Genomic DNA, 54,245 nt, shown 5'->3' on the forward strand with positions numbered 1-54,245 from the left:
TTCCTTGCATCCCCCAGTAGTATGTTCCTGCATAAACCTTTTCCATTTTATTATGGGACACTTCTGGGCCCTGCCCTCCCCCATTAAAGTGTTTCTCTAACATCACCCAAGACATTTATGGGTATTGCAAGTTTTGATTATTTTGTGTCCTTCGTAAGTTTCATTTAAGCAAGCAATTGGCTCTCAAATAGCATACATTGTACCACAGTGTCTGGAAATTTTCTGGTTCAAAATCTCAGTAGCTGCTACTGGGTGGTTCTCATGGGCTTTTTGCCAGCAGCTCAGCCTGTGGTCCATACAAGTCTACTATATGGAAAACTTTTGGTACCAGCACTCCATTCTCTAACATGTCAGTATCAAGTAAACTCTTTTTGTCCACCAGGTATCCTTTATTGTTCCAAAGTAACGACCTGTATCATACTTGGGTAATCTCATAGGTTCCCATTTAGCATGCTTAATCAGCATTGGCTGAAGGACAAATTTGCATGCCTTCTGGTTTATAATACTGATTGCTTCCCCAATCAGACGTAATATTCATTCTCATCATATACTTAGGTAAAGGAGACACAATCACTTCCTATAAAAGTCTCTGTTTAAACATTCCAGTTCTCTTTCTTCCAGGTTATGTCAATGAAGAAGCTTTATGCTTAATACAAGATTTTATGGGCAACATTCCATCAAATATTCAACATACCACACTGATACAAAGATGAGATTCAAAGTATTTTTAAGCGGTTTACATTTAATTTTTTTAAATTAAAATGTAATGCATTATTGGTTTCCTACATACAGGTCGGTGATCATCAGTCTTATATAATACCCAGTGCTCATTCCATCCCACACCCTCCTTAATGTCCATCACCCACCTCTCCTCCAGCAACCCTCAGTTTGTTTCCTATGATTAAGAGTCTCTTACAGTTTTTCTCCCTCTCTGGTTTCACCTTATTTCATTTTTTTCCTCTCTTTCCCTATGATCCTCTTCTGTTTCTTAAATTCCATGTATCAGTGAAATCATATGATAATTATCTTTCTGTGATTGATTTATTTTGCTTAAAATACCCTCTAGTTCTTTTTTAAAAGATTTTATTTATTTGACAGACAGAGAGATCACAAGTAGGCACAGAGGCAGGCAGAGAGAGAGAGGGAAGCAGGCTCCCCCCTGAGCAGAGAGCCCGAAGCAGGGCTCGATCCCAGGACCCTGAGATCATGACCTGAGCCGAAGGCAGAGGCTTAACCCACTGAGCCACCCAGGTGCCCAATACCCCCTAGTTCTATCTAAATTGTAGCAAATGGCAAGATTTCATTTGATGGCTGAGTATAATAGGTATGTATTACATACATATATGTATATAATCTATCGATCTGTCTATCTACCTATAACATCTTCTTTATCCAGTCATCTATCGATGGAAATCTGAGCTCTTTCCATAGTTTGGCTATTGTGGACATTGCTATTGTAAACATTTGGGTGTGGGTACCCCTTCAGATCACTACATTTCTATCTTTGGGGTAAATACCCAGTAGTGCGATTGCTGGGTCGTAGGGTAGCTCTATTTTCAACTTTCTGAGGAACCTCCATATTGTTTTCCAGAGTGGCTGCCCCAGCTTGCATTTCCACCAACAGTGTAGGAGGGTTCCCCTTTCTCCGCATCCTTGCCAACATCTGTTGCTTCCTGACTTACTAATTTTAGCCATTCTGACTGTTGTGACATAGTATCTCATTGTAGTTTTGATTTGTAATTTCCCTGATGCCGAGTGATGCTGAGCATTTTTTCATGTGTCTGTTGGCCATTTGGATTCCTTCTTTAGAGAAATGTCTGTTTCTTTAGTGAAATATCTTCTGCCCATTTCTTGATTGGATTATTTTTTCTTTGGGCGTTGAGTTTGATAAGCTCTTTATAGATTTTGAATACTAGCCCTTTATCTGATATGTCATTTGCAAATATCTTCTCCCATTCTGTCAGTTGTCTTTTGGTTTTGTTGACTGTTTCCTTTGCCATGCAACAGCTTTTTATCTTGATGAAGCCCCAATAGTTCATTTTTGCCTGTTTCCCTTGCCTTTGGAGACACATCTCGCCAGAAGTTGCTGCTTCTGAAGTCACAGAGGTTGCTACCTGTGTTCTCCTCGGATTTTGGTGGATTCCTGTCTCACTTTTAGGTCTTTCATCCATTATGAGTCTATTTTTGTGTGTGGTATAAGGGAATGGTCCAGTTTCATTCTTCTGCGTGGCTGTCCAATTTTCCCAACACCAGAGATTCAAAATTTATAACTTTCCCTATAGAATACATGCGTTTTCCTAAACACATATAGTAAAACCCATAGCATATTAATACATTAATTGAAAATACATTAACGCAATATGTGATATACATATATTGATTTTTCTCCACTTTATGTAGAAAACCCAAGCTCCGTTTTTAAAAAATTCCATTTTCACCTAAACTTGCACCTTAATCCCATCAGCCATTGCATCCCCATATGTTCCCAATCTAACCTAAACTCACTGCTAGGAATTCACTAACAGATTTGGAATCATACTGCATTGAACTCCTATGTCAAGAAGTCCCAGGAAAGTTTCTTCTCCACCTCTTGGCCATTTTACATCCACATGTGTATATGGCTTTGGATCTCAAGTCAGAAATTGGGCCAAGGGACCTTGCTTCTTTGTCTGTCCTTATCTTAATTAGTTTGTGGGACCATTGCCGCAGGCTATTTGAGATGGGGCATCTCATTATCGTCTTTGCCTTCTGGCTTTTAAAATTCTTCCAAATTAGGGAGAATAAAGCATATTTCTTTAAGGCCCTTTAATGTTGGGGAACATTATGTAAGGGTTGCCACTGGTCCATTCAACCTTTCAATATGCCGCATTAAGACTTTTGTTTCGACCCCATTAAAGACCCTGTTATTCATCCCAGTAAAAAATCTTATTATTGAGGTTGAAATTCACACAGCATTCAATTAAAATGTACAATTCAGTGGTATTTTGTTTATTCACAATATTGTGAAACTACCAGATCTAATTTTGAAATCTCGTCACCCCATAAAAACACCAGGTGCCCATTAGGTAATCAGTCTTCATCCTTCTATTCCCCCATCCCCTAGTAAACTCTAAGCTACTTTCTACCTCTGAGGGTTTACTGATTCTGAATACATCCTATAAAAGGAATAATACATGAACTTTTGTAGTATGTTTTTGAGATTCATTGAAGTTGTAGCATGTATCAGTACTTCATTTCTTTATGGCTGAATAATATCCTGCTCCAAGTATATAACCATAATTTATCTGTTCATCCATAAATGGAAAAGATGGTTTCCACCTTTGGGCTATTATGAGTAATGCTGCCATGAACTCATATATACAAGTTTCTGTATGGATATGTGTTCTCTTTTCTTTTTGGTATATATGTAGGAATGGATGATATGGTAATTCTACAGTTAAATTTTATTTTATTTATTTATTTGACAGACAGAGATCACAAGTAGGCAGAGAGGCAGACAGAGAGAGAAGAGGAAGCAGGCTCCCTGAGCAGAGAGCTCGACGTGGGGCCCGATCCCAGGACCCTGAGACCATGAACCGAGCCGAAGTCAGAGGCCATAAACCACTGAGCCACCCAGGCGCCCCACTACAGTTAAAATTTTGAGGAAACAGTCAAACTGTTTCCACAGTGGTTGCGCCATTTTATATGCCCACCAGAAATGTTCTCCATTTCTTTCTCTAGATTTTACTCATTTGTCAGAGAGAGAGCACAAGCAGGGGGAGTGGCTGGCAGAGAGAGAAACAGGCAGAGGGAGAAGCAGGCTCCTCACTGAGCAAGGAGCCTGATGCGGGAACTTGATTCCAGGGACTTGATCCCCAGGACCCTGGGATCATGACCTGAGCAGAAAGGCAGACGCTTAACTGACTGAGCCATCAAGGCATTCCCAATATTAACCATTTCTTAAGGACTCTTCAAAGATTTCCATCCTGCTGGGATGATTCCCCTAGCTCTCTCTTTTGTCTTCCCCATTTTCTTCTCAATCACTCTAATTTCCTTAGCCTACTGTCATTTCAACATAACTTTTCCCTTTGGTTGCAGCCCTGATGCTCGTAGTTTTAGCTTGAATCAGTCGAAGTGCATTGGAGTTGGATCTGTAGTTTCTAAATTACCCTGCTAATTTTTATCTCCAGTAACTGAGAGCAGTATGCTGTAATTCCATACCATAGGCGACCCACTGCCCATTCAGAAAGCAAAGGTTCATCAAATCCTGCCCCCTCCTCCTTCCTTTACCCAAAGCAACCTTTTGCCATGTGCCACTGAGCCAGCCAGGGTTGTTGTAGTGAATCCCACTCCACATACCTCCTAAATTTGGGGGTCCCCAAGACCACTTTCATGTTTCCTAATTAGGACACACAGAACTCAGAAAAGGTGCTAGGCTCACAGGTCTGGTTTATTTCAGTGAAAGGATACACATTAAAATTAGCAAAGAGAAGAGGTGTATAGGGCATGGTCCAGGGGAGTTCCAGATACGAGGGTCTAGTTTGGGATTGTGTGAATGGTGTATCCTTCTCCCAGCAACAACAAGATGGCAATATGCATGGAGTATTGCCAACTAGGGAAGCTCACGCAGCCTTGGTGTCCAGGATTTTATGGTAATCAGTTATATAAACATGGCTGATCACCAGGAAGGCTGACTTCTGTCTCCACCTCCTCCAAGAGTCAAGCTGATACCACACAGCCCAAGGCCCCCAACATAAACCACATTATTAGTCTAGACTATTTGGCATGGCCCAAGGCCCCAGGTAAACCTATCAAGCAGGACATTCCAAGGGCTTAGAGGTTATATATTAGGAATTAGAGGCACCAACCAAACCTTCCTTTGGACAAGGTTCATTCTTTACTGTACACAGTGCAGTCATACCTCACCACCAATTCTCTCTACACCACTATCTCCAGTCAATTCCAATTCAACTGAACACTATCCCATGGAGGTCAACTCTGGACAGCCCCTCTTGGCTTGCCTCTTCTCTCCCAAACATGTCAAGCATTGAATGCTGCAGTCTGTCAATGTCAGCCTCACCACAGAAATAAAGCATCTCTTCTAAGCTCAGTTTTCACATCAAGAAGAAGTTGGTGGAGATGGATTTATGATATTTCCATGGTCATATGTTCTGGGAAAAAAATAGAGGTAAAAGACACAAGTGCTCCTCAACCACAATCAAGATGTGGAGGCTGAGAAAAATTAAGGCCATCCCACCTCAGATTTAGCCTTAGCATAAGTACAGCCATCTTAGCTCCAGCAGCCATCTCAGACCCCTGTGCCCAAGGGCTGAACTTTCCCCTACTTTACTTTAGTTCTAAGGACCCCCACCCTGCTTTAGTAACAGGAACCCATAAATACCCCTGCCTTAACTAAGCTCAGGGTCCAAGTCCCTACTCTGCTGTGTCAGGTATACTTGGGCCCAAGCTTAAGCTTGTCAAATAAACCTCGTGTGATTGCATTTGTGTTGGCTCCTTGGTGGTCTCTTGGATGCAAAAACTCAGGTACAACAAAGAGGCATTTCAAGTGTCAGTAATCATGGAAGGTAAAGAAAAAAAAAGACATTCTGAGTAAATGTTAGCAAGGAATTTAGGACTTTTCAGGGGCCAAGAAGATCAAGAAATAGTCAAGTTCAAAGAGCATCACGCTCCTCAAGAATGATCGGGAGACTTTGGGAGACTGTGCCCGGGAAATTGCCATAAGGTAGATGACATCTGAGTGACTATGACTAGGGCCTTCAGCAAGCAAGTGATGCCCCACACCAGTAAGGATGCAGCTTGCTCAGGCTAGGAAAACCAAGCTTTTAAAGAGTAGCCACTTGATTACATTAACCTCCCATTGGTACAGAGTGCCAGCTCTGGCCCTGGGGCTCAGATGGCCCGGCTCTTGGTATCTCTGAGTCTTATCCCCAGAGCAAGGCCCATCGGGACCTGCAGTCTTCTGGAGGTTGGGGGCCAAGTGGGGAGCTGGAGAAAGCGGCCAGCATCAGTGGGAGCACGCCAAGCTTCAGGCTGCAAGAAGGAGCCAGAAAAAGAACGTAGTCCCAAGAGCTGAGGGAGAGGAAGCTACGTGGTCTCAGTGATGGAGAGCATGTCGGAAGGCAGAAAGGACTGTGGGACACCTGGATCAGAAGAAAGAGCCACCCTGCCCAGGCCACTGAGGTCGTTGGGAGTGAGATACTCCCAGTCCTGCCATAGAGCACACAGGTTCCTTCCAAATGAACATGAGTAAAAAGAGAACGAGCTGTTATGCGTGGCTTTAATCCCAGTAAAAAAAAAAAAAAAAGCAAGGGACAAGAAGGCTTACAGCAAAAACCCACAGCAGTCCCAGCTCCTGCGCAAAGTACAGGCCCAGACACAGGTGAAGCGGACTCTGGGGACCGCTGGGGCCTCCTCGGTGGTGTTGGCCTGGGGAATGACCCTGGGGAAGAAAGCTGAATTTCCAATGTGCAAGGAAAAAGGCAGAACAAGGAGGAATTCTGGGTTCAGGAAGAGCTTTTAGCCTGGAACCTCTGTTCTCTGCTAGGCTCTCTCCTACCCAGACCAGAAGAGAGAGAGACAAGTGCCCCACCATGAAGCCATCAAGCAGCCTCTGAGAGCCAGGGCGTCCTCATCGAGCAGAGAAAATGAGAGAGGTCACCCCAAAACTCAGATTCAAAGCTCAATCTGTCGCATCTAGTCTATTCCACAACCCTCGGGGGCTTCTGCCCTGAGCCACGGTGCTCAAGTCTGGACCAAGGAAATCAGGTTCCTCAGGCCCCTTTCCCAGGGGAGCCAGGCTTGGCTCTGGGTGATGGTTTTTTCCATCAAGTTAGGCGGAAATTCATCCTCGGTTTCCCATGCATAGGGAAATCTGCAGAAGCAGAGTTTGCATGCACACTGTCAAAATCTAACAGCCCCAACACCGGCATCCTTCAAAGAGGACGGTCTCTTTCCCATGAGCAAAAGGTTCTTAATGTATATATTTCTTCTCTAACAGCCGGGTGCGGTCTTCTGTCTGTGCTCGCTCTGTTCGGGACGTAGTTTAGGGTAACCCAGACTGTGGGCTCAGAGCACAAAAGACGGGAACTTTGGCTCTTCCTGACGGACTGCTTTGGCTTCCCAAAGGTGACAGGGGTGCAGGGAGAAAGGAACAGTGGGGGTGCACATCTGTGCACGTGTAGGGTGCACTGCACCTGCTCTGAGGCACTGTTAGTTTAAAATTTCATTTTTTTCCCCTAACAACAAATGCAAATACTGTATAGCCTTCAGAAACTTCTCTCTGTGAGGCCTTAAAACTCCATCCAAAGACAAAGATAAACCAGACTTTGCCCTGCTCCCACACCTCCCATCATTTGGTACAGCTGGGAAGGGGTGTGCGTAGCCAGATTACCAAGGGCAGACACAACCCGACATCCGCTTTCAGCTTTCAGGAGGGGTAAGGAGCAAGTATGTCTCCATTTCACACCATCTGGGGAGTTGGGGGTGACTGGGCCTGCTTTCTTCGTGGTAGGAGACAACAGAATCCCCGGATGGGGAGCAGCAGGCAGCTGCCCCCGCCAGCCCTGGCCATCCTGCTGGAGGCTTGCCACCTGCAGTCGGGACATAAGGGACCAGAAACCCCAGCTCTGTGGTATGAGGTGGGGAGCAGACAGGGAGGTGGCTGTGGGAGCTCCTCCCCACCTGGCCAACGGCCAGGCATCTCTTACTCAGTGGCCCCTTTAAGGTTTCCGAATGCTCTGATGCCCTGTCCTCTCCCAGCCCTAGAGAGGGCTTTGATACCCAGTGTGAGGGCTTCGGGGTGTGACTCTGTGGGGAGTGACCTGGGCCAGCTGGCATGAACTCCCCAGGCCTGGGGTGGGGTTGGGACAATAAGGCAAGACCATTTACTCCTCTTCCTCTCCCTGACAAGAGGGAAAGCCTGGGGAGAGCAGGAAAGGGTCTTCTTAGCAAAACTGAGAGTGAGGAGCGTGTGACATTCACGGCTTTACAAGGAATTTCAGCACACCCACAAGGAGTGCAGGTTACTTCCCAGCACTGCAGTGGGGACTTACTCCATAGCTGGGAACGCAGGCTAAGCTTCCTCTCTTTCTGGTTCTGCGAGCTCCCCCTTCTGACCCCGCAGAAGGAACAATGTCACTGCCACAGGGAGGAGGTGCTGCATGCAAACTGAGTGGGGTGGGTGTGGGGAGGGAGGCCTGGTGGATTCCAGGCTGACCCACTCAGGTCCTAGAATCAAGCTGTGTAGGTATCTGCCGGATCTGTGGTTTCACTCTGACCTTGACAATGAGCAATGAGGTCTCCTGCTGAGTGCATACCCTGAGGAAAGGGGGCCATGGCCTAAGCAGACTCTTCACCTTGGCTGGCCTGAGGGCATGACGGCTGGTCAGAAGCACCAGTCAGGGCTCACCCCTGGGCATGTTCCCTTTGCAGCCACACAGAGTGCCTTGGGGAAGGGAGTCAAAGTGAGGAAACGCTCTGGGGTGGCAAAGTCACCTGCTGGTGAATGACAAGGATGTTTCTGCGTACAGGGCTCCATCTCGCAACGTGTACGTGGTCCTCTGTTTGAGCATGAAGACCACACCCATGGGGGTGTTTTGGGCTGGGCTAGCCCTCTCCAGTGAGTGTCCTTGTCTTCCTTACATGGTCTCGATGACATCGTGCAGAATCCTGTCCCTGGTGCAAACGGATGTCCTCCAGGGTGGGAGAGTCCTCCGTGATCCTCCTGTGCCCATCTGTGTGGGGTTCACAAAGAGGTTATGGGTATTAGTTATGCCTTTGGTTTAACTTTGAACTTGACAATGGGGACTCCCCACTGAGCTCAACACCTTGAGGAAGGGAAGCATCTTTCCACGGACGCTCTCCAGATGGGCTAGCTTGATGGCATTATCACAGGTCAGAAGGATCTGCCAGCCATCCATGGGGAAAATGTCCCACTTACAGCCTCACAGAGCACCTTGGGAAAAATGAGGACGGTGAGGAAAAATTTGGGGTAGCATGAGTGGTAAGAGAGGAAGGAGGAGGGGGATAGAATGATCAGTCCCTCGAGAGGATGGGCATGCCCAAGAATCGCCATCCCGCACATACACGCACACGAGCACATACTCCTCCATGGTCTATCTCCTGGAGAAGGACGCTGTGATGCCATCTCTGAAGGGTTTGCATGTGGGATTTGTCTTTAAGCCCAAGAAAAACCTGTGCCTATGTGTCCAGTTTGGGCATTGCCTTCTCTGGGGAAGGGGCATTCGGTGTCTGCCCGCCTTCTAACCCCACTTGGTGACAACGGGCAGGAGGTCATCGGTGTGCAGAGGTGCTCTCGGTGGGGCTGAGCGGCCCCACTGTGATGTTTGTACGTTCCCTCGGACTCAGACTCGGGTGCATTAGCCATAGCTGTGTCCTGCTTCTTGCCTAACAAGGAGAGGGGCTCCGGGGGCTCGTAGTGGATCCCTACTCAGCCTCATGATGCGTAAATGCTTTTCAGCCTTCCTCCTATGGACACCTCATTCCTTAGATTTTCCTTCTACAATTTTGGTTAGCTTCTCGTTCCTCCCTGAGGACAGGAGGGTGAAGCTCTGAGTTAGGTGAATAAAGACAGAGGGGAACAAGAGGTCAAATAGTGACGATCCTCCGGAGACGGGCCTTTGGGCGGGGTGTGGGGGGAGGGTAAAAGCATTTGTCCTCTCCTGCGGCTGTTACCGCTGGCTTCTGCAGAGACTTTGGTTGTGAGCCCCCTGACTTACATGCCACTGTGGAACCAGGGGGAGGATCAAATAGGACAAATTCAAATGCCACCGGGCTCACTGTTCAGACTGACATTCAGGCTTTTTTCTTTGGCATGTCTGATCATTTTTAGTTGAAAGCCAGGCATGCTGAATTGGGTGAATGTGAACTGCTGAATGTGAACTGAGGTTAAGTAGGCCTTCTCTGAGGGCTTAACATTAATTTGTCTAGGAATTGAGCTGTTTTTAATGTTTGCATCCCTCTAGCTTCCAGAAACTTCCAGTGCCTCCAGTGTCCTTGTTGTGGCCCTCTGCTTAGGACTTTGGGCCTCCATAGATACTCCTCCTCCCTTTGTGTCCTGTGGCTCTTTCAGTTGTTCCCTCCTACACAGGCTGACTCGGGCCATGGTGTCACCTTGTGGGGAGGGGAGCATTCTGTAATTTTCTGATGACATCTCAAGTCTGGGCCTGTTTCTAGAGGCAGGGACCGTCCCATGTTTTTGTCCAGTGCTGTAGCTTTCTGCCCCCACCTCATTTGTGTAATAACATTTAACATAAATGTAGAACGCTTCTAAGAAATCACGTTCCATCTGAAATAGAGAAAATAGAAGCAAAATACGTTCCTTATTTTTAATCGCACAACAAACGTCCTCGTTGAAGATGTGGGTGAGATGGTAGGGTATGTTCACACTACGGATACTTTCACAGCAATAGAAGAAAGGCTTACCGACTTTCTTGAAATGAAAGAGAAACTTGGATATGGTCCAACTAGTAACCAGCTATGTGATAAGAGACAAGGATGGCAGGTGGACACAAGGCTCGTAAAATCCATATTGACCCCTTCCCAAAAGTGATTACACCGCATGGCTTTTCCTGGCACTGGAGGTGTCCTCAACTCTTTCAAATGAAAGGTCCCAATATTTTTATATTATACCTGGATCGGAGATAAGCTTCCCTTTCTCTGAATCTGGGTCGGGATCTCTCCCCAGAAATAATCCGGAATAGGAGCATTAAAACACCAGGTGATTCTTTCGAGCCCCCAAACACCTCTCAGTAAATGGGTACATGTGTGAAATAAGTAAAATGTCTCGCTAAAGCGTTACCTGAGCAACTCAGGAATACAACGACGGGGGAAGTCCACGAAACTTACGGCCTTGGGCTCAGCATTTCAGAGAAGAGTCTGGGGAGACGTCAGTCCAACGGGGCTCCCCCATGGCAGAAAGGGGAACCAGGAAAAGACAGCTCTTAACTCATTGTTTGCTCAGCCCCGGCGGGTCTCGCAACCTGAGCGGCGGCCCCACGCGCAACGGGACCTGCGGCAAACCAAGCCTGGCTTCCCGCCGGGAAGGTGTCGGGAAAGTGTCGCCGCATCGCCCGGACCCAGGACACCCACGGAGGTGCCGGTTGGTCCTGGCGCGAGTCGGACGCCCTCTGCTGGCCGTTGGTGAGCAGCGAAAGACGCTCTGCGCTCGCGGCTGAGCGGTGGCCGCGCGCCCCCTCGCGGCCGTCTCGCCGAATCCCGGAAACTCTCGAGCTCTGGGTCTCTGCCGATGGCCCATGGGGTGCTCTGCTCCAGATTTGCTGTTCTCCTTCCTGGGACATGCCTTGGAGCCATGGCTTGGAAAGCAAGAAAACCTTCATGCCTTTGAGATATCTGGAAAGGATCTCTTCTAAGCCATGCCGCAATGTCAGGACCGACTTCAAGTTTCATGAGAAAGAGAGGATCCCAAAGTCCGGAGACAGAGGCACCTGTTTCTGTCATTGGAACGATTTTCAACCTGCTGGACAAACTACAGTGCTACTTGCATAAAACCCTTCTGGAGAGTTTTCCCTCCAGTTTTGGTCCCCATCAGGAACAACGGGAGCAGAAGGTGAAAGTAGGGGTGCCTGGGTGGCTCAGTCTGCTTTCAGCTCAGGTCCTGATCTCAGGGTCCTGGGATGGAGCCCTGCATTCAGCTCCCTGGTTAGTGGGGTGTCTGCTTCTCCTCTCCCTCTGCACCATCCCCACTCCCCGCTCCTCCTCTCTATCCCTCAAATAAATAAAATCTAAAAAAGAGGAAGACGAAGGAGGTAGAAATTCTTCAGGTTTGTACCTTTTTGGAATAGCCCACAGGAACTTCCAAGAACTCAGTAGCTAACTGAAGCCGAAGTAGTACAGACGGTGTGTTTTTGGAGCTTGTCAGAGGGGAAAGTGAAGTGTGCGTTCCTCTCCTTTAACAAATCCAGAAGAAAAATTAGGAATTAAAGAGGAAAGTAGAACTTGGAACACTCTTTATTATTATTTGCTGAGCACGAGAAGTCCATCTGCTCTTGTATTTCTGCATCAGCTCTAAAATACCAGAAGCCCAAATCCTGCTTGTACACCTTCAGTTTCCACAAGAAAGTTTGGAGAGAAAAACATGTTTTCTATGTCTTAAACAACTTGATGATTTTTGCATTTACCATTTGCTTTTGCAAATTTTCAGGGGGTATCTGCTGTTTCCACTATTTGAAATCGCTTTTTTGTGGAGAACTTTCCTCCGGTGTGCTCTTTTGTTATAGGCTTCTGTTAGTTAAAGTGAAGTTAGCTGCTGTAACAGACAAACACAAAATTATTTGTTTGAACATCATACAATCTTCCCTTTTCTTCCTTCAACACTTAAGTAATGGGCTTGATTATGTTTACTTTCTATTCCTGTGACTTACTCATTCCGGAACTGACCTGACTTTCCCACTCCCCTGCATCCATTTTGCCCATCAGCCCCTCTGAAAACCATCAGTTTGTTCCCTGTATTTATAGGTCTGAGTCTGCTTTTTGTTTGTTTGCTTATTCATTTGTTTTTGTTTTTTAAAAATATATTCCAGGGCACCTGGATGGCTCAGTTGGTTAAGCAACTGCCTTCAGCTCAGGTCATGATCCTGGAGTCCTGAGATCGAGTCCCGCATCCGGCTTCCAGCTCCATGGGGAGTCTGCTTCCCCCTCTGACCTTCTCCCCTCTCATGCTATCTCTCTCTCTCTCTCTCTCTCTCTCTCTCACACACACACACAAATAAATAAATAAATAAATAAAATCTTTTAAAAAATATTCCACATATGAGTGAAATCATGTGGCATTTGTCAAAATAAAAACAAGACAGGTGTTTCTTTCAGCTTCTTTCTCCAAAAAGGGCAAAGGACAAAAAGGACCTAATCAAACCAAGACGTAACAGGCTGGGTGCAGAGCCCCAGAGCACCAGCCATCACAGCTGTCCCTGGGGACAATGGGTCAAGGACGTCAGGGCCTAGGCCACCCTCACTTTGCCTGCTGGGTTTGGGAATGTTTTCATCACCAGCCCGAAACCATTCCCCCACCCTCATCCACCCAGAGGTGGAACCTCTAGAAACAATGTTTGCATACATGTAACAAACCCTGTTTCCCTCATGTTGGCAGTCCTCTGAAGAAGCATCCCTGTTTATCACTAGCGAGGATTTCTAGCAATATTTCTTTCCTCTAATAGTCGAGTACTGTGTATTGTCTGTGCTGGTTTGGGAGTGTTCAGGGTGTCCCAGGACTGGAGGCTCAGGGCAGGGAAATGTCCCTTCCAGCTCTTCCTGAGGGCTCATGTCGGCTGCTCACGTGAACGGGGTTGAGTGGCCCATAGGAGCCTTCCACCCCCCCCCCCCCAATTCTGAGGCTTCTCATTGCTCCTGCTTAGAGGTGTCAGGACTTAAATTTTTCATTTTGCTCTGAATACATTTCTATAGGAACAAAGGAAAATACTACCTAATTTTCAGAAACCTTTCTTTGTGGGAGTAGAAAACTCCACCCAAAGCCATAGGTAAACCAGACTTTGTGCTATTCCCCTGCCATCTTTGCTTTCATAGAGCGGTGAAGGGGTGCGTGTGCCCAGATTGCAGAGCGCAGACACGACCAGACATCTGCCTTCAGCTGTCAAGTTGAGTAAGAGAAAATCCTACACTGGAATCAGTTTTGTAAAAACTGTAAGGATCAATGTGTGGCTTGCATATTGTGACAGTTTATACATACTAAGACATTGTCTCAGTGAATAAAAAACTTGTAATATCAAAGAAGTCCCTGGAAGTTGTCTCCACCTTTGATACATTCTATTATTTCCTTTGCTATCAGCTCAACTTACCGAATATACAGTTTTAGGTACCCCAGTTTCTAACTCTGTCTCTTCTAGTAGACTGTGTTTTGAATCCGGACTATGAGGAATTTCTTAGTATAGTCTCCAAGAAATGTTCTACAAGCTGATCTTGTGTATAGTTGTACCAAGAAAGGAAAGAAAACTGTGTGATCCTATGTATCAATGCTTTCTCATTCATTCACTGCTTCAAAACTCCCTAAGTACTTCTTGCACATCTGCTGTATCCCGGGAACTATGGCAGGCATAGTAGATGCAGTAACGAGAAAACGTGACACACACCCCCTACCTTCAGGCACCTGTGGATCCAGGGGAGGACACCACTATTCTTCAAATAAGCACACACGGGAAATGGACAATTATAATGGTGCAAAGTGCTTCTAGGAAATACGCAGAGTGCCAGGAGAGATCGTGATCTACTCTGAGCAATCTGAAACTTTCCCCAATAGCAGAAAGATGAACAAGGGTGGACTTAGCATTTCAGGTCCAAGGAATTGCATGAGCCAAGGCCAGAGCACCTCCCAGCCCTCACCCTCACCCTCAGCCAGAAGAACATGGAAGCTCCCTGATCTCCATGGAGAGACCCCTGGGACTTCACAGGCCTCTGCTCCTCCATCCTTTCTAGGGTCCTCACCCTTCTCCTTCCTCTCCACGAGACAGGTTTCCCTTGCAGGCAATGCCTCCGCATTTTCTGTGGCAAGGACCTCGACTCTCAAAGTTCTCATCGCAGGGCTCTTGCCGTGTGCCCATCCCACATCACCCAGGTACATCCCTCTCTTTAACTCTGAGTGAGAGATGGGGGAAGAGCCAGGGAGTGGTGTGCCACGCAGGTAAGAAACCTTATGACTACCCAGGTAAGTGGAGCATGGGGCCTGTAAAGCTCCTACCTCCGAAGGAATTCCTTCAAAGAAGAGCTGACCTTGGGTGGTGTAAGGATTGCAAAGTGGCGAGCTAGAAGTACCCTATGTCTCCAGTGGAGCGCTGGTTATACGGGTGTGTGATCCATCTGTGGACGGTTTTGTGATGTGTGCGCTGACACCACTGGGTGCTCTAGGATTGCCGATAAAATCTCCTTAATGTTCCTACAGTGCAGCCCCGAATTAGGAGAACCAAAGATGAACGAACGATTCAAGAGACCATCAGAATACACAGTCGCAGCAGCCAAGGTTTGAGGTAGGAATACATTTATTGGAACCCGTGTAAAGGAGGCTTTCCGCAAGGAAGGAAACACGTGGTTTCACTTGGGCCTCAGACACCCTGCGGAGCCCCTCACACATCCCGTGGCTCGTGGCTCCCCTGTCACAGTAGAAGCCTTGTTAGAGGTTTAAGCTTCTCAAGCTTCGTCCTCAAGAAACCCGGTCTCCAGCAGCTCCCCTCCCCCCAAAAAGGACACGTGTGTTTTATTTTTCGGCTAAAACAGGGATACGCCGAGGGACCAGAAAGCACCAATCCCGTCCCTCCAGCGATCGGAGGCCACCAGAGGCACAGAAGGGTTTCACTCTGACGGCTCACCCTCGCAGGGTGTCTTCGGGACACCTGGCCGGTGTCCTGAGCTGGGGCCGGTGGCCGCGGAGCTGCTGTCCGACAGAAACCCGTTCCGCGCACCCGCGGGTCTGGGCCAGGCTGGTGGCGAGCTGGGGGTGCCGGTGCGCACCGGGCGGCCAGGGACGTCTGTCCCGGCGAGGGGCGCCCCCATCCGACCGGCTCGCGGCAGGGACGGCCGGCGGGGAGGCGAGCGCGCGGTGCGCCCCTAAGGCTCGGGCTGCGCGGCCAGCAGGGCGTAGAGCCGGGCGACCGCCCAGTGCAGGGTCGCACCCGCGTGCGCCAGCTGCCAGGCGAGCCAGGCGCGCTGCGAGGCCGAGGGTGGCGTGCGGCGGGAGGGCCCAGGCAGGAAGGCTCCCCCCGGAGCCCGCAGCTCGTCCAGCGCCACCTCCAGCGCGCCCACCCGGCGCCAGAGTCTGCTGGTCACCGCCGCCAGGGGATCGCGCGCCTCCGGCTCCAGGTGGCGGCGGCGGCGCTTCGGGGAGGCGGGACGGGCCTCGCGGCTGTCCAGGCGCCGTCTGCGGCGGGGGGTCCTCACTGGCGATCTGGGCCGGGTCCTCCTGCCCTTGAGGCGCCACAGAGAGTGGGCAGCAGCACCTGCGCGGGAGAGAGAGGGAAACGGCTTTTGGTGAGTGCCCAAGGACCGGGGTGGGGGTGTGGCGGGGAATCGCTTACCCTTCCGGGGCTGGACTGCCCCACTCCCGTGACCGCCCCACCCCCATGACTACCCCATCCACTACGACCCAGCACGCCCCACTCTGGTGGCCCCTTCCAGGATCAGAGGGGAGCCGGCGCCCAGTCTTGCAAGCCTTCTCTCAGCCCCATAGTGTTCTGGGAGCATCTCGCCAGTGGTGGCAGTGTCTGTCTCCCCCCCCACCCCACCCAGTGCCTGGATTGGCATGTTCCTCCATCCAACACACACACACACACACCCCACTAGCTCCATCTCCACCCCTGCAGAGGCCCAGCCCAGACACCTACCTGTTCTGCCAGGACGTCCTTCTCCAGCACAGTCAGCCTGCTGCTCCTCTCTCCTCCTTTGGGCTGGCCATGGTCCTCCCCTGCCCTGCTCCTCCCACTGTCCATTTTCTCTGTGGGGCTTGTCAAGGGAGCCATCCGGGCTTCTCCATCGCTTGTGCCTGGAGCCCTGGGCCACCTGGCTCTGCCTGGTGATGGCTGTGGGTGGAGAGAGAGGAGAGGAGTGAGTGGTCTGGATTCTAGGCTCCAGGAGACTAGAGGAGGCTCCAAGTCTGACCCTGGTCCCTAGTGGCTCCACCCCAAGGCAGGATTCCTTCAGTTCTCCAGGGCCCAGCCTTTTCCACCACTGTGTGTGTGTGTGTGTGTGTGTGTGTGTGTGTGTGTGTGCCTGAGCTGCCCAGCACGCATGCTCCAGCAGCCCTACCCTCCAGGCCAGACCCCAAGGACGGCTCAGCTGGCAGAGCCCATGACCACAAGCAATCTGACCTTCGCCTTTGGTTTCCCTTACCACTTTCAGCAGTGGAAGGGTTAAATCTTCCCAGGTGCGAAAATCAGTAAAGGGAAAACTCATTTAAACTGGGGTCAGGAAGGGCTCCTTGCTGAGTGTGGAGCCTGCTTAAGATTCTCTCTCCCGGGGCACCTGGGTGCCTCAGTGGGTTAAGCCTTTGCCTTTGGCTCGGGTCATGATCCCAGGGTCCTGGGATCAAGCCCCACCCCACATCCGGCTCTCCGCTCAGAGCGGGGAGCCTGCTTCCCCCTCTCTCTCTGCCTGCCTCTCTGCCTACTTGTGATCTCTGTCTGTCAAATAAAAAATAAAAAATCTTTAAAAAAAAAAGGGGGGATTCTCTCCCCCCCTCGCCGCTCCCCACCCCCATGCACCTGTGCATGGCCTCTCTCTCAAAATAAAATAAAATAAAATAAAATAAAAGTAAACATTTTAAAAAGTCATACTAAAATAAAATAAAATGGGGTCTGGAGGCCAGAAGGGGTTGTTCTCACCCCATAGAACTGGAGCTCGATCAGTTGGATCATCAAATAAAAACCCCAGAAGGAAATGATGTACATGGCCTCTCCTACCAGAAACGGATTAGGCCAGCAACTGAGCCCACGAGAAACACTCATCAGCCCTACCCTCCAGGCTTGAACCCGACTTTTCTCCCCTGAACTTTCCTTCTAAACAGGCCCACCCAACTTCCTCCTCCTTCTCCATCAAGTAACATTCCTCGGCTCCGTTTGTTGGACTGGCCTGTGGGTTTGCCAGAGCTAACCGGTCCCGAATTACAACGCCCAGCTAGTCCCTCCAAGAAACCCATTTTTCCTGGTAAAATGACTGACTTTTATTGTTAAGGTTAACGGGGGGCCTGCGGCTCTGCCCACCCCAGCCCAGTCTCTTGTGTCTCCCAAACCCTCACAACCATCATGCCAAACCCGTCTGTGCAAAAGAGACGCTGGACCCCTACCTCCTGTGCCCCACGAGCCCTGTCTGGTCTCCACGATGCCGTCCTTCCTCTGGCTTTCACGGGAGCCTGGATCTTCTCCTTTCTCTGCAAAGCGCAGGGGTGCCTTGGGGCTCATCCTTTTGTAATTTCTGTGGGAGTGACCTCGGCTCCCTGGGGGCTCCTGGCCAGGCCTCCTGCTCCTCGTAGCCATAGCCACTTCCATTTCAGCCAAGTCTCCTGCCCGAGCCACACGTCTGAGCCACGCGTCTGAGCCACACGTCTGGACGCCTGAGGACGGGAAAGGCCACTGACCAGGCAGGCAGAGGGCAGGCCTTCTTATAGGGTCCCAGGGTCACCCAGCCCCTCCTCCTACCGGGTCAGTGAGGGACCACACCAAGGCCAGAGGAAGCCAGGGGAGTCCACCAGCCCTCTGCGGGCTCTCGGTCCTGAAGCTCTTCGGGGGCTGGTTTCTAATTCAGGCATCTGGGCGAGCCATGCTGAATTAGTGTGGTGTTGGTGTAAAGGACCAGACGATCTTGACCTTTGCTGGACCTGTTGAAGTTGTGATTCATACCTTTACCAACACCGTGCTAATTCAGGCATGTGGGCGAGCCATGGTGATAGACACATAAACACGTGGAACTGTGAAAACAAATACGAGAGAAGCAACCAGAAGCAAACAACAAAAGACTTCACCTTCCTTGAAGTCAGCATGCCACTCAGAGCCGACAGGGTCTGCGGACTGCGGCAGGAAGAGCTCTCAGAAACCAGCCCCGAAGAGCTTCAGGACCGAGAGCCCGCAGAGGGCTGGTGGACTCCCCTGGCTTCCTCTGGCCTTGGTGTGGTCCCTCACTGACCCGGTAGGAGGAGGGGCTGGGCGACCCTGGGACCCTATAAGAAGGCCTGCCCTCTGCCTGCCTGGTCAGTGGCCTTTCCCGTCCTCAGGCGTCCAGACGTGTGGCTCAGACGCGTGGCTCAGACGTGTGGCTCGGGCAGGAGACTTGGCTGAAATGGAAGTGGCTATGGCTACGAGGAGCAGGAGGCCTGGCCAGGAGCCCCCAGGGAGCCGAGGTCACTCCCACAGAAATTACAAAGGGATGAGCCCCAAGGCACCCCTGCGCTTTGCAGAGAAAGGAGAAGATCCAGGCTCCCGTGAAAGCCAGAGGAAGGACGGCATCGTGGAGACCAGACAGGGCTCGTGGGGCACAGGAGGTAGGGGTCCAGCGTCTCTTTTGCACAGACGGGTTTGGCATGATGGTTGTGAGGGTTTGGGAGACACAAGAGACTGGGCTGGGGTGGGCAGAGCCGCAGGCCCCCCGTTAACCTTAACAATAAAAGTCAGTCATTTTACCAGGAAAAATGGGTTTCTTGGAGGGACTAGCTGGGCGTTGTAATTCGGGACCGGTTAGCTCTGGCAAACCCACAGGCCAGTCCAACAAACGGAGCCGAGGAATGTTACTTGATGGAGAAGGAGGAGGAAGTTGGGTGGGCCTGTTTAGAAGGAAAGTTCAGGGGAGAAAAGCCGGGTTCAAGGTGAAGAGTGTTTCTCGTGGGCTCAGTTGCTGGCCTAATCCGTTTCTGGTAGGAGAGGCCATGTACATCATTTCCTTCTGGGGTTTTTATTTGATGATCCAACTGATCGAGCTCCAGTTCTATGGGGTGAGAACAACCCCTTCTGGCCTCCAGACCCCATTTTATTTTATTTTAGTATGACTTTTTAAAATGTTTACTTTTATTTATTTTATTTTATTTTATTTTGAGAGAGAGGCCATGCACAGGTGCATGGGGGTGGGGAGCGGCGAGGGGGGGAGAGAATCCCCCTTTTTTTTTTTTTAAAGATTTTTTATTTTTTATTTGACAGACAGAGATCACAAGTAGGCAGAGAGGCAGGCAGAGAGAGAGGGGGAAGCAGGCTCCCCGCTCTGAGCGGAGAGCCCGATGTGGGGTGGGGCTTGATCCCAGGACCCTGGGATCATGACCCGAGCCAAAGGCAAAGGCTTAACCCACTGAGGCACCCAGTGAGAATCTTAAGCAGGCTCCACACTCAGGAGCAGGAGAGAGAATCTTAAGCAGGCTCCACACTCAGCAAGGAGCCCTTCCTGACCCCAGTTTAAATGAGTTTTCCCTTTACTGATTTTCGCACCTGGGAAGATTTAACCCTTCCACTGCTGAAAGTGGTGAGGGAAACCAAAGGCGAAGGTCAGATTGCTTGTGGTCATGGGCTCTGCCAGCTGAGCCGTCCTTGGGGTCTGGCCTGGAGGGTAGGGCTGCTGGAGCATGCGTGCTGGGCAGCTCAGGCACACACACACACACACACACACACACACACAGTGGTGGAAAAGGCTGGGCCCTGGAGAACTGAAGGAATCCTGCCTTGGGGTGGAGCCACTAGGGACCAGGGTCAGACTTGGAGCCTCCTCTAGTCTCCTGGAGCCTAGAATCCAGACCACTCACTCCTCTCCTCTCTCTCCACCCACAGCCATCACCAGGCAGAGCCAGGTGGCCCAGGGCTCCAGGCACAAGCGATGGAGAAGCCCGGATGGCTCCCTTGACAAGCCCCACAGAGAAAATGGACAGTGGGAGGAGCAGGGCAGGGGAGGACCATGGCCAGCCCAAAGGAGGAGAGAGGAGCAGCAGGCTGACTGTGCTGGAGAAGGACGTCCTGGCAGAACAGGTAGGTGTCTGGGCTGGGACTCTGCAGGGGTGGAGATGGAGCTAGTGGGGTGTGTGTGTGTGTGTGTGTGTGTGTGTGTGTTGGATGGAGGAACATGCCAATCCAGGCACTGGGTTGGGTGGGGTGGGGGGGGGGGGAGACAGACACTGCCACCACTGGCGAGATGCTCCCAGAACACTATGGGGCTGAGAGAAGGCTTGCAAGACTGGGCGCCGGCTCCCCTCTGATCCTGGAAGGGGCCACCAGAGTGGGGCGTGCTGGGTCGTAGTGGATGGGGTAGTCATGGGGGTGGGGCGGTCACGGGAGTGGGGCAGTCCAGCCCCGGAAGGGTAAGCGATTCCCCCCCATACCCCCACCCCGGTCCTTGGGCACTCACCAAAAGCCGTTTCCCTCTCTCTCCCGCGCAGGTGCTGCTGCCCACTCTCTGTGGCGCCTCAAGGGCAGGAGGACCCGGCCCAGATCGCCAGTGAGGACCCCCCGCCGCAGACGGCGCCCGGACAGCCGCGAGGCCCGTCCCGCCTCCCCGAAGCGCCGCCGCCGCCACCTGGAGCCGGAGGCGCGCGATCCCCTGGCGGCGGTGACCAGCAGACTCTGGCGCCGGGTGGGCGCGCTGGAGGTGGCGCTGGACGAGCTGCGGGCTCCGGGGGGAGCCTTCCTGCCTGGGCCCTCCCGCCGCACGCCACCCTCGGCCTCGCAGCGCGCCTGGCTCGCCTGGCAGCTGGCGCACGCGGGTGCGACCCTGCACTGGGCGGCCGCCCGGCTCTACGCCCTGCTGGCCGCGCAGCCCGAGCCTTAGGGGCGCACCGCGCGCTCGCCTCCCCGCCGGCCGTCCCTGCCGCGAGCGGGTCGGATGGGGGCGCCCCTCGCCGGGACAGACGTCCCTGGCCGCCCGGTGCGCACCGGCACCCCCAGCTCGCCACCAGCCTGGCCCAGACCCGCGGGTGCGCGGAACGGGTTTCTGTCGGACAGCAGCTCCGCGGCCACCGGCCCCAGCTCAGGACACCGGCCAGGTGTCCCGAAGACACCCTGCGAGGGTGAGCCGTCAGAGTGAAACCCTTCTGTGCCTCTGGTGGCCTCCGATCGCTGGAGGGACGGGATTGGTGCTTTCTGGTCCCTCGGCGTATCCCTGTTTTAGCCGAAAAATAAAACACACGTGTCCTTTTTGGGGGGAGGGGAGCTGCTGGAGACCGGGTTTCTTGAGGACGAAGCTTGAGAAGCTTAAACCTCTAACAAGGCTTTTCTACTGTGACAGGGGAGCCACGAGCCACGGGATGTGTGAGGGGCTCCGCAGGATGTCTGAGGCCCAAGTGAAACCACGTGTTTCCTTCCTTGCGGAAAGCCTCCTTTACACGGGTTCCAATAAATGTATTCCTACCTCAAATCTTGGCTGCTGCGACTGTGTATTCTGATGGTCTCTTGAATCGTTCGTTCATCTTTGGTTCTCCTATTTCGGGGCTGCACTGTAGGAACATTAAGGAGATTTTATCGGCAATCCTAGAGCACCCAGTGGTGTCAGCGCACACATCACAAAACCGTCCACAGATGGATCACACACCCGTATAACCAGCGCTCCACTGGAGACATAGGGTACTTCTAGCTCGCCACTTTGCAATCCTTACACCACCCAAGGTCAGCTCTTCTTTGAAGGAATTCCTTCGGAGGTAGGAGCTTTACAGGCCCCATGCTCCACTTACCTGGGTAGTCATAAGGTTTCCTACCTGCGTGGCACACCACTCCCTGGCTCTTCCCCCATCTCTCACTCAGAGTTAAAGAGAGGGATGTACCTGGGTGATGTGGGATGGGCACACGGCAAGAGCCCTGCGATGAGAACTTTGAGAGTCGAGGTCCTTGCCACAGAAAATGCGGAGGCATTGCCTGCAAGGGAAACCTGTCTCGTGGAGAGGAAGGAGAAGGGTGAGGACCCTAGAAAGGATGGAGGAGCAGAGGCCTGTGAAGTCCCAGGGGGCTCTCCATGGAGATCAGGAAGCTTCCATGTTCTTCTGGCTGAGGGTGAGGGCTGGGAGGTGCTCTGGCCTTGGCTCATGCAATTCCTTGGACCTGAAACGCTGTCTAAGTCCACCCTTGTTCATCTTTCTGCTCTTGGGGAAAGTTTCAGAATTGCTCAGAGTAGATCACGATCTCTCCTGGCACTCTGCGTATTTCCTAGAAGCACTTTGCATCGTTATAATCGTCCATTTCCCGTGTGTGCTTATTTGAAGAATAGTGGTGTCCTCCCCTGGATCCACAGGTGCCTGAAGGTAGGGGGTGTGTGTCACTTTTTCTCGTTACTGCATCCACTATGCCTGCCATAGTTCCTGGAATACAGCAGATGTGCAGGAAGTACTTAGGGAGTTTTGAAGTGGTGAATAAGTGCTCTTTCCCTATAAAACAATGGTGTCTACACGATCGGGCTTTTTCTCCTTCGTCCCTCAATCTTTCTTTCTATTCCGGCTGCCTCGAGTCCTTGCTGGACATCATGCTTGCGGATTTCCCGGCAGCGGGATGCAGTGACCAATTCGGAGAGGAAACTCCAAATTCTGTCTTTGTGTGGCCAAGCCCCTGGGCGTCGGGCACCGTGAGGCACGGTGCAGTGAGGAACTGAGCACGCTTTCTGCCGGCTCGCAGCTCACCCCTCAGGACCCTCCACCGAGACCCCACCCGCCCCCCCTCCACGGGCCACCTGCCTGCGCGCCGGCTGGGAGCGCGGACCCCCGCTGTACGGCGGAGCCGCGGTCAAGATGGCCGCGCCCGGCCGCGGTACCCAGGGGCGCCGCCATGGCAGCCGCGGGACCCGCTGAGGCCGCCCTTCTAGCCGCCGCCATGTCGGCCTCTGCCTGCGAGCGGATCCTCACAAAGCGGGAGAGCCTGGGCCGGAGGAAGAGCGCAGGGAAAGCCGAAGAGGCCGGGTGTCCTGCGGAGATGGCTGTGTCCGAGCCGGCGGGCAGCGCCGCGGTGAGCGCGATCGCGGGGCAGGACGGCCTGGTGGTCGGAGGTGGTCTCATGGGGGGTCGGTGATTGGAGGGTGACTGTAGTCTCTGAGAGGAGCGATTTGGGAATTGGAGGCGATTCTGGAGGGCCTTCTGGCGGAGGAGGGGTCGTCTGCGCTCTGGGGGGTTTTGTGGGGCAGTGATGGGGGCCCTGCGGGGTCCGCGGGTGCTACAGGTTATGGTTAATCCGTGTTGGGGGAGATCTGCGGTGACAGGGATGCGGGGAGTCTGCGGCACTCACGGAAAGGCCAGAGTTTGGAAGGCTCTGGGGATCGGAAATAGGGGCTTTGTGGTGTGTCAGAGACTGGGGAGGTGTGTGGCAGCTTGTGGTCTGTGGGAGCCAAGTGACTCTGGTGCCTGTGGTAGTTAAGAGACTGGATTGTCCCTGTGTGTGTGCAGAGGTGCAGGGAGGTCCATTAGGAGTTTATCACCATAGTTAAGAGATGGTGATGGTTTAGGATAGGGAAATGCAGGGAAATGAAAAATCAGATCCAGAATACATCTGGAGATGAGCCAGTAAGACTTACTAACGAGTTGATATGAGACATGGGGGTAGAGAAGAATCAAGACTTACATCTTGACTTTCGGCTTGAGGCACTGGATAAAGGGGTTTCCCTTTTCTGGAAAAGGATTGTATTGGAGACAACCAGATTTGGTGGATATAAATGGGAGCCAAAGTTGGATGACCGTGGTTCTGTTTTGGCCAAGTCAAGATGCCTATTACATGTCCAAGGAGAGTGAGTAGTTGTTAAATGTATGAATCTAGAACTTAGAAGAGATTTGGGCTAGAGATTCCATATGTGAAAGGCTTCAGCATAGAGATGGTATTTAAAGCCACGAGATTGGATGAGATCACTAAGGAAGGGAAGGCAGCTATAGAAAAAAAGTGGGACCAAGGACAGATCTCAGACATTTAGAGATTTGGTAGAGGAGGGGACGGGAGGGGAAGGAGAATGTGGAGTAGTAGCCACTGAGATAGGATGAAAAATGTAAATGTGGTGTCAAAGAAGTATAAAGAAGAAAACTTTTCAAGACAATGGGAGTTGTGTTGTCACCATTGTGTCATATGCTCTTGTGAGTCCCAGACATGTGACTGCAAAGATTTGAGTTTGGTGAGATGTAGCTCAATGGTTATTTTGATTGATTAGAGCTTTTTCAGTGGAGTGATAGGAATAAAATCCTGGTGGAATAAGTTGAAAGAATGGAGGTAATGAAGTAGAGACAGCAGGTGTAGACCACACCAGGAATTTTGCTGGTAAAGGGAGCAAACACACTGACATTACATGTGACATAAGATTAAGAAATGGTTTTCACTAGATGAATTGACATTAAAACAACTTTGTATGTCAGTAGGAATGATTGAGTAGAAAGGGAAAAATAGGTGGTAAAAAAGAGAAAAGAGGTTAATTGCAGAGGGTGAATTCCTTGAGAAGGCTGTTGGGGTTGGGATCTAGAGCATAAGTGGAGGAACTGGCTTTAGGCAAGAGAAGGGACACTAACTCCATTTTAATAGAAAAGAGACAATGATAGGGGTTTTGGAAACAGATTGGTGGAATTGGTGGTAACAAGGCAAGGTAGTGCTTGTCCATTTACACTTTCTCTTTGAAAGTATATTTGAAAGTGAATCTGTCAGCTGAGAATGGGAAAGTAGCAGATGCTGGAGATTTCAAAGAGAAAGAGGAGAATGTTTGGAATAACCATCTTGGAAAGAGGAACAGGAAACTCTCAGTATTGGATACCCATTTGCGATACGTGTTATAAACCTGAAGTGGGTCCAGGCAACTCAGTTGTTTGATTTTTCTCTCTTGGAATGTTCAGCTGCAAGGTTGCAGGCAGAGATTAAGAGGAGAGTTGAGTTTGATTAAGTTTGAGGCTTTGCTAGGTAAGTACAGTGGAGAAGAAAACGGGCAAGGAAGTTAAAGCTGTTTTCCATGGAGTGCATATGGTGTTAGAACAGAATCTAGGCAAGAGAAGGGAGAAGAAAAGTAAGGCCATGTGGTGATGGAAGATTGTGGAAAAGTGGTTAGGATCAATGGCTCATGGGGTCTGAATGCTTTTGGAGAATTATTGGCATGGAAGTAGTAGAGGACGTAGGCTGGCAGCATGGGAAACAATAGTTGGGGATAGAATGTTTTCAGTAAAGCGGGGCTGCCATGGTATGGGGCAAGGTTTAAGGAATGGATGGCTGATGAGCAGGTGGCTGAGTCTGGGAGTGAGAAAATCTTTTGGAGTCAGGAGAGAGAAAGGCTAGGCTGTGGAATGGTTCCTCTACATTGATGTAGCGCGAGTGCCGGAGCTGGAATGAAGAGGAACGTGGTAGTCAAGTTTTCAGTGAACAAGGAAGAATGTGCACAAAAGTTGACCTAAGTGGCCCCAAAGAGCATCCTTAGAAAAGCCTGCTTGCAAGGTTGACCTTTGGCTGATGTCTGAGAGCTTAGACTTCAGAAGGCATCCCATCATTTCCAGAAATGATAAAAGTGTCTCACTGTGCCTAAACTAGGTCAACAATGTGGTTTATGCCGAGCTCCTGACTTCCTTCTGGAAATCTAAGATCTTAGGGGGTGCCTATGAGTGCCACTGAGTCTCCATGTCCTTCCTTGGGAAACATTTCATGCATGTTCTCACAACTTACGTCTGGAGGAATCAAGTATGTCCTGTGTGACTCAGATACTTGTGTCTGGTTTCTGTAGACTTTACCCCACCCACCATTTCCTTAGCCATTTTCTTTTTCTTTAAAAATTTTATTTATTCATTTGTCAGAGAGAGAGAGAGAGAGAGCATACAAGCAGGCAGAGGCGGAGAGAGAAGCAGGCTCCCCACCAAGCAAGGAGCCCGATGCGGGATTCGATACCAGGAGCTGGGATCATGACCTGAGCTGAAGGCAGCTGCTTAACCCACTGAGCCACCCAGGCATCCCTCCCTAGCTGGTTTTGCTGTGTGTGCCTTTGCTGTACTAAATCATAGCTACGGGTACAACTATATGCTGAGTCCTGTGGGTTTGCCTAGTGAATCATTCAGCCAGAGGATTAATGGTTTAAAATCTCGTGATATTCTTTTTTTTTTTTTAAGATTTTATTTATTTATTTGACAGACAGAGATCACAAGTAGGCATAGTAGCAGGCAGAGAGAGGAGGAAGCAGGCTCCCCACGGAGCAGAGAGCCCAATGCAGGGCTCTCCCAGGACCCTGGGATCATGACCTGAGCCGAAGGCAGAGGCTTTAACCTATGAGCCACCCAGGTGCCCCATAAAATCTCATGATATTCTAAACATGATAGGGATTTTGAAAGATGTATGAAAAATGTTTGAAAGTCATCATTTACCTCATCTTCAAGCCCTGAGGTACAGGAGTCATGGTTGGGCCGCAACAAACAACCTCGGCTAGGGAACCTTGTAAGGAAGCAGTGTTCTCAGGAGACGGGTAGATTTCAGGTAAAGCGAGCAGGTGAAGACAATGGCCGAAGAGGTTGAAGGCATAGTGCAGTGATTAGGGTTTCTGTAAAGGCCACTGTTGGTGGAGTTCTGTTGGTGTCAGTGATTGGGGATTGGTAGGATAGGGGTTTGGGGTCATATCAGAGATAGACTGTGTTCCATGGGTATCAGTATTTGAAGGACCCCTGGGAATATGTGATTGGAATGTTTGGGGAGTGATTGGGGGAAATCTGTTGCTGTCAGTGATCGGCAAGTTTGTTGGGATCAGTCATTTGGAATTAACGCCAGTGATTGGGAGGCCAGTGGCAATCAATAAGGGAGCTTATTAGAAATCAATGACTGGAGATCTGTAGAGGTTACAGATTGTTGACATACGGCAGCTAATTGATTGGGGGCTTATGAAGGTGGGGGTCATTTTTCAATGTGAGATAAATATGTTTGAATGTGTATTTCTTGGTGGTAAAATTCTCCAGTACCTGGGTCATCCTTCTCTCACCTGCCTAATAAGAAGAGAATTGGCTCAGTGGCTTAAGCCTCTGCCTTCAGCCCGGGTTGTGATCTCAGGGTCCTGGGATCAGGTCCCGCATCCGGCTCTCTGCTTGGCAGGGAGCCTGCTTCCTCCTCTCTCTCTCTCTCTCTCTGCCTACTTGTGATCTCTCCCTGTCAAATAAATAAATAAAAATCTTTAAAAAAAAAAAAGAAGAAGAGAATCTTTAACATGCTTTAATTTCTCCCTCATCCCCCACCCCTACCAGTTGTAGTCCTGCTTATTTTTCTTACATCACACCTCTTGATTTTAAGGATACTTTTGTAACAGTTGTACAAGAACATTATCAAGTTACTTGGATATAACTAGACATTTGACAGGTTTTATTATTCATCTTTCTTTCTTGTATATTTCATCTTTCCCCATATTGAAATCTTTATTCTAATGCACTTTTCCTTTAAAAAAAAAATCATTGCTTTTCTCCTCCTCCTCCTCTTCTGTGTCCCTGTCCTTTTCTTTATTTCTTTTTTTTCCCCCTTCTCTTTATTTATAAAGCACAAAGGCGATAGACTTTCTGCATCCTTACATGCCTAAAATATGTTATTTTTGGTTCCAAACATGAATGATCTTTTGGCTGGTTATAAAAATCAAGGGTCTTGATTCTACCTCAGAACTCTAGTCCGTAGTCTTTGGTTATAGAAGAAAAGATAAAGACTAATTCTTTTGTTTTTGGTAATTTTCTTTCTCTTTGATAATTGTATAATTTTTTTATCCTCTTAAATAAACAAATTTGCCAATGGGACTGTCATTCGGGGGCCGCTACAACAAAGTACTATTGACTGGGTAGCTTATAAACAGCAGAAAATTATTTCTGACAATTCTGAAGGCTCGAAGTCCCAAGATCAGGGTGCCAGCATGGTTGGGATCTGGTGAGACCTTCTGCCAGGTTGAAGACTTTTTGTTGTATCCTCACTTGGCAGAGAGAACAGAGAGGAAGCAAGAAGTCTTATGACTCTTATAAGGGTATTAATCCCATTCACAGAGACTCCACCGGCATGCTCATCTAATTCTAATTACTTCCCACAGGCCCTATCTCCTAATGCCATCACATTGGAGGGTAGGGCTTCAACATATGAATTTTGGGGATACACAGATATTCAGTCCTTAACAGGGACAGTTCTTAATATGATCTTTGTTTCTCAAAAAAAAAAAAAAATGCAGATGTGGGTGAAGAATTAGTATCCTATATAATAGCATGATCAACACTGAATGGTTGAGGTAAGAGCAAATCATTATTATCTCGTGCAAATCACCCATCAATGTGGATAACATTAGACTGAATAGGAATATTGCTATTACAGGGATCGGTAACATTCAAAGATGTGACTATGGCCTTTACCCAGAAGGAGTGGGAGCGACTAGATCCTGCTCAGAGGGACCTATATAAGGATGTGATGCTGGAGAACTACAGCAACCTTGCCTCAATGGGTAAGGACAATTCTTTCATAATTCAAAATGTGGCCACTGTAGTACCTTCTCTCTAAAGTTCTTGATAAGTTTAGCCTTGGTTATTATGAATTGAAGAGTTTTAATCCCTTTGGGTATGAGGCAGGATATTTGTGCCCCTGTCTCCAAAATGGAAGGTCTACTTAAATGGGGTATGTGAGCAATCACATTGTGAAATTTCAGAAGCCATATATTCTCTCCCTCCCTCCCTCCCGTCTCTTTCCTCTTCTCTCTCGCCTCTCCTCTTAGAAGCCATATATATATATATATATATATATATATTTTTTTTTTTTTTTTTCCCTTCTTCTTTATCCTCTCAGGGTTCTGAAGTCCAGATATTAGGGCTTGACTTCTGGGATGTTTGTTTTCCTAACACTCAATTTTTCCATTTCTTATGAGCAGGGTTTCAAGCTCCCAAACCAGACATGATCTCCAAGTTGGAAAAAGGAGAAGAGCCGTGGTTGGGGAAGGGCAAAAGACCCAGACAGGGCGGTCCCAGTGAAATAGCAAGACCCAAGCAAACAGGAACCAATGGAAGTAAGTTTCTCGTTTTTTGGTGATCCTTTGGAGTGCTTCAATGAATAATTTATTTTTAAAATCTTCTTCAAGGTCCCATACCCTTTTTTCTTAACTGGGAGTGGCAGTTGAAAAATATGAGAATTTCTTGGGGAGGAAGAGTTCAAACACTACAAAGGTAGATTCTAATCTCTTCCATCTACAAACCTCTTCATGTGTGAGGCTGAGGTTCCTTTTAGTTGTAAGCCGGTGCTACTCATGGGAGTTAGCTTATACTGCTTGTATCGGTTAGCTTAGGCTAAGTTATGCTCTATTAAGGAATGACCCCTAAATCTTAGTGGCTTCCAACAAGAAAAATTTGTTTCTTGTTCACTCTGTAGCCTTATCCCACATAATCCTTTGGCCCTATACTGAAAGAGTGGTCCCTATTTGGCAAATTCTGGTCTCACGGCAAAAGGAAAGAAGAATGAGTAGAACCACTCTTTTTACACCGCTGATTGGAAGTGGTCGATAATCCCTTTCAGTTCACATTTCTTTGGTTAATTGATTAGAGCAGATCACCTGGCTTCTGTTAAGTTCAGCAGGGTAGGAATGTATAATCCTTCCAGAGGGAGGATTCAAGGGACAATGGGTCTGGGAGACAGTCTTTCCACAGGGAACAGTAATACAGTCTGCCACACCATTTGCATTGTGGTAGGAAAAAAGGGGAAAACCAGAGCTCTGAACCTCTGGTACCAGCCCCCGAGATGCCTAACTGACCCTTCCTTATTAATTGTCTTTCCTCATCCATGCTGTCCATCACTCAGCTTCCAGAAGGAACAGTTCTCAGAATCCCGTTACTGCTTACCTTATTTAAAGCAGAGTTGTTTTTTATTTTATTCTTTTCCCCCAATATCCTCAGTGTTTTCCCTTCATCACTCAAACTCTGGGACTCCATGGTATCACGTTTCTCTCCTTATGTGTTCAAACCTTCTTAGATCCATCCTCTTACCAAATCTCTTGGCATGATTCTCCCCTGCCTTTAATTACTTTCCATGTCCCTCCTTTTCACTGTGAAATGCTCTAAGCCCATAGTGCATCATTATTTCCATTACTCATTAACCTGTGCAGTCAAATCCCACAGAATTCATGCCTACATGTGAATTTCTGGCTTTATAGTAACCACTGCTTACCTTTCAGTGCATATTTTGGTAGTTTCAGTCAGCATGAAATTCTTGCCTACCTGGCTTGAATTCTACCGCTTGAATCTGGCCTTCTCTTCTAAGTGCTTCTTTACATTTATTTCACCAGATTCTCTGCCTTCTCACTTTACTGAAGTGTTCCTAAGGTTTTGTCTTCTACTCTGTGTTCCTTTTTTTTTTCCCCTATTGTATTTCCCTCAAAAGAATCAAGATGTTTATCGTACCCTGGTGAGTTTTAAGGTAAATTGATCTTGTCCAGATAGACCTCCAGTTTCTTCATGTTGCACTCATATTTTACCTGCTTACAGGAAAGCCCAGTCTCACAGTATCAGAAATGGAAAGCTTTGTCTTCCTGTCTTTCGGTGTAAATTAGAGCTTCCTTTCACCTTCCCTATTTTTATCAGAGTCTGCTTTGATTTGAGGCCTGTCTACCTCAGAATTCCTGTGAATCTCTGCCTTCTCTTTTACTGTTCTCTCCTCAGCTCCTGGGTTGTTTTCTTCAGTTCTCAGACATCACTCAAATCAGGTGTATATTATCTCATACCTGAATTGCTCCAATTCTTAAGCCGATTTGTCAGATCCATTTTTTTTTTAAACAATTCATCTTGGATGTTGCCACCAAATATTATAATATTCAATTATTATTTATATCACAATAGTCCCCCCAAAAGCAGAATGTTTATAATATATATTTAAATGTCCAAGTGTCCTCTGAATGTTCTGGGACTCTATGAGTTTCCCGAAACCAGAGGGACTAGTCCTTCAAATGACAAATGAAGAGACCTCGTGGAGTTTTGATTCATCCATTAGTGGCTCCAATTTTGGCTATGTTCACTTTTCTCTACAATACTTGGTGTTACAACTAAAAAATAGTCCTGGTAGTCATCTAATAGATCTTTGTCATTGCTGCAGTAACTTTCTTCTTGGTTCAGGTTCTTAGATAGTACTTGGAGTTTCTTCAAAGAAAGGCTATTCTATTCCCTCCAATGATTGGCTGAGTCTAGTGAGCAATACACATCAGTTTCTGAAGTTAGTCATTTTAGCTTAAAATCCACGTTTTAGTTGTTGTCTCAGATTCAGGAAAAGCTTATAGCCTTAAACCCATGCTCTGTCAGACCCAACTCTCCTAGTATTACCTTATTATTATACCATTTCACTAGTTCAGTATCCTCTCCACCCCCCATGGTAAATGTCTCTCACAGTGCTTTATATATTTTCATGTTGGCCAATCTCTATGATTATAAGGGGTTCTTATAATGTTGCACCTCAAGAGGAAAGGTTTGAGTTTTGGTCCCTTTCTTCCTAGAAAGAGATTTGCCTCTATTTTTTCCAGCATCCTTGGGCATTGAAAGATGCCGCCTTTGTCATGCTCTTGTTATATTCTTTCCCCCCAAATGCTTGCATCACTTAAAATTTCCTAAATGGAAAAGCAGCTGGCAACTCTACTTCTTCCTACTCTATCTATACTATATATCTATACTTACAAAAATTGATCTTCTACTCCATGGGAACTAATCTCTTAAGAGTTCTTGATGAAAGGAATAGTATTTCCTGGCTATGTTGAAATACCATAACTCTTTTCTGTTTGATCCCAGTTTTCACTTTCATGTAATGTTCCTTTATGACCCAGGCAGATATTCAATTTCTCTCTCTCTCTACTTCTTGGAGACTCATATCGGCTTTTCTCGTGTCTGTTTAATTCCCACCCTAAAGATTTTTTCTGCTTTTTCATACATATAACTGAAAAAAGTCACCTCAAAATGGTAATCTCAACTCTTTAAGTTTTTAGATTTTTACACATGTAGTATCCATACCTAGCTAAAAGAACTCTTTGAATTTCAGTTCTAAATTCTTAGGAGAGAGAATAGTATTGGTCTAGGTAGGGCTTTTTGTTTACCACCAACCAGTCAATTGTTTTCAACCAGGGGTTGGATCATATGGTTCACACGTGGTTGCTGCCATATGTCAGTGTGGGTGTGGTGGTCTCAGAGAAGGAAGACACACACTGGGAAGATATCTTAAAATATGTCACTGTATAATGTATGGAGGGAAGGATGTGAGCAATCATTTAAAGTTGGGAATCAGTAAAAATTGATAATTAGTGGGGTGCCTGGGTGGCCCAGTGGGTTAAGCCTCTGCCTTTGGCTGCAGGGTCCTGGGATCGAGCCCCACATCAGGCTGTCTGCTCAACAGGGAGCCTGCTTCTCCCTCTCTCTCTGCCTGCCTCTCTGCCTACTTGTGAGCTCTCTTTCTGTAGCAAATAAATAAATAAAAATTATTTTTAAAAATTGATAATTGGTAATTCATAGAGTGAGCTGGCAGAAACAAAGGTATGCTCCATACTTCCATAAGAGGAGGGATGCTCTTAGTGGACACCATGGTTTGAGCCAGGTGTGTCTCCGATGGTGACCATGGAGAGTTGAATTAATATAGTAAGGCTGTGGGAGCCAAATACTATGGATGGACTGGCTGTTATCAAAGCTGGGATGCTTGGGCTGAGGAGAAACCTCAAAAAATATCAACTACAATCACAAACTCTTTTAACTTCATCTGTTACCTAGTGACTGTTCCTTATGTTTATTCCACCCCCACCCAATCCCATGCTGCAAGGTCATAATTATGATCAGGCAAAGTTTTATCTAATTACTATTGTCAATTAACTTTTCTTGTTTTTCCCACAACACTTTCCCCTCAAGTCCAAGAAGTTAGGGCCATTTGCACTTGATATTTCACTCACTTTGGGATACTAGGCTTGAGTAAAGATGCAGCCCCACAATAGGGCTTTTCTTTTATAATTTATATTCCAGTATATGAGAGGACAAAGATTCACAAGAATGTCTTATTGAATTCCATTTTAGATGAAGTCCAGCAAGGTAATGACCAGCTAGAGAACCACCAGGAATCTCAAAACAAACTCTGTAAGGAAGTTGCATTCAAGAGAAAAGGTCTGACTAAGAAGAAAGGCCATGAATGTAGTTCACTGGGGGAAAAAAGTGTGAGTACAAAACATGTTCCGTCAAAAAAAAGGCTTAAATTTGATTCACATGGAAAGAGTTTGAAACAGAATTCAGATTTACCTGGTCATATAAGAAACTATGCAAAAAAGAAACCTAATTTAGCTAAAGAGCCCAAGAAATCATTCAGCCATAGCTTACCTGATACAAAGAAAGACAAAAATCAAGCTGGAAAGAAACAAAAATTATCCAACTATAGCTTATCTGATAAGCATGACAAAACTCAAACTGGCAAGAAACATGAGAAATTAGCTCATCATAGCTTATCCGATACTAAACGGGACAAAATTCAAACTGAAGAGAAACATGAGAAATCATCCAGCCATAGCTCATCTCCTACTAAGTGTGACAAAACTCAAGCTAAAGCAAAACCCTACGAATGTAATCAATGTGGGAAGGTTCTCAGCCATAAACAAGGACTCATTGACCATCAGAGAATTCATACTGGAGAGAAACCCTACGAATGTAATGAATGTGGGATAGCCTTTAGCCAAAAGTCACACCTCGTTGTACATCAAAGAACTCACACTGGAGAAAAACCGTATGAATGTATTCAGTGTGGCAAAGCCCACAGTCATAAACATGCCCTCACTGACCATCTGAGAGTTCATACTGGGGAAAAACCCTATAAATGTACTGAATGTGGGAAAACCTTTAGACACAGCTCAAACCTTATTCAACATGTGAGATCTCATACAGGTGAGAAGCCCTATGAATGTAAGGAATGTGGAAAATCCTTTAGATATAACTCATCTCTTACAGAGCATGTGAGAACTCATACGGGGGAAATACCATATCAATGTAATGAATGTGGAAAGGCTTTTAAGTATAGCTCATCTCTTACTAAACATACGAGAATTCATACAGGTGAGAAACCCTTTGAATGTAATGAATGTGGGAAAGCTTTCAGCAAGAAGTCACACCTCATTATACATCAAAGAACTCATACTAAGGAGAAGCCCTATAAATGCAATGAATGTGGAAAAGCATTTGGACATAGCTCTTCTCTTACTTACCACATGAGAACTCATACAGGTGAAAGTCCTTTTGAATGTAATCAATGTGGGAAGGCCTTCAAACAGATTGAAGGCCTTACTCAACATCAGAGAGTTCACACTGGGGAGAAACCCTTTGAATGTAAGGAATGTGGGAAAGCTTTTAGCCAAAAGTCGCACCTCATTGTACATCAGAGAACTCATACTGGGGAGAAACCTTTTGAATGTAATGAATGTGGAAAGGCTTTCAATGTGAAGTCACAGCTTGTTATACATCAGAGATCCCACACTGGAGAGAAACCCTATGAATGTAATGAATGTGGAAAAGCTTTCAAACAAAATGCATCCCTTACCAAACATGTGAAAACTCATTCAGAAGAAAAATCTCATGAGTGAACTAAACGTGGGAAATCAAATGAAATGCATCCCTTACCAAACACGTGAAAACTCATTCAGAAGAAAATCTCATGAGTAAAATAAATGTGGGAAATCTTTTAATTCAAACTAAAGGTTTTATTTAACCTTAGTAGGATTCTGAATTTTAAGGATGTTAGAAAGCATTTAATAAGAAGTCACACCTAATTACACAGGAGAGAATTTGAAAGTGAATCTTATGTAGAAGCAATGGATGATACCAACCTTTTATAAAAAAAATTGTTTTAAAAATAATCATTAATTATTTATATATTCAGACCCAAATATAAAGCTTTAAAAATCATTAATTAGCTGAATAATCAGAGCAATAGAGAAACAAATTACATATGCTGACAATTCCTAAGTTGCTTGAGTGGATGTACTTAAGCTCCATATATGAGAATTGAATTTGCATATCTGCTAATTTCCATGTATAAGTGTGTCTGGCCACTGGTATGAGCCTCATCTTTGATATTATCACCTAACCCTTTTTTAATGTCTTGTTAGCTTCTACATCAGCTGGAAACTTTCTAAGAGTTATTTATGTAAAAAACAGTAACACAAAATTAAGAAAAAAATAAAAGCCGCTGAGGATAGGGACATCATTCTCTACCAGCAGCAGTGTATTGTTAAGTGAAAAAAGCAGGTTGCTGAACTGTGTGTATAGTATGTTCCCACTTATGTACAAAAGGGGTGTTTACCTGTCCCTCTCTGTCTATGTATGTTTGCACATATGTATGTATACATATATTTGTATGTGAATAGACTTGGTTTGAAAAAATATAGAAGAAACTTTATAGTGGTTGTCATGAACAAAAGAGTACAGGAGTGGGGACTAGGATGGGAAGGAGACCTCCTTTTTATTATATACTGTTGGAATTTTTAAATAATGTACATGGGTTATTTTCACAATTAAAATCTTTTTAATATGCATACATCAACACTGATTAATATTTTCACTGAGCTCACTCTGTGGTGGTGTTTGATGAAGTGTCTATGCCTGTTATGAAGGGTGATGAATCTGAGGATGTGCTACTAAACTTGGTATTGAATTCACCAAGACTTTTCCTATCCAACACTCATCTTTTTATTAAAATAATGAATTGCAATTGTAATTTAGCACTGTGTTTCTTCTATATGCCACATTTTTTAAAAGATATGTTGTGATTGCAGGTGAATGAAAGTGATTTTCTGAACAGTCACTCCTTTTTATCACTTATTCAGAGTACTTATATATAAACCCCTCAATCTAGGATTTCAAATGTGTTGCAAGAAATGCCACTGTGTCCTGTTTTTGTTCAATAGCAGACATTGTTAATGGATCACTGCACTTTTTTCTGAGTGAACCTAAACTTGACCTCAGAGTCACTCCTAAGCATGTATTCCAAAACGTACTGTGAATCAATTTGGGTTTCCAGATGAGAACTATTTTCTACTGCATACCTATTTACTATTATTACTTTTTAACCTCATAAGTCATGGATAAAAAAATACAACTGAATTTTTTTTGAATTGTTACACTAAAAACAGTGACATAAGGACAAAAATGGTTTTGTTATGTAAGGTAATAATATTTGGCATGCATGTCTCCTTTTACATTTTCACAGTACATTCACTACATTACCTCATTTGTTCTTCGGAATAAACATATGGGTCAATAAGCAAGCCTTTTCTTGATCAATGCTGCTCAATAAATATTTCACCTGGATACTAGTCTAGCATAATGATGGATCCTCAACAAATATGTGATCCAGTGCCATTTTTGCAAATACTTTCCATACCAAGTTCCTGCCTTCCCAATTTCCTCATATCAGAGAATTAAAAGATGTAAGTATTGAGAATGAAATTGTGTGTGTGTGTGCATTCATGTGTGCACACGTGCATTAAAAAATCAACACATGGGGGCACCTGGGTGGCTCAGTGGGTTAAGCCGCTGCCTTCGGCTCAGGTCATGATCTCGGGGTCCCGGGATCGAGTCCCGCATCGGGCTCTCTGCTCAGCAGGGAGCCTGCTTCCTCCTCTCTCTCTCTCTGCCTGCCTCTCTGCCTACTTGTGATCTCTCTCTGTCAAATAAATAAATAAAATCTTAAAAAAAAAAAAATCAACACATGGATGTTAGAACCTCATTTTCAAGTAACTTATTTACTCCCACAGAAGGAAAATGCAATGTGAAAGCCATTTTCCATCAGTAACTTATAACCAGGTGGAAGTCTGGTACTATACACAGAATGAATCCTCACTGTCCAGAGCTGTGGAAAATCTGCACTTTTTAGAAGGATAAAACAGTTGCATGTTATGGCCATGTTAAATTTCCCATACTTCTTGGAGAATCCATAATAGTACCCCATACCTGGGAAAGTATGCCTGAATAGTAGAAATGAATGCTGAAAGCCATCCTATAGAGTAAGGAAGGAAGTAAAAGTTAGCATCAATAAATGGGGGAGTGATGTCTAAAAATTACTGGAGGTGAGGGATAAAGAAAATAGACATACAGAGGTGAGTCTAAATCAATGATAAGATGTATCAAAATTGCCCAGAGAATTTGTTAAAACACAGACTTTAGAAATAGGCCCCACCTGTAGAGTTTCAGATTTTGTAGGTTGGGGAGGGCGGAGGTGGCTGAGATTTTGCATTTTTAGTAACTTGCCAGAGATGCTGGTGCTGCTGTTCTGGGAAACACTTTGAGAAACACTGATTTAAATCATTGTTGAAGTAAAGTTAAAAAGTATTTAAAAATGTTTCTGAGATATTTCTTTAATATGAAGATAATGTTTATATATACATATACATATGTTGGAAAGTGCATATCACCATCATTATGTGGACAGTGACTCATTCGGCATTGTCGGTTTAAGAGTAAGCTTAACATTTTTCCAAATAATTTTTCTATTTTCCTGAATTAACTTTATTTTGTTGTAATGAATTTTCATTACTGGGGTAAGGCCAAGTAGAGTCCTACTAATCCTGATCCTCCCACAGAAAACAGTTATAAACTCTGGACAAAATCACACACACACACACAACCTGGTCTCTGGGTCATGAGGTACTGGAGAGTGAACAAAAGCAGATTATGGGAATGTGTTGAAATTTGGGAGAAGGGAATGTAGGAGGTTAGATCACAGCTTTTAGCCTGAGGACATGCTGAAGTTGGTATGGCAGAGGGTTGGGTAATTTGATAGAAAACGGGGAAGTCTTTTTGAGATAAGAAACCACAAGACTGAGTTCAGGGCAACCAGAGCCCCTTGGAAGGTGAGAGGAGAATCCCAGAGAAGAGAGACTCACAGAGGGGTAATCCAAATTCTGTGAATGAATTCTGCCCAAATCTCTGACTTACTCCTGAACCATGCGTATTTGGCACAGACTCCTAATGCTTCCGTTAAAGACAAGAGAACTGAGCTTTTATTTTTGCTGTTGCCCCACAGACTTAGTCTGAAGTTTGAGCTCAATCCTGCTAATTACTTGATAAAAGTATTAATACTCTTCAGAGAAATATAACAGAATCCAAACTCTCCACAATTTATCATTCATGATATGGAGAATATAAGAAAAACTTATTTGACAAAGAATTAAGAAATTGTGACCCCATTTCAAGAAAAGAGACAACCAACCCAGAAGTTGGAATGAGCATATGAAGATATTAATATAATTATGGTGCTTAATTAAATAAAGATATACTCACAGTGAATAAGGATTTTTTAAAAAAGAACTAAACAAGGAGAAACAATGAAGAAAAAACAAAAGAAAATTCTAGAACTTAAAAACACAATGTCTGAAATTTAAAATTCCCTGGATAAGTTTACCAGCAGAAAAATGACAAGGGAAAGAGTCATTGAACTTGAAGCAGCTCAGTAGAAATGATTTAAAGTGAGGGGAAAATGATAAAAAAGATAGGAAGAGAATCTCAGTGACCTGTGGGATAGTAACAAAATATATTGAATATGTGTAGCTGAAGTCCCAAAGGGAGAGCAAGGAAAGAATGGGATACACAAAATATTTGAAGATATAATGGCTGAAATTTCCCCAAATTTGATAAATGATATAAATATACTGATTTGAGAATATCAGTGAACTCTAAGCAAATTAAGTGTGAAGAAAACACTTCCTAGACAAGCTTCTAGAGCCTAAGGATAAAAATAAAATCTGGAAAGCCAGGGGAAAAAACAACATATTACATGTGATAAAAACAATTCTAATGATTGGTGACAACATCAGAAACTGTGGTGGCCAGAAGACAGTAGATCAGTATCCTTCAAGTGGTATGGAAAAACAAAATGAAACCCATCAGCCTTAAATTCTGTATCCAACAAAAATAGCTTTCAAAAATGAAGGTGAAATAATGATATCTTAGATAAAAGAATTAAGAGAATTTATCTGCAGAAGACCATATGTTTTTCAGGTTGAAAAAAAAAATGACACCAAATGGAAACTCAGTTCTTCAGGAAGCACTGAAGAGTATCAGAAATGGTAAATATATAATCAAATATAAGACTATTTTAACTTCTTTGTTTCTTTATAATACTTGGGATTTTTAAAAGATTTTATTTATTTATCTAGCAGAGCGAGAGCACACAGGGAGGGAGAGCAGCAGAGGGAGAGGGAGAAGCAGGATCTCCATGAGCAGGGAGCCTGATGTGGGGCTCCATCCCAGGACCCTGGGATTATGACCTTAGCTGAAGGCAGATGCCTAACTGACTAAGCCTCCTAGGCACCCCCTTAGGACTGTTTGAAACAAAACTTACAACATTGTCTTATGTGGATTATAAGTTATTGAGATGCATTACATGTAACAGTGCTAACATGAAGAATGGGGGAAGACCTAAAATGTAGAAAGGTTTCTAAGTTGTATGTGATTTGGTACAACATCAGCTTCAAGGGGACTATGAAAGTCAAAGATGACTCAGCAATCCTTAGAGAAACCACTGAACAGTAAAGCAAAGAGATATAGGCAAAAATATAACAGATAAATTTATGAACCTCTAAAAGGCATTTTTAAATTAATAATGGAAATAGGAAGGGAAATACAGAAGAAGAAAATCAAAGAAGACAAGCAATACAAATAATAAGATGGTGGACCTAAATCCAATCTTAGCAATAATTACTTTAAAAATTAGTGGACTAAACTGTCCAATGAAAGGCAGAGATTTTAATAATGGGATAAAAATGCAAGATCCAGGGGCGCCTGGGTGGCTCAGTGGGTTGAGACTCTGCCTTCGGCTAGGGTCATGATCTCAGGTTCCTGGGATCAAGCCCTGCATCCGGCTCTCTGCTCAGCAGGGAGCCTGCTTCCCCACCCGCCTCTGCCTGCCTCTCTGCCTACTTGTGATCTTCCTCTTTGTCAAATAAATAAATAAAATCTTAAAAAAAAAAAGCAAGATCCAATTTTACACTCTGTATAAGATCTAGACTTTAGGGGCACTTGGGTGGCTCGGTGGGTTAAAGCCTTTGCCTTCGGCTTGGGTCGTGGTCCCAGGGTTCTGGGATCGAGCCCCACACTGGGCTCTCTGCTCGGCGGGGAGCCTGCTTCTTCCTCTCTCTCTGCCTGCCTCTCTGCCTACTTGTGATTTCTGTCAAATAAATAAATAAAACCTTCAAAAAAAAAAGATCTAGAATTTAAAAAGACACAGGTAAGTTAAAATTAAATGGATTGAAATGGTATATCATACAAATAGTAAGCAAAAAAGTGTGAATTGATGTATTAATAGCAGACAAAACAGACTTCTCAATAAAAGTGTCAAAGAGGGCCAATTTAAAAATTTAAAGATTAATTCCTCAAGAAGCCATAACATTCATGAACACTTATGCACCTAGAACAGAGCTCCAAAGTGTAAGAAGCAGAAACTGAAAAAACTGAAAAGAGGTATCAGCAATTCCACAATCATAATTGGAGATTTTCACATCCTTCTCTAGGTAGCTCCGGAGAGCTAGGCAGAAAAATTAGTTAAGACAGAGGTGCCTGGGTGGCTTGGTCAGTTGAGTGACCGACTCTTGATTTTGGCTCAGGTCATGGTCTCCGGGTCATGAGATCTAGCCCCACCTCCGGCTCCAAAATCTGCTTGGGATTCTCTCCCTCTGCCTCTCCCCCACCTCATCTGTGCACTCTCTAAGTAAATATATAAACAAACAAATAAAACTTTTTAAAAAAAGAGATTAGCAAAGGCATACATTATCTGAGGCTTTTTGTAAAACGTCCCTCAGTTAAAAAAAAAAAGTGGCCATTTTAGGAGGTGTGTAGTAGGGTTACTTTGTGATTTTAATTTGCTTTTCCCTAAAATCTAATGATGCTGAGCATCCTTATGTGTGCTTATTGACAATTTGTTTACCTACGTTGGTGAACTTTCCAAATCTTGTGCTCATTTTAAAAAAAATCAAATCATTAGTCTTTTTATTATGGAGTGATAGTAAGTTCTATTGGATATATTTTGCAAATGCTTTCTTCCTATCTGTGGCTTGTCTTTTCGATTTCGAAGCAGTCTCTTCAGAGGAGGAAAGCTTTTCATTTTGATAAGTCCAGTTTATCAATTTTTCCTTTTATGGTTTGTGCTTTTTGTGTTCAAGAAATCTTTGCCTAAATTAAAGTCATAAAGATTTTTTCCCCTTTATTTTCTTCTAGAGATTTTTTTAGTTTTAGCTCCTACATTTAAGAGTCCTATTTAGTTAATTTTAATATATTTGAATTAAAATTGAAGTACGTATTTTTGCATTGAGATATGCAATTAACACCATTTTCCAAAGAAAAGATTATCCTTTTCTAATGAATTACCACTCTGTCAGAAATTAAGTATATATATATATATATATATATATATTTTACTCTTTTTTCCTCTGATATTTACATTTATCCTTACCACATTGTACTTTTTCTCTAGTTTTGTTGTGTTGAAATAAACTTTATTCTTCCTTTTTCATGATCATTATGCATATCCTAGACCCTTTGCATTTTACATCATGTTAGAATCAGCTTGTCAATTTCTACAAAGAAACCTGAAAAGATTTGATTTAGATTTAATTAAACCTATAAATCTATTTGGAGATAACCCTCTCAGCAATTTGAATTTTCCTTTCCATGTGTACGGTATAACCCTCTTATTTGGTCTTTAATTTCTCTGTGTAGTGTTTGTAGTATTCAACCTGCAACCTTACACATATTGTGTTGAATTTTCTCTAAGAATTTCATGTTTGAGATATATTAGGAGGAGAAGGAATCCAGTAAGTGAATTTAGCAAGATTATAGAATAGAAGTAATACAGTAATTGTATTTTATATACTAACAATGAGAAGTTTGTGGCGGCTGGCTGGCTCAGTTGGTTAAGCGACTGCCTTTGGCTCAGGTCATGATCTTAGGATTCTGGGATCCAGCCCCATGTCTGGCTCCCTGTACAGTGGGGAATCTACTTCTCCCTCTGCCCCTCCCCCCGCTCATACCCCCCACCCCAGAAATAAATTAAAAAATAAAATATAAAACAATAATAAGTAATAAGTATAAATAATAAAAATAATAATAAATAAATAATAAAAATTTTTGAAAAAAAATTTTAAAAAGAGAATTTTGAGTTGAAATGAAAATAAAATACCATTACAAAGGGTCTAGACTATGCATACTAGTCCTGAAAAAAGCCCCAAATCCCAACGAAGAATGGGACTGTGAGACTTACTTTTAGAATACTGTGTCTATACCATTGTTTATAGTGATTATGTCTTTGTTAAGGAATTCCATCTAGTTTGGGGTTTTTTCCCGCCATTTTTAACTTACTTGTTGAATAAAAGATTATATTCATCTATTAATATAATGAATAGGCGTTCCTTTTATGAAAAGGTTAACGAAAAACCTGCATCCTTTCGGATTCATATTTGCCTGTTGCAAAAGAAAAAAGTTTTCTTCCATTCCTTTTTCCTTTTTACTAAAATAACGGAAGAAGGCCACCCCCTCCCTCTCCCAAGTAGCCAGGAGACAGAAAGGCAACTCCGAAGCGGGTAGGAGATGCCGCTCGCCGACGCACGGCCTTTGCAGAGCATGCTGGGAAATGTAGTTCTAGGTGGCCGCGTGCGCAGGCGCGCTTCCTGGCTTGCGGGGTAGGGGGCTCTGGATAGTCCGGGGACGTTCATTTCTTCTTGGCCTGATGAGATTGTTCTTTCCCTGACGCCTGCACCCGGGTGGTAATTGGGGAGGGACCTCTGCTCAGGACACCTCACGACCCCGGAGGGTGGGGCAGGGGCGCGAGGGGCTGGAAAGCGCGTCTTCCCGGCTCAGGGGCGGGGGCGGAAGAAAGATGGGAGAATTGGAGGTCCGGATTCACGTCTGAGTTCAGTGCAAGGGGGTCACCTGGTCTCCGCATTGGGTTTTAGCGAGTATAGGGCTGTGTCTGGATTAGAGGGAGGCAGAGCTCTGGCTGGGCATCCCAGCCCTAAGGGTCGCGGTTTGGGCTGTCACTTGTGGGTTGGGAGCTGGGGGTAGGTCAGGAGCACGGAGCGTGGGGCTGCGGGTCTTTTGGCTGTGATCAAGTACTCAAAGGGGCAGGGACGGCCGCTCCAGACCTTGTTTGGGAGTTAGAAGAAAACTGATCTAGGAACTTAGTAGCACCTCCCATCCCCCAAATGTAGGATCTAGGTCTTCTGACATCAATTTCTTTGCTCTTTCTTCTGAAAAGCAGTTTCTCCAGAGATTTTTTGGTTTGTTGTTTTGTAGGCAAATTTCTGAAGCCTCTTCTGTAAGAAGCTGTGGAATTGCTTCCCTACTTTCTGTGGGCTATGAAGAGCAGTGATTGTTCTGATTCACATCTAGATAGTCAGACAGGGTTCCCATAAAGACAATCCCGATTTCTCAACGCCCTTGTCTTCTTCAGCTCTGCCTTCTCAGGTCTCTAGTTGACTAGGCAAGATGGCATTAAGAAGAAAGATCTGACCACATAGTCTTTGGTGAGCAAAACTTTCAAGGCCAATTTGTACCTCAAGCTGGTTTTAATTTCTAAAGTGCCTACCTGAAGTTTGAAAAACCACATGTAGTTAAATATCCTTTGAAATTTTCTTAAACTGCTCATAATTTATATGTACACATTAATGTATGCAATTATGCAGTAATACATGTATAAATGTACCCAAATATGTTCTTTACTTTTTTATAAGACAACCATTTAAAAAATATTTTACTTATTTATTTGAGGGAGAGAGGGATTGAGAGAATGAGTGGAGAGGCAGAAGGAGAAGCAGACTCCCCATAGAGCAGGGATCCTGATATGGGACTCAATCCCTGGACCCTAGGATCAGGGCCTGGGCTGAAGGCAGACACCTAACTGACTGAGCCACCCAGGCACTCCCCAAATATATTCTTTAAATATTGAAATAAATCCTAGCATAACAAGATGCTCACTTATGAGAAGCATATGAGAATTGAGACTGAGGAAACAGGAGACTTTTTTCCATCTCACACTTCACTCCACGTGGCATACTTTCTTGAGCCTGTCTGGCAACTTTGTGCACATAAAACATACAAGTAAATCTTAATGCAACTTGGTTTTACTTTTTCTTTCCTGAAATATCATCTCTTTGCCCAGCGGGAGGAAAGGTCTTTCTTTCTTTCACTCATTGAATAAATGTTAATGGAGGGCCTGCTTTTTTTGCCAGGTAATGTTTGAGGCGCTGGGGATACAGCAGTGAACAAAGCAAAGTCCCTGTGTACACAGAACTAATGTCTAGGGTGGGCACACAGACAACAAACAAGTAAATATAAGTGTGTCAGATAGTGGCTTGCCGAGGAAACTACACTAGAGTAACAGGCTTAGGGAGAGCCAAGGACAGCTGTTATATCATGAGTGTGACATTGAGGAGAGACTTTTTAAGAAAATGAGAAGGTGAGCATTGCACATATATGAGGTTGGGCTGGGGGTTATTAGGCAGAGAGAACAGCAAATGCATAGGCCCAGAGGTTCAAATGTGCTAAGCCTTTATGCAGGCCATTGTGGACAGAAGAGTAACAGCATAGGAGATGTTGGGAAAGGTAAGAGGGGTCCAGATCACACAGGGCTGTGTAGGAATTTGGCTTTTACTCAAAGTGAGAGAAGCCACAGGCAGTTGGCTATAGTAGTTATTGTTCAATCAGCTCTACTGCGATATAATTTACATGCAATTTACCAATTTTTTTTGGAGGATTTTGAGGAGAGAAGTGACCTGATTTGGCTTATATGTTATGTATTATATGGCTCCTCCCACGCAGGAGCAGACATAGGACATTTAGTTAGGAACTAAGGCAGCAATCCAGGTGAAAGATGATTTCACTGTTTTTTTTTTCTTTTTTTTTTTAAGATTTTATTTATTTATTTGACAGAGATCACAAGCAGGCAGAGAGGCAGGCAGGGGGTGGGGAGCAGGCTACCTGCGGAGCAGAGAGCCTGGATCCCAGGATCCTGAGATCATGACCTGAGCTGAAGGCAGAGGCTTAACCCACTGAGCCACCCAGGTGCCCCTATTTCTCTGTTTTCTTTACTCTCCCATTCCTGCCAACTATGTGGCAGTAACTAACATGTTACTCACATCAGACCTCCAGGTCCTTCCGCATGATCACCCTCCGGTGATGATCCTGCTTCCTGTTTCACTGGAACAGCCAGAAAAGAACTTCCAAAGGCTCTCCACCCTCACATTCACCAACCTTTCTAGAAGTATTTCCATGTAGTCTTTCCTCTCATTTATGGCCAACCCCTCTACTTGTGCATTAGATCCCACTTCTCATGTACCCAGACCAGTGTCTGGGATAATCATTGGGTAAAATTCTTGGTAGTTCTGTTGTTCATACATTTTTTTTTAAATAGATATATCGAGAACAGTAATTTTTCCAGAAAAATTCAAATGCGGGTTTAAAAAATTATAAATGATATATTATCCACCAACACTGTTATACCTTGGAAGAAATCTCTACAGTTTCATGCGTCTATCTTTCTTGACTTCCAAGGGATTTCTGTTCAAAGAGCTCAACTATGCCCTCTTGAAACAGCTAAATGTATAGGATTTCCTTCTCTTCCAAGTGTGTCTCATTTTCAGTTTAGTTTATTTCAAACATAGAAAAGACAAGACACCTTAGCCAATTCTCAAAGCTTTGATATCTGTATTATCAGCTTGGGCTAAGACCATTGAAATGCATATTGATTTCAGTTGTGTACGGATCCCATTGTCATTTATGAGTGGAGAGTTGCTTAACAGGCATTCAAGTTGCATGCGTCAGCTGGGAGGCTGTCCATTTAAAATGTTTACCGCTGGGCGCCTGGGTGGCTCAGTAGGTTAAAGCCTTTGCCTTCAGCTCAGGTCATAGTCGCCGGGTCCTGGGATCGAGTCCCACGTCATCGGGCTCTCTGCTCAGTGGGGAGCCTGCCCCCCCCCACCTCCTGCCTCTCTGCCTACTTGTGATCTCTCTCTGTCAAATAAATAAATAAAATCTTAAAAAAATATATTTACAGCTGTCTACCTGCTTGATTAAAAATGGATACATTGTTATGTTCATCAATATTTCAACACTTAATTTATAATATATTCATGTCTTTAGAAAGATTCAGACCTCTAAGACCTCTAAACCCCTGATTTTTAAATAATATTTATCTCTGGATTTGACTGATAATTCAGAATATACTTTTGGTCATTCTTGTCATTTTCTTTTCATAAGTAGTGCTTGGACGATTTTTAACGGAGAGAAATAATTCTGAACTTGAGAATGGGAGAGAGGCTATAGTGCTAGCGCTGCCTGTGGCTAGCTGTGAGACCTTAGGCCAATTTCTTAACTCCTGCTGGCTTGAATTTTGTCTTGGGCAAACTAGGGAATTAGTTGTCATGTTTCCCAAACCTCTTTCTAGCTCAAATGCCTGATATCGTTACCTTGTTTGCAAAGTTCTGAAGGTAAAAGCCTATAGCATCTGGTCCTGTGTTCATCTTCTCATCTCTACTTCTCTAACAATATCAGAATTAGCCCCCCCAAAACCCAAAGAATTCACAGTTAGATGATTAGAAGAGTCACATATCTTTGCCTGGCTGAATTGTGGGGATGGTTCAGAGTTGAGAGAACTGTAACCACAGAGAGTTTTAATGACAGGTGTCAGGTCACCAGTATACTAGGAAGAGAGACAGGGTCTATGATGACATTTTGGGGGGGTTGTCATGGGTTCTGTCTGGCTGCTCAGATCCAGAAATCTCACAGGTTCAGCAACAGCAGAGGTATGATTTAGAATTCAGAGATGCAGGCTTCCAGAAACTAAGCTGAAAAAGGAATAAATATCAGTTTGTAGAATTTAATCAACAAGTACTCACTGAAACATCCAAAATGCACCCTACCAAGTACATGGGGCTTTAAAAAAAAAAAAATCGGTGATTATAGTCCTTGTCAGAAATAGAAAAGCTGACCACAGGAAACATTAACTCTAAACTTCCTTTGCAGTTAGAAGATGTTCCATAAATGCTGGGTTGAAAAATCTAATTACTGATGGTTTAGCTGTAGGTAGATCTGCATAGAAGGGGGACAGATCAGATGATATTTTAGGATCCTAATCCTGTTCTCTCTGAATTTTTTATGGTAATATCATAAAACAGTCTGTATACTTTGATTGACTCTTAAGACATAGGGAAGAATAGTGTCTTAAGTCATACCTCTTTAAGGGAGCAGGTGTAACTGGCATCATACTGTTGTATGAAGGCCACTGGACTGGGAATCGAGAGAAGTCTCACTCACTCAAGAAATATTTATTGGGTGTGTGATACATGCCAGGTTCTATGTGTGGAGCTAAAGACAGAAGAGTAAGTTAGGCAGTGTCACTGTCCTCAAGAAGATTGTACTCTAGGAAGAAAAATGGAACATTGAAAGTAGAACACTGAAGTATAATAAAGATAATAATAGAGGAAGTATAATGTGCCACAGGTTAATTTTTGCTGGTAACATAATTATTATTAAAATATATGATTCGAACAAAGATAAAATTTGGTGTGATTGTAAGGAGACTTTAATACATATAAATAAGTGTCCTTTTCAGAAAAAAATCCCCTCCCTGAAAGGCTATTGCAGTTTAAAAACCCACTGAATGTTGTATGGGAGCACCCGTTTCCCCACATACGTAAGCAATACTGGATATTATCTGTATTTTAACATTTTTGCCAATCTGATGTTTGAAAAATGAGGTCTCATTTTAATTTGTGTTCCCATGATTAAACGTGAGGTTGAAAATCTTTTCATTTGTTTTGGCCATTTGTGTTTCTTCTGTAATTTTCCTGTTTGTTTTCTTTGCTCACATTTGTATTGCATTATATTTTCTCCTAATTGACTTATAGAAATTCTATATAATACAGCTAATAATCCTTTTGTTTTATTAAGCTGTGAATATTTACTCCCAGTATGGCTTTTCTCTTAGTTTCATTGATTGCCTTGTAGGTTTGCATAGTCAGATCTTAGTCTTTTTCTATATAACCTCCAGGTTTTACATTTTTAAGGGATTTTCCCACTGCAAGATTATAAAAATATTTTTCTGATATGTTTTCTGGTTATTTTAAAGTTTCACTCTAATTCGTCAACGATTTAAGGCAATTATGTTAAATTTATTTTTTCCCTCAGTGGATAGGCCACTTGTCCTAAGATCATTTATTGAATCTCCATCTTTCCCCAAATATTTGACATGCCACATTTCTCATGCATTACATCCCTAAAAAGAGTGGACCTATTTCTAGGCTCATTATTCATTTTCATAATTTTTTCTGTCTGTTCTTGTGTCAGGACTACCCTGTTACAGTATTTTGTTACATAGGATGGGTGCATCCCCGTTTGGCCTCATTTTGTTTTCGTTTTGAAAAATGCAGGGCACCTGGGTGGCTCAGTGGGTTAAGCCGCTGCCTTCGGCTCAGGTCACGATCTCTGGGTCCTGGGATCGAGCCCCGCATCAGGCTCTCTTCTCAGCAGGGAGCCTGCTTCCTCTTCTCTCTCTCTGCCTGCCTCTCTGCCTACTTGTGATCTCTCTCTGTCAAATAAATAAATAAAATCTTTAGAAAAAAAAATAAAAATGCATATTCTATAAGTAAAATTGGGAGGCATATCAGTTTTGTAGGGCTGCTTTAGCAAAATACCACAAAGTAGGTGGCTTAAAACAATAGAGATGTATTGTCCCATAATTCTGGAGGCTGGAAGTCCAAAATCCAGGTGTCAGGAGGGCTATCCTGCATCTGAAACCTGTATGGGAATCCTTACTTCTGGCAGTTTGCCCTCAGTCTCTGGCATTTCTTGATTACAGCTACATAACTAATCTCTGCTTTCATGGTCACTTGGTGTACTCCGTGTGTCTGTGTCTTCACATGACTTATAAGGGGCTTACCCTACTCTCTTATGACCTCATCTCTATATATCTGTACTGACAACTCTTTCCAAGGAAGGTCACATTCTGAGGTCCTGAGGGTTAGGACTTCAGCACATTCGGGTGGGGAGGGGTACCTTCAACTCACATGAGAGCGCTGGCGTCTTTAAGATATTGAGTCTTTCCATCCAGAAACGTACATTTTCAGTTGGTTCTCTTTTTTTTTTTTTTAAAGATTTTATTTATTTATTTGACAGAGAGGCAGTAGGCAGAGAGTAGGCAGAGAGGCAGGCAGAGAGAGGAAGGGAAGCAGGCTCTCCGCTGAGCAGAGAGCCCGATGCGGGGCTCGATCCCAGAACCTGGGATCATGACCTGAGCCGAAGGCAGAGGCTTTAACCCACTGAGCCACCCAGGCGCCCCTTCAGTTGGTTCTCTTTAACTGCTGAGAAGTGAGCAGAGGGTTGCTATTTTGAGGTGACCATGCCTATTTTCTTACACTGCTTTTTTTTTTAAGATTTTATTTATTTATCAGATAGAGATCACAAGTAGGCAGAGAGGCAGGCAGAGAGAGGGGGAGAAGCAGGCTCCCTGCTGAGCAGAAAGCCTGATGCAGGGCTTGATCCCAGGACCCTGATATCATGACCTGAGCCGAAGGCAAAGGCTTTAACCCACTGAGCCACCCAGGTGCCCCTCTTACACTGCTTTTAAGATTTTTCTTTTGTCCCTGATTTTCAGAAGTTCGACTATGATATCGTTGGATATGCTTTTCTTTGTATTTGGCTTGCTTTTGGCTTAGGACTTCTTGAATCTATGAGTCATCAGTTGGGAAAATCTTCCATCCTTATTCCTTTACGTATTGCAATGTTCTCATTCTCTCCTCTTGTTTTGCTTCTTTGTACTCTCAACAGATACATAGTGTCGCCAAATAATGCACTTTTCACCACTTTTTTTTTTTTTTAACTTAGAACTGTAAATCATCTTTGAACAACTTTCTAGCCCTCCACTTTGGTATTTTCAGTTCTTAGCTTTACTCTTTCCATCATAAATGATTGCATGAATGATCCTTTAGTGAGTAGTTATTTGATGTATTAGGAACCAGGGACATTGGAGGAGGTGCTGGTGAACTTTACCTTGTAGGAACGAAAAGAACCAGATCATTATCAGACACTGTAGGGGATGTGATGGCAATTGTAGAAGACTTGTCTCCTTAGATAAGTAAGGCTTTGTATTTAATGCAGATTACAGTAACTCTTCCCCCAAATGTCAAAATATGTTTTATAAGTGTTTATCTGAGATTGGGCTTTGAGTTTGGTTACCAGAGGTGTTTTATTTTGTTTGCATACAGAGATAAGATTATGTCTTTTCTTCAAAACATTGTAGATGGATAGTTTTATTTTGCCACCTTAGCATCAACATTCCTATATCTCAGAGTTCCTGAAGACAACTTAGGACACACTTATGAGATACATCATAAACACCCAAGCCTATATCCTAAACCAAGAATAGGATATCAGCTTTTTAATTTGGATGTTATCTTTCAAGTAGGAAGAACCCTATTTATAGATAACAGGAGAAAATGGGGAATACCTAACCAAGAAAAAAATCAGATAGCTAAGTAACAACCAAATAGCTAGAAATCCTTGTAAGTAACAGTCCATCTGTGCATTGTGCTGTTACTACCATCTGTCCATGGTAGTAACAATATTGGTACCAGGAGGTAGATTTAGAAATGTTGGTTAGTGCCCGCTGCACAGAGTCCTTTAATCGGTGTCAAAAACTGAGTTCATCTAGTTCGAACATCAGCTTCATATCTACATATCTTTATCCATCTTCTTACGTAACTCTGTGATCTTAGAAAAATAGATATCAGCTCTTCTACTGCTAATTAGTCTGTCCTTCTGTACCCCAGACTCCATTCTTTTCCATTCATCAAGGTTTTAAGACCTTGATTTATTAATTATTTCATAATCTAGTCATTCTCAGTTCTAACTTCCAACAGTCAAAAGTTTTTCTTTTAAAGATTTTATTTATTTATTTGACAGACAGAGATCACAAGTAGGCAGAGAGGCAGGCAGAGAGAGAGAGGAGGAAGCAGGCTCCCTGCGGAGCAGAGAGCCCGATGCGGGGCTGGATCCCAAGACCCTGGGATCATGACCCGAGCCGAAGGCAGAGGCTTTAATCCACTGAGCCACCCAGGTGCCCCAAAAGTTTTTCTTTTAAAAGAACTCCTTGCATAACATAATTTAATTTTTATCCACCTTTCAATTTTATTCTCTCCTTTCATTACCAGGCTTGCTGCACTTGTAGCTAACGGCCTCCATTCCTATTCTGTTGTAGTCTTTGAAGTAGATTATTATCTTCTATTTTTATACTAACATTATTTGGAAGACACTCCTGAATCTTGAGTTCTTTCTTGATAGCACCCTGTTCTTAGTCCTTTCTGTAGTCAAGAGTTTCTGCTGCATTCGATGTTTTTTCTTTGCTTCTGTGACATCAGTTGATTTTGTTGTTGTTGTTCAAATGTTTTTTAATTAGCTTTACTTTTGCTTTAGCATAATTGCACATGTTTTTAAGGTTTACTTTCTACTTGTTTATTTTTTATCTCAGAGAGTCCGTGCATTCTGATATCTTTATAATCCTTCCATGTCATTAACTCCCTGAAATGTTTTTTTCATTCCAAATATTGCATTTGAATCCTGTCCCCATAGTTTTCTTGCTTAGAGTGTGTCTCCATTAAATGTCCCACTTCACTTTAAATCACTTTAGACGCAATATTATGAAAAATGAAATCACCGACTTACACTAAGCCACCTCCTTTTACTTTCAATATTTCTGTCACTAGTACCACTATTAGGGTACTGTTAGTTCCTCTATTAGTACAACAATTAGTACAACCATTAGTACCAAAATTATTGGCAAAGAAACTTGTATCCTTATAAACTTCATTTTGTAAAAAGTCCCCATAATCAGTGTCGGTGTTTTAAAAAATTTCTTTCTTCTTTTTTATGTTTTAGATTTACTCCTGCACTAAGTTATTGCTAGTATTATCCCAGTCCAGGCACATAGCACTTATTTTATCCTTTTTACTGAATTCAATAGCCTTGTTATTCACTTTAAATAAAATTAAGAAGCATCTTCATCTAAAACATTTCCTATTTATCATTTTGCTACTAAAAACTTTAGTTTTCCTATCCTACTATGTGGTATTGAATTTCTGTGTTTGTCAGAGTTTTTCTTATCGTCACATTTCACTTTTCCTTTCTTATTTTTTTAATCTCTGCTTTCCAAAGACATTCATTTGAATTAATGTCACTGACTTTTTCATGTCATGTACTTTCCTGTGTCTGTTTTTTTTTGTGTTATATATATTTTGTCTCGGTGTTTCCATTTCTTTTACTCTCCTATCTGTATTGCTCCTTCCCTTCTTTAGACTTCCATATTAATCAGGACTCATACTGTATAATCTTTTGTTTCATCACAGCACTGGTTCATTATTATTATTATTTTTTCTGTTATTGATAAGCGAGTTTTGTTTTTTCCTTTTATATTCCAGAGGGAAGAGATACTGTCTTTTCCTTAATCCTGGATACTATATCCAGAGTCAGAACATCAACTCCAAAGCAGAAAGCTTCTGAAAAAGAATAGTGTCATGGCATAATGTTAGACATTTTTCTAAACAATGGTTCCTAAAACTTTGTAATAGAAGAATTGGAATTTGATAACCAACTTGAGAAACACTAGTAAAAGTGAATTACAAGGACACTCAGGAAAATCATTAATATAATAATTTTCAGGAAATATTTAACCTGAGCTCAACTCTTTTCAAACTGAGAGCTTCTAAAGATAATTGTGACATAATTATGATGTAAATGATAGAAGCTTAAAGCATAGGGGTCAGTCCATTTTTTTAAAAAAAGGCAACTCATAGATGGAAAACAATTTATTAGATATAAGCAAGGATGCATTTTTATCTCAAACCTTACTTATTCTGGAAAAAGTTTAAATGTAAAGCCATAGTTCAGTACTAATGGAACCTAAGAAAATTTGTATGAGAGAGAAGTATGAATGTAAACTGTGTGGTAAATCCTTCAGCCGGAACACTAATCTTATTCAGCATCAAAGAATACATACTGGAGAGAAACCTTATGAATGCAATGAATGTGGAAAAGCTTTTAGTCAGAGCACTAATCTTATTCAACATCAAAGAGTCCATACTGGGGAGAAACCTTACAAGTGTAGCAAATGTGAAAAAACTTTTAGTCATTGGTCATCCCTTAGAAATTATGAGAGAATTCATACTGGAGAAAAACCCTATCCTTGCAATGAATGTGGGAAGACTTTCAGTCATATTTCAGCCCTTACTCAACATCACAGAATTCATACTGGGAAGAAGCCATATGCTTGTATTGAATGTGGGAAAACCTTCAGCTGGAGCACATATCTTATTGAACATCAGGGAATTCATTCTGGGGAAAAATCCTACCAGTGTAAGAAATGTCGGAAGGCTTTTTGCCACAGCACATCACTAATCCGACATCAGAGAACTCACACCGGAGAAAGACCCTATAAATGCACGGAATGTGGAAAAGCCTTCAGTCATACCCCAGCCTTCATTCAACATCAGAGAATTCATACTGGAGAGAAACCCTATGAATGTAATGAATGGGGAAAGGCCTTCAGTCGGAGCACACATCTTACTGAACACCAGAGATCTCATACTGGAGAGAAACCTTATGTTTGTAAGGAATGTGGAAAAACCTTCAGCAGAAGCACTCACCTTACTGAACATCTAAAAATTCATTCTGGTGAGAAGCCCTATCTATGTAATCTATGTCAAAAACTATTTTGCTATAGAACATCACTAGTTCAACATCAGAGAACTCATACAGGAGAGTGATGATGAATGTGCGAAATCTTTCAGTTTAAGTTCAGCCCTTA

At 44.5% G+C, this 54,245-nt stretch overlaps 2 protein-coding genes and 1 long non-coding RNA gene across 4 annotated transcripts; 2 read left to right on the forward strand and 1 right to left on the reverse strand.

Moving 5' to 3' along the window:
* Positions 1 to 4,416: 4,416 nt before the first annotated feature.
* Positions 4,417 to 11,136, reverse strand: LOC116571149. The gene is made up of 3 exons (XR_004277734.1): positions 10,867 to 11,136; positions 8,052 to 8,732; positions 4,417 to 5,150 (listed from the first exon to the last, which is right to left on the reverse strand). It is a non-coding gene; the product is annotated as an uncharacterized LOC116571149 (long non-coding RNA).
* A 7,686-nt stretch (positions 11,137 to 18,822) lies between these two features.
* LOC116570920 (serine/arginine repetitive matrix protein 3-like) lies at positions 18,823 to 21,698 on the forward strand. Its single transcript, XM_032308533.1, has 3 exons — positions 18,823 to 19,012; positions 20,193 to 20,474; positions 20,882 to 21,698. The coding sequence occupies exons 1-3, from the start codon at positions 18,823 to 18,825 to the stop codon at positions 21,268 to 21,270; spliced, it is 861 nt and encodes a 286-aa protein (XP_032164424.1). The 3' UTR covers positions 21,271 to 21,698.
* Positions 21,699 to 23,039: 1,341 nt separating this feature from the next.
* On the forward strand, positions 23,040 to 36,869 carry ZFP37 (ZFP37 zinc finger protein). 2 transcript variants are annotated; one of them, XM_032308089.1, is made up of 4 exons: positions 23,044 to 23,426; positions 28,740 to 28,866; positions 29,287 to 29,421; positions 33,440 to 36,867. In XM_032308089.1, exons 1-4 carry the CDS (start codon positions 23,250 to 23,252, stop codon positions 34,984 to 34,986), a joined length of 1,986 nt encoding a protein of 661 aa, XP_032163980.1. In that variant the 5' UTR covers positions 23,044 to 23,249; the 3' UTR covers positions 34,987 to 36,867. The 2 variants fall into 2 exon arrangements, with proteins under 2 accessions (XP_032163981.1, XP_032163980.1); XM_032308090.1 differs by lacking the exon at positions 29,287 to 29,421 and having other exon boundaries at positions 23,040 to 23,426; positions 33,440 to 36,869.
* Positions 36,870 to 54,245: the final 17,376 nt, after the last annotated feature.

The sequence above is a fragment of the Mustela erminea genome, chromosome 12 (genome assembly GCF_009829155.1).
Source record: "Mustela erminea isolate mMusErm1 chromosome 12, mMusErm1.Pri, whole genome shotgun sequence".
NCBI classification, from domain to species: Eukaryota; Metazoa; Chordata; class Mammalia; order Carnivora; family Mustelidae; genus Mustela; species Mustela erminea.

Bases quoted from the DNA above. Each gene is read 5' to 3' on its own strand.
- LOC116570920 (XM_032308533.1), top strand. From the start codon at position 18,823: ATGGCTACGAGGAGCAGGAGGCCTGGCCAGGAGCCCCCAGGGAGCCGA. The intron at 19,013-20,192 runs GTAGGGGTCCAG...TGGAGCCACTAG, and splicing joins GGGCTCGTGGGGCACAGGAG to GGACCAGGGTCAGACTTGGA. The intron at 20,475-20,881 runs GTAGGTGTCTGG...TCTCCCGCGCAG, and splicing joins AGGACGTCCTGGCAGAACAG to GTGCTGCTGCCCACTCTCTG.
- ZFP37 (XM_032308089.1), top strand. From the start codon at position 23,250: ATGGCAGCCGCGGGACCCGCTGAGGCCGCCCTTCTAGCCGCCGCCATG. The intron at 23,427-28,739 runs GTGAGCGCGATC...TTGCTATTACAG, and splicing joins AGCCGGCGGGCAGCGCCGCG to GGATCGGTAACATTCAAAGA. The intron at 28,867-29,286 runs GTAAGGACAATT...TCTTATGAGCAG, and splicing joins CAGCAACCTTGCCTCAATGG to GGTTTCAAGCTCCCAAACCA.